This window comes from Haemaphysalis longicornis, unplaced genomic scaffold, assembly GCF_048455015.1.
Source record: "Haemaphysalis longicornis isolate Haplotype H1 unplaced genomic scaffold, Haemaphysalis longicornis Haplotype H1 scaffold_6, whole genome shotgun sequence".
Taxonomy (NCBI): domain Eukaryota; kingdom Metazoa; phylum Arthropoda; class Arachnida; order Ixodida; family Ixodidae; genus Haemaphysalis; species Haemaphysalis longicornis.
In genome coordinates this window covers 9884160-9955624 of record NW_027526407.1, presented here as the reverse complement: position 1 = coordinate 9955624, position 71465 = coordinate 9884160, and the positions used below count along the sequence as shown (strand labels likewise).

At 42.6% G+C, this 71465-nt stretch overlaps 1 protein-coding gene across 1 annotated transcript; it reads right to left on the bottom strand.

Moving 5' to 3' along the window:
- Positions 1–11223: 11223 nt before the first annotated feature.
- Positions 11224–44725, bottom strand: LOC144141382 (venom metalloproteinase antarease-like TserMP_B). The gene is made up of 9 exons (XM_077672966.1): positions 44612–44725; positions 38732–38803; positions 38545–38672; positions 37675–37724; positions 29763–29871; positions 28170–28304; positions 22462–22612; positions 13462–13590; positions 11224–11351 (listed from the first exon to the last, which is right to left on the bottom strand). The coding sequence occupies exons 1-9, from the start codon at positions 44702–44704 to the stop codon at positions 11325–11327; spliced, it is 894 nt and encodes a 297-aa protein (XP_077529092.1). The 5' UTR covers positions 44705–44725; the 3' UTR covers positions 11224–11324.
- Positions 44726–71465: the final 26740 nt, after the last annotated feature.

Sequence of the window (71465 nt, the reverse complement as noted above, 5' to 3'; positions counted from 1 at the left end):
GACAACGGTGTTTGTACATTGAAATGTTAGGGCTCGACTGATGCAGTTGAATCGGTGTACCGTGAACGTGTAGGTGTTGCTAGAAGGCAGCGTCTCCGGTTAAATGACACACAGTTGTGGTCATGCGTTGATCAAGCTTTTTCGAGGGCGCGAAACGAGGGAAGTTCAGAGCACGAGCCTGCCGGCGTGCGAATCGAGCTGGAAGAAAATATTTTCGAGTTGAAGCTCTGGTTGGCAGACATTTTGGAGGAAAAAGACTTTGGGAAAGCTGCTTCTGACGCGGCATCCGTGAAAGGCACAGTTTGTAATGTAAATCCCAGTAACTTCATCCGCATTTTCCACTAATCTCGCAATAATCAAGGTGCTTTCTTTAGGTGCTTTGAACAAGTTTTCACCATACAGTTCTAGCTGCAAGAGAATGGGCCAGAGCCATTAGCTTGTGTATAGCACGAGTTCAGCTAACCCATTCACGTACACGGGGCAACTTTGTCTCAAAACCTAAAACCGGTGTATCTAAGAGATTACGACGTGGATGAGCATATAACTGGCGCATGGTTCTATCTTCTATCTTGGGCTGGATATAGCCTTAAAGTAAATTTGATGTGCAAAACCGGCCCAGACGTTCCGCCAAACGGGGTGATTCTGAAGCAGGAGCTCAGCGTTTTTTACCTGGAAACCTAAGTGGTTTCTTTAATTTTTCGGCTGTTATCTATCAAAATCTAACCGATATAATTTAGTTAAACGTTATTATTACCAAGATAAAGAAACCGATTGCAATATACGCGTGCGTTGTACATTAGTTGGAGAAAAACTAACTTAGAATATGGATCCCTATGTACCATGGCAGTCGAAACCTCAGCAGTCATTCAGGCATTATGGAACCAAAGGGTAGATGAGCATTACGTAAGAATACTAGACGATATATACCATGGGTACACAGCTGCCATACCTAAAACCGATATTACCTAAAACATACCTAAAACCGAAAAACATACCTAAAACACATACCTAAAACCGATACTTTCTATTACCCAACGTATACGCTTGCTCCTTATTTTACTTATTTTACTTATTTACGTATTTACCAAAATTTACTTATTTACGAAGGTAATCGCTAACCGAATCTCTGCAACCTTAGATTTCAGTCAACCTAAAGAACAAGCAGGGTTCCGCAAAGATTATTCAACAATGGACCATATTCACACGATCAATCAGGTGATAGAAAAGTGCGCTGAGTATACCGAACCCCTATATATAGCCTTCGTAGATTATGAGAAAGCATTTGACTCGGTCGAAACCTTAGCAGTCATTCAGGCATTACGAAACCAGGGGGTAGATGAGCATAATGTAAGAATACTAGAGGATATCTACAATGCGTCTACAGCTACCATCATCCTCCATAGGGAGAGCAGTAAAATACCTATAAGGAAGGGTGTCAGACAAGGGGACAGAATCTCTCCTATTTTGTTCACACCAGGTTTACAAGAAGTGTTTCGAACGTTGGATTCGTAACAGGTGGGAGTAAGGGTTAATGGAGTAACCTCAGAGTTGCGGATGACCTCGCCTTGCTAAGTAACTCGGGGGACTAATTGCAAAGCAAGCTTTCCGCACTTCACATACACAGTAGAGCCGTAGGCCTGAAATATAATATGCAGAAAACCGAAGTAATCATCAATAACCTCGGGACAGCACATCGGTTTGAGATAGGTGGCGAGGCAGTGGAAGTGCTAAGCGAACATATCTACTTAGGCCAAGATGTGGCCCCTGATCCCAACCATGAGGCAGAGACAATTACAAGGATAAGAATGGGGTGGAGTGCATACGGCAGACATTCTCAGATAATGAATGGCAGCCTAACATTGTCCCTGAAGGAGAAAGTGTATGACAGCTGCATCTTACAGGAAGTCACCTACGGGGCGAGAAACTTGAGGCTCATTAAGAGGGTTACACGTAAATTGAGAACGACTCAGCGGGCAAGGGAGCGGACGATGATAGGTGTAACATTAAGGGAGAAGAATAGAGCGGAGTGGGTCTAAGAACAAACGCGTGGTAAGGACATATTAGTAGAAATTACGAAGATGAAATGGACGGGGGCAGGCATGTAATGCGAAGGCAAGATAACCGTTGGTCATTAAGGGCAACAGAGTGCATCCCTACAGAAGGCAAGTGTTGAAGGGGCGACAGAAAGTTAGAAGGCAAGTGAGTTCAAGAAGTTTGCAGGGACAAATTGGTCACAGTTAGCGCAGGACGGGGTAATTGGGGAATAATGGGAGAGGCCTTTGCCCTGCAGTGGGCGTAGATAAACTGCTGATGGTACCATTGCGGAACTTCGGTACTTTGAATTCACTGGTGTGAACGCTGGTGGTACCACAAGCCTTACCAAATGCCGCGAAAAACTGCATGGTAGTTTCGTCTTTTTCTCTGCATTTCCTTGAGTTGCCACTTTTAGCTTTTCTAACCGCAGTTTTTGGGTCTCAGGAGGATGCCTTCGAAAAGGCACAAACTTATGCTGTCTGAGTGGGAGATCTATCAAGTCTTTTTTGGTACTGACAACGCTGATAAAATTTCATTAAAACTTTATGGAGAACATTTCAAATTTTCGACGAAGACCTGGGTTATATTTGGGCGGAAATTCACATTGAGCAGTAAGCTAAACCCGGCCATTTATATACCCCAATTAAACGCATCACGTGGGCTGTGTCTCCTCCAACACCTACAAACCCGATCAGCTCTACAGAAGTGCGTGCGGCTAACGCCAACAAGAAAATCACGCGCAAGAAGTCCTACAGAGCCATGAGATCCACAAATAATGCTGGATAGGAGTACGAGGTCCTGCAATGCGTACCGAATAAAAGGGAAGCAAGCGCTCTGACACCTATTAAGAATATTTAAGCTGTTATGAACTTACATGCACTGGGTTTCTGACGCACAAATATTGGAGAGCGTTCTTTAATCGCAGCCATATTTAATATTATGCCAACCAAATACGAAGAAATAAAAGCTTTTCTTTGGCTCACCTTAGCAATTAGTTACAACGTGTTGCCAGCTCTGAGAAACGATTGGTGAACGCTGCCTGATATTGGTGTGCCTTTTGTTGCCGGTGTGATGACCATTCACCACTTTGAGGAGCTTCCAGGTAAAATTGACCTCAACTCTGCCAGGTTCTCTAAAGTGCGGCTACTTATTGACCATTCAAGTGAAGAGTTTCTAGCTGGACTTTCTCCCAAAATGCAGTAGTTTGTCGACAAGCACATTGTAAAATTTGAAGGCCACAACTTCATAAAGCCCCATATACAAAACAAACCGATTTGCTGGGGCTTCAATATGTGGTGCCATTGCAAATTAGAAACAGGAAATTTGATTGAGTGCTACATGTACACTGTGAAGAAGAACGTAGGCATGGCCACGAGGGTTGGTGAGTCAGTCATGTTCAAGCTCACAGATCAACTGAAACACATTGGCTATAAAGTTTTTTCCAAAAAATGTATTATAATTTCCAAGCATTGCAAGTCGAGATTTGCGAGCAGGGATTCTAAGTCTGTGGAACCGTGCGCTCGAACCGGAAAGGCATGCCAATCATTTTTACGAGTGACAAAAAAATCAAATAGGTGCTTTGCATCATTGAGTGCTGATGGAATTTCCTGAGTTAAATAATGAATAACAGGACAGCTATTCTGTTATCCCGCTTCATATCGCCGGTCCAATCCATTGTTGTACATCAGTGCGGCGCAGGGAAGAAAAAAAGGACGTCTGTTGCACCTTATTTATCGAAATATAGGATTCTATGTTGCTCCTTATTTGTCGAAATATACGAAATGTATGAGTTGGGTTGACCTTATGGACCAAAAAATTACCTACGATGTGGCCCCACTCTCGAAGATCCAGTTCAACCCTAGGGTATTTTTAAAGGCGGAGCATTTCTTTAACTCACGATGTCACCCGTTCTAGGTGTCCATCGTCGTCCGCACCCCTCCCCCTACACTATATAAATAAATAATACTTACCGGCGCCTGGTTTCGATCCCACGACCCTGCGGGCAGAACGCAAGGTACATGGTGCACTACCCACTGCGCCACAAAGCCGACACAGAATGGAGGGCTACGAACGTGCCTTATATCGTTGACTCATTCAAACTACGTCAAGAAGCTGCTGATACAACGCATTGACTACCTGTGGGCGGAACGCGAGGTACATGTTTTCTTCTCACCGCGCCACAATAATCATACCCACCTGCTAATAAATGATGCCATACCCACCTGCTAATAATGATGTCACGTGACCACGTAATTACGTATCCTCATTTAATTACAATACAACAACCAACAGCAACACGTGCAACAACATTAACGTAATGCAAACTACTTAACGTCGTGCACCCCCGGAAAGGCTCTGCTTTTGATCGTGCCCCTCGCGAGGGGGATGTTTAGTTTCCTGCCGCATCAAGAACCAGGCGGCCTCCTGCGCAGTTTGTGGTGCATACCCACTTGGGGGATTGGCCAGGATCATTTCACTTACTACATGCCGGTTGCGGCAGGTTTTGACTCGAACATTTCTTTTTATGCTGCTAGACATCGGTTTCCACGAGGACTACATTTGCTACATAAAGGTGGAAGAAGACAACTTCAATAATCCTGTTTCAGCTCGCTTTAGTTTCGACAAGCTGTGCCGCGCACTCTGATCGGGAGGTTTTCTATTCGACAACGAGGCTTGTCAGGTCAGGTGCCGGCACAGAGACGCACCGGTGCGTTGGCGCATCCCGTAGCTCAATCGCATCAGATATGGAGTCTAGCAAACGCTGCGCAAATTTAGCCCAGTGAGAAATTGAACGCCGCACATTGAATAGATGCACAGTTTCGCAGTTCTCTTGTTCGTTACGCGGGCAAGAAGTTGTTTTCTGGATTTTCATACCGCGAACAAGTAGTTCCCACTGCTCGAGCAAGTTGGCGACCTGAAGGCAGGAAAGAAGGAAGGGAGACATTTTTCGTCTGTCGGACTCAGGTAATGGGGGTGGAGGAGACTCTAAGGGCCGCCGCGACTGTGAGGGCCCGTGAGGTTGTCACTGCCTGGCCGGACTCCGCCGGGTCGTGCAAGACCTGCTCCCAGAGGTGTGGAGAGGGAACGAGCTACCTCAAAGGCCATGGGGCCGTATTTGCCCTGACATATATCTTCATCTGGATAACAATAGTTATCTTATTCATCAGTTCTTTGTTTGGAAGGCCAAAATAAACGACAAACTTCTTATAAAATTTCGCGTACCTTGTTTTCTTGTGTGCTTGAGACGGTTATGGTCCTTGGTTTACGTTCTCCAGTGGACTCCATAGACTACGCTGGGACTCGAGTGGTGCTACTGTAACGCTTCTGTTTCACCGCGGAAGGGTATTGTGAGAGCATTCGGCCAAGTAAGCCGCACGATGGTTCAACTTCTACGAGATTGAAGAGTTGCTAGACCGCTGGATTCACAAGTCAGTTACGGCCAAAACCTATTCCGTAGTCCGAAACCTAATACTCACAACAATATTCGCTCATGAACTGCCACAGCAAATTAGCAGTGTTTCTTCGGGAAAAGGACGGGAAAAAAACTCTGGGATGTGAGACAGGCTGCCATCACTTTCTGGAGGCTACCACGACAAGCCGGCTTTCGCCACAACCGTCATTTCATCGCTCGACAGCCCTCCCTTGGATGCACTCACAATACATACAACATCAGCTACGGCTGCGGATGAGGCGGCTATCTCCCTCGCCCTAGTACAGTCTCCCACACCCACAGTTGTCCTTTCGGATTCTCAGTCGGCAATTCGCAACTTCTCTGCAGGGGTAATCTCCCCACTCGCCCTCAAAATCCTCTCCCGCCGAACACCATCCCACCCCGTGGCTCTGCTGTGGACCACGGCCCACACGGGAAGAGACGCCAATGAAGCGGCCCACCGTACAGCTCGAGCTCTTGTCACCCGAGCAGGCCCTTCTATTGGCTCTACCCACGGCACCCCCAGCTTCCGGGACGCTCTAGTCTCGTACCTTGACATTACCCAGCACTTCCGCCTCCTCCGCAGGATATATCCTCCCCCACACCCTTCCCTCACCCACGAAGCCGCTCGCCACTGGCGGGTACTACAAACCCACACAACCCCCTGCTGAACTCTCCTACACCGCATCAACCCCAATCTCTACCCTTCGCCTATTTGCCCTCAATGTCTCCAGCCGGATACCCGCTACCATTCCCTTTGCGAGTGTCCCCACGACCCATTTCCCCCTTTTCCTTCCCCCTTACACTGGGAGCAGGCTCTGGAGAGCTCCGACCCGGAAGTGCAGTTGGCACTAACCAACCGGGCCGCCCAGGTCGCGGAGAACATCGCATCCTCCGCCACCCCTCTCCCCTAGACCCAGTTTGCAAATAAAGTGTTTTTCCTCCCGCTCCTCCTCATAACAATCTGCTGCGGTTTAAAGGAAAGCAGTACGCTGGGTCAGCCAGAGTAGAAAATCTTAACAAGCAGAGCTGGGACCATGCCGGTCTTTTTATGGGACAAATTTGTGCACAAATCCTGTGATTTTTACTGAAGGTCAAAGCTCTAGTACTGTTCTGGTTGCTGCCGAGTGGGTTATGACGTCACGTCTCGCGCTAGACGAGCTCAAAGCGTGGAAATGACAAATAAGCTGAAATTCCATTCCCGGCTATTGTTTCTGAACGGGGTACTTTGCAACCCATGGTGTTACGATTCTTAGAAGACTAGCTTGCCAAACTCCGCTTCGTGGAGCCGTTCCTGCGGTGTAACTCGGAGGGTGTTGTCGACTACCTGATAACGGATAACCCGCGAGTATGCAGCGCAGTGAGCATTGATGCGGAGGACTTAATTTATTCTATCCCCCATGACCAGGCGATTGAGTTTGTTAGGCAGTGTATTACTGACAAAAATGACAAGTTCCCCATCCCTACCAGTGGCGTTACGTTTGTCGAATGTTTCCTGGAGCTCTTGTCGTTCTATTAGAATTCTACAGTGGTGGCGTGGAAGATGTGCACTTAGAAGCAAAAACGTGGCATATGCCTCGGTTCAACACTGGCTCCGATCCTTAGCGATATATTTCTAGGCACGGTTGATTGGTATCGTCGATAAGGCCTTCCATTTTGTCTCCGTCTATCTGGTGATTTCGCATACAAGGAAAGAAATGCGCAGCAATCATGTTCTCGAGTTTTTTAAAAGGAGTGAAAAAATCTTGAACTTAACAATGTTAACACCATCAGAAGGCGCAATTCAGTTTCTAGACCTAAGGCTGAAGTTTGGAAAAGACCACGTTTGATGGTCATATGCTTCGAGATCAGTAAACCGTTGCGGAGCTTCACTTCGAACTATTCGGAGTTAGTGAAAAAAGGCTTAGCAATGTCATGCCGCAATGAACAAGGTGTGTGTGCATATGGGGCACGAAGCTTCGAAGTGTAGGTCGAGAGGCTAACAAAAGCTCCTATGATCGTGGTTGCTTCATTACCATAATGACTGTAAGGGCAATTGAAGCTATCGAGTAACGAGCCGCCCTGCAGTGGAGATCTGCAGGGTAGAAGGAAGATGGCGGTGCTGCCCTACATACACGCCGTTTCACATCGCCTTAATATGTCGCAGTAAGCAATGGCACTGGCTTTGTGTTTACCGCTAGGAACAAGCTTGGGAGGATCTGTGGAAGAGTGGCAAGGAGAATAAGTGGCGAGTTAAGAGATTGTGACGACTGCGTCATCAAGCACCAAGACCCCTTTGTAGAGCATAAAAAGGGTGTTGTTTACAACACTTTGTTAGACTTCGCAAAGCACAACCTCTGTGAAACCGGTCGCTGCTTAAACAGTATGCTGCGTGAGCATGACCATATAACAAAAGGGACGCCGAAGTAGAATATTCTATTACATTGTAAAGCCTGCAAAGGGTGCCAACCAGCTTGTAGGAGTGCGAAAGAACAAAATTGCCGCAAAAATGAGCTGTGCCACCTCATTGTTGAAGCTTACAAAATAAGCGAATCAGGAGACTCACGCGTTGCCCATCCGTCGATAACACTACACAAAAATGAAGTTAAATGTCGGTATGAAACAAATCAGGGTCATAGGGATGGTAACGCAAAAAAAAGATATATTTATGTTCTTTTCGCATCTGTTGTGAATTATCGATCGAGTATAAATGTTTACGGACCTTCTTATTGAATAAAGAGTTGATAGAGAGCGCTCGTGTGGTCCTGTTGTGTATCGTCTGCCTGCGCTTTAAACAAGATCCGATCTAACGAGCTCAAGTTTCCATTCATCTAAAAACTTTCGATTCAAAGTTGGACGTGAACAACGGATAATCGCAAGTTACTCTAAAGCAGGCAGCTTGGTTATATACCGCATTCTTCACGAATTATGGGCAATAGCAGTTTAAGTACAGACCTTCCGGTATGAAGACAGCTTCAGAGGTTTTTATACTACAATATATATTACAGAGTTATAGCACCGGGAAAAAAACGGTGTTCATTACAACGAAGGTCTCCTCGTCGCAACAAATAACAGGGAAGATCATCTCACGACTTTCCGGAAAATGTTCAAAAGAATCCTCTCTACTGGCCTGATATTTAGGCCGAACTAATGTGAACTTAGCGGAACGTCATAACACTAATTCTAGGACATCGTACTCAGACAGCGAACGGCAAATATTAGCAGTAGGTGAGATCGTTGAGAAATTAACAAACTTTTGTACGGGGCCACTTCTGCAGTTCAAACTGATCATTAGCCCTTAAAGTGCCCCGCAAGCACAAAACACCTAAACAGTCGAGTGCTCTGCTGGAATCTACCTCTACAAGAATACTCAGTTAGAGTCTGTAATCAAGAGTTCGGAGAACATAGGAGAGAAATACATGTGCCGTTTGTTACCGATGACCTACCAATCATGGTATTAATGTAACAATGGTGTGTCTTGTGCTCCTGTGTATTATTGCTTGTGCTGTTGTGATGAGCCACCACCTGGAATTGGAGTGTTCTGTTTCTTTGAAAACTCGAGTGAAACATTATGTCCGCGATCCTATGGGACAGTTCCCTACTGTGTGTGGTTGTGGTCGTGTGGGGTCTATCCGTTTCGCCACCGAGCAGTGTTTTTTCACCGCCACGTGCAGCTTCTTTTTTCTAAAAGCTTTTGAGGGAACTGATTTCAGGTGACGCGTTTGTTTCGACTAGAACTGAAGACGTCACCACGTTAAAGCGAGCGCGGTAACATTGTCTCAAAAGGGATCGAGTCATTTCGGCCTTGCCAATGAAGCAGAATGAACAGGCCGCCCTAGGGGATGATGTTTACCAGGAGTTGCCTATGATAGCCGGGCGCAACTCAAGAGTGACGACGCCTTGTGGAACCGGGGAAGAGCGTTAGGTGGCAGTGAAGAAGAAGGTACGAGGAAAGCTGAGTTCAAGAGAAAGACCTAGAGCTCGACAGGTTTCTGGGAACCGAGCTCAGGTCTTCCTTGGTGCGGTCCTCCAAACGTGCAGTCCTTTAACAGCAACGTGCAGTCCTCCAAAGTCCTGTGGCATTTGCCAGTCGCCTCCTTTCCGCAGCCTGCTGTCGGTCCCTTTGCAAAGTGCCACGGGCGGGTGTCGAGTGGTACGTTTCCTACACGAGCGGCAACGGGCGGCAACGAAGTCCCGGCACGCGGGACACAGCAATCGGTCTCCCGTGGCACCGCGTTCCACCCCGCATCCCATCACTGCACAAAGCTATCCCCGACACCCTGACAACCCCGCCATATCACGGGAAATTATCCCGATTAACGTTTCTGATGAGTTAGAACTTTCGTTTTTATTTGATTCCCTGTTAGTGCGTTGTCTGTGTGTTAGTGTATGCTTCGTTATTTGTTTGAGAATGCATGTTTATTCGTCCCCTGTCAAAGTAACCTCGCCATTGTACTAACACTGGGGCTAGTCCCAGTAGCCACTCAGTAAACCTGAAAATAACGTGCGGGGTTCCGCAGACAGACTTACAGAACCGAGTAATTCGTTGGGGGTGTTAGGAATCAGAATGGAAAATTAAGGGCCCGTTCAAAGAATTGCACCGCGCATGAATTGCCGCTACACCTTCTCGACTTTGTTCGTCTACTATGGCTGAAAGATACCACTTTTGATAAAAAATTGCGAACAGTGTTCACGTAACGCACATAATTTCAAAATCGCCGTCCAGTCTATGCGAGTAAGTATTCGTATTAGTGGTTTCAGGAGATTACAAGTTGTTAGACATACGGAAAGAGGAATGGGGCCAATTTTAAAGAATGTAGGCAATATTTTACACTGTTTTCGTGTTAATAATATTAAAGCAACTCTTTATATGCCAAGTAACAAAACATTTCTGTGGTCCGGTGTACCAAGAAAACGTATCTTCTGCAATCCCATTGCGATGCGGACGAACGCAGATTGAAGAAAAGTTATCAATAGTTGAACAAGATTTCCTTCGTTTATACGTAACGTAATTGCGCAATGTGTTGCACCGACACAGATTTCGGGAAAAGCGCGTGCTAGGAAACAAATAACTGTCTCTCTCATAGCAGCCACCGGGCAGAGGGAGCTACTGATCACAATCAGCTAAAACGTCAGCGGGGGGCATGGACAATGCTGGTGCCGGCAAAGCAGCTTCGACGTCCTTGAACTCTTCCTAGCTCACTTCCCTTTCTTTAAAAACAAATAAGCAGTAGGTATTTTATTGTTTGTTTATACAGAATGTTTTAGGATCCCGTCCTTTTTTATAGTCAGTTGCTAGGAGCGCATCCCTGTAGTCTTTTGTCCTGTACGTGTTCTCTTTCTAGCGATGCAGTTATTACGTCGTATTGCAGCAACCAACCTAGCCGCTCTTTTTATCGAGGGGCAGGTCTTGAGGTTGTACGCATCCAGATTCACCGTGTGTACGTTTGCGTTTTTGGTGACTTTGAAGTAAACCGAGAAGATGTTAAAATGGAGTACCTCTCTTTCAAGTGCATTAGCCGGGATGTGGGAAATTTTCACATGAGCAGCAGACTTTGATCTTTTTAAGAACGACGCGACAGAAGAAATTTTCTTTGTGTCGACATTTCGGCATATGTAAAATCTCAGGTTCTTGAACTTATCTCTTAGACCTTCAATATTGCGCTGCTTAAAACAAACCTGTAGCGACGGCGCGTAAAATCCCGATTTTTCTGCCTTTTCAGTACATTCATAAATATCTTACTCGGTCTATATATAAACAGCACAATACAAATGCACTTGATAGCAGGACTTTTATTGCAGAAAAATACAAAGATTCCCATAGCCATCGTATATAGCTGGCGGCATGTTAGCGCCTCTCGCATGTGTAATGGCTCTCATACTACACACACACGGCATTTTTGCATACCTGAAAAGCCATGTGAGAAGTAGGCTCGTCACAAAAAGATTTATTCTACATCAATTTTTAGTAAGACAGTTGTCGTGAAGCCACGTTCAACAGTTATGTGCAGTATACGTTTTTTTTTTCTTTTTGTCTGGTTAAGAAGGTGAATGCAAAAGCAACCTGGTTGCTCGTCACAAAAGAAATATATTTTGAATCAGCCTCCAGCCACAGTGTTAAAAATGATTTTAAAGCTCTATTCTATTTACGTTTCTCAGATATTTTTTACATCCTTTTAGAAAAGCGTTCAAAAAGCAGTGCTAAAGCGAAAAACCCCTAACTGCACTTTTGAAGGTGACGTTAGCGGTTACGAGAAATTGAGGGCGCGGTGGAATAAATAGAAGCAGCTGCGCGGAATTGCAGTTCGGAGAAAAGGCGATGGAGCACAGTGGGAGAGTTGAGGCACACTGTGCCGAAAACAATATAAAAATAAAAAGGAAACGGCTACATTGTCGCTGTAGAAGAAGAGGCAAACTTCAGCGGTTGTGCGGCCGTGAAAAAAAACAAAGCGGCAATGAAAGAAACGGAGGAAAATAGCAGCAAATAAATATGCGCTAGGCGTGAAAGCGCTGTAGCGTCGTGGAAGAAATGCAGCAGTATACTTAACATGGCTTTTGTGAACATCCTGCGCCCGCCTTGTACGCGTTGCTGCATTGGCCAACAGCTTCACACGAATCACACCACTTTTATAGTGATGGTAGCACACAAGCCTTACTCCCGTGAGAAATGAGATAGACTGGCAATGGTGGCCACGGTGGCCACGCTTGAGCTGCTCCTACTGCCGCTCGTAGAAAATTCGCGTCTGTGTATGAAGCCGCAATGGCGGTCTTACAAACGGAAAATAAAAGTTCAGGAGAAACTTCAACTGCACACCATCCTTGGAGAGTTTTGTGTTCGGTTTCATCTTTTCGTAACTGTGTGCTAGTGTCCCTGTCGCTGGTTTCTGTAGTTAGCGTTGCATAGCTATGGTATTTCATTTCGCCAACGTTCAGATACGCTGAAAGATATTCACCCTGGGCTAATACTTTCTCGAGACGGCGTTTAAAATATTGTGCTGGTTTAAAATCATGCATCAATATTTGCGAAAATGTTAATTTGTAATCGTAACTAATTGGACCTACAAATTGTTCTAGCACCCCAAACTACAAACTGACACAGCAAAATTTCTCGACTGTAAATACACATTCTGCAAATTAACAAAACATCAATATCACATACCAACCTTACTGATACTGCTGTCTGTGAATGGAAAGAATAAAATGGTATTTAGGCTGCAATGTTCGCCGTTCCAGTAACAAATTCTTATGCCTTTTTTGTTACACTGTCGATGTCTCCTGTATTCTGCTGCAGGCTCCTCTTTCAAATATACAGGCACAAATTTTGCTAATTTGAAGTACGACGGCAGAAAAATTGAGGAAAGGGCTCTAATATACTGGACATTGCTCACGCCGGTTTTGTAAAAAAATATTGGCAATATTTTACCACCATGCTTATTGGTAGCCCTGTTCGGGCTTCGACCAGTTCTTTGAAAATCACCTATATGCAGTAGGGTGTACAAATAGAATTTTTTACTACTCTGAGGTTTCGACTAAACCGCACATCATATATTCGTAGCCTGCTGTATTACAGGTGGGTGTCAAAATTTCAATCGCAGTCTGTGCTGATGGAGCCCAGCTGCATGTACTGTAGACCATTAGATTGACAATTACCGGCGCTTCGTACTACCAATAAGAGCTCATTTTTTATGCCGACACGAGGTCTTACCGGAATTAAGAACAGAATCCTAAAAACTCAATTCAAACTTCCACTTACAATTTTAGAACAGGAATATTTTCCTACACAGCCTTGGGTTCCTTCTTACCGGTAGGGCCGTATTTGTTCTCAAAAACTGCATAATATTGTAATTCACATTTTATGCGTACAATTTTCTGTCCTACAAACTGTAGGAAAATTCCACCCTTTAGGTACACTGTGCAGTCAGATGCCTTATGTGCACACCTATATTTCATATTTACATGATGGCATTTCATGTACATTCGCTATTCTGCTTTATAAGCAGTGCTTTTTTATGCTTTACCCGTGATAAGTTCTTTTCGTCGCATGGAGATCCGTCGAGGGCCAACTTGAGCTTATGTATCCCTATTCCTTCTTCTGTCCCTTTGCTTAAGTAGCAGCTTATCCGGCAGTTCCGAAAGTCTTCAGTATTCTGTGCAGAGTGATAGAAAACTTGGTATTATGAAGCATGTTTTAGAGTCCTTGAATATTTTTGTTGTTCCAAAATTGCTGCTTTTAAATAACCGAAATTTTAAAAATAGTTTTTTCAAGATGTTTGAGGCTCCATTATAAGTAGTGAATTCTTAGTATACATATCCGGTAAATTGTCAAGGGGTGGAGAAGACATCCCACTTCCAGTGCACTTTTCAAGTCACGTGGAGGTATTGAGCTTGTGCCGGTGTTTAAGGCTCACTATTATACAAAGACCTGGTGCTTTATACCTCTTGAATCAAAAGATAAATTCATGAACTACTTTTAAGTACGATGAATTAGGTATTATAGACTTTTGCGAAAGCGAGTGGGAGATTGGTAAAAAAGAAATCTCGCATGGAGTCCTGGTTGATGAAGTTGCGATGAGGGCAAATACAACTAATGGTCGCGTAGCTCGTTAAAAGGTGCAGGCGACTCACACCGCTCGCGAATGACTACCCTATGGCAAAACAGCTTATTTTTGTAGAGGAGTACCCATGCATAAAACGATCACGCAAATGCGATTGAGCCCGAAACAATACGTGTATCTTTGGTCAACAGTACAAGGCCTACCTGACGCCCCGCAGTTGATTAGGCCTACCACTGGAAACATTTGCGCTGACAGTAGAGGAATCTCACGAATTGGTGGTACACACTATGCTTTATCGTTGTCACACTTAGATTGCCATGTTTGCCCTGTCGTATTTGTTGGTTAAGAATAAAACGCTGGTAACAAGAACGCGTCGAAGGATGTTTTGCCTACCTAGTTATCTTAGCACGTGTATAAGCACATATCTCAATTTTCTAGGTTAAGAAAAGCACACAATACAATTAAACAACACAACACTACTCTAAAAAATTGAATACTATGCTGCAATGCCCAGTGTATGTAAAACGAATTTATAATGCACTGCAATAAAGTTCACCAAGTAAGCAAGTAATCTTGCTTTGGATTAGTTTATGAAACCACCATTTTACCAGCGAACGTTAAAAAATTTTATCTAGGGTGAAATTCCGTCCTGAAAATTAGTAATTTACAAATCGCTATTGTAATTGCTTGTCCACCGGTTACGGTCCGAAAGTCTTTACAAAAGTGCAAATATTCCAGCTTCCTTCACAAAAACATCTTGCCAAACAGTGCGGGTTATAGCATATTTTTCTTCGCCCTGAGCTTCGTCAGTGTCCCGTACTCACTGGATGTCGTCTTTTCAAAAATAGATAATAAAGTTGACATATAAATGCTCCGTTGGGACATACCCTATAGCGGATAATTGATTTTTAGTGTGAACATCGAGCAATACATAGCCTGATATTTACAAACATCTTTTGTTTATGTGTTTTCTATTTTGTGCAATCATTAGGGTATAACTACATTTATATTTACTCAAACTTATTTACAGGCACTCCTGTAAATTTGCCAACATTACGCCTAGTTCTTATTTGCAATGTTTTTCTCGGCATCTACATAAATGGCCGCCACCATTTCCGCTTTAAGATGCAAATTCAGATTGTCGAATACACTGTAATGCCTTGGAAAGGTGGTGTGTGTACTAGGATAAAAGAATAAATAAGAAGAAAACAAAAACAAAGTAAACACACACAGATATATATATATATATATATATATATATATATATATATATATATATATATATATATATATATATATAGTAAGGAAATGAGGGGCTCGTTGAGGAAATACAGATAGGTCAGCAGTCTACGACGCCAAAGGAGGCACAGGGGTGTGGTTAGGCTCCTTTCTTTTTTACTACGTTTAATGAAGTGAACATTCTTTTTAAATATACAGAAGAAAGAAAGAAAAACACGCGCCCAGAGTGGGGACCGAACCCACGCCTTTCGATTACATGTCGAATGCCTTACCAATTCGGCCATCCGGGCGACTGTGTTCTCCCTCACCCCCTGGGCCATCTATACCTACTAGAAGTGTATCTGACACTTGAGGGTGGTAGCCAGTGCCACTCTGACTACACGGGGAGAAGGGAACCTTCTTTTCAACCCCCGGGGCGTGACTCCAACGTCTACAGCCTGTCATGAGCGGGTAACTGGCGGGAAGCCCTCTTATGCTACCTAGGCATCAAGGCTGCCAGAACCGAGACCCTCGCTAGGCTTTCGCAGAATAATATAGTAAGGAAATGAGGGGCTCGTTGAGGAAATACAGATAGGTCAGCAGTCTACGACGCCAAAGGAGGCACAGGGGTGTGGTTAGGCTCCTTTCTTTTTTACTACGTTTAATGAAGTGAACATTCTTTTTAAATATACACAAGAAAGAAAGAAAAACACGCGCCCAGAGTGGGGACCGAACCCACGCCTTTCGATTACATGTCGAATGCCTTACCAATTCGGCCATCCGGGCGACTGCGTTCTCCCTCACCCCCTGGGCCATCTATACCTACTAGAAGTGTATCTGACACTTGAGGGTGGTAGCCAGTGCCACTCTCACTACACGGGGAGAAGGGGACCTTCTTTTCAACCCCCGGCGCGTGACTCCAACGTCTACAGCCTGTCATGAGCGGGTAACTGGCGGGAAGCCCTCTTATGCTACCTAGGCATCAAGGCTGCCAGAACCGAGACCCTCGCTAGGCTTTCGCAGAATAATATAGTAAGGAAATGAGGGGCTCGTTGAGGAAATACAGATAGGTCAGCAGTCTACGACGCCAGAGGAGGCACAGGGGTGTGGTTAGGCTCCTTTCTTTTTTACTACGTTTAATGAAGTGAACATTCTTTTTAAATATACAGAAGAAAGAAAGAAAAACACGCGCCCAGAGTGGGGACCGAACCCACGCCTTTCGATTACATGTCGAATGCCTTACCAATTCGGCCATCCGGGCGACTGCGTTCTCCCTCACCCCCTGGGCCATCTATACCTACTAGAAGTGTATCTGACACTTGAGGGTGGTAGCCAGTGCCACTCTGACTACACGGGGAGAAGGGGACCTTCTTTTCAACCCCCGGGGCGTGACTCCAACGTCTACAGCCTGTCATGAGCGGGTAACTGGCGGGAAGCCCTCTTATGCTACCTAGGCATCAAGGCTGCCAGAACCGAGACCCTCGCTAGGCTTTCGCAGAATAATATAGTAAGGAAATGAGGGGCTCGTTGAGGAAATACAGATAGGTCAGCAGTCTACGACGCCAGAGGAGGCACAGGGGTGTGGTTAGGCTCCTTTCTTTTTTACTACGTTTAATGAAGTGAACATTCTTTTTAAATATACAGAAGAAAGAAAGAAAAACACGCGCCCAGAGTGGGGACCGAACCCACGCCTTTCGATTACATGTCGAATGCCTTACCAATTCGGCCATCCGGACGACTGCGTTCTCCCTCACCCCCTGGGCCATCTATACCTACTAGAAGTGTATCTGACACTTGAGGGTGGTAGCCAGTGCCACTCTGACTACACGGGGAGAAGGGGACCTTCTTTTCAACCCCCGGGGCGTGACTCCAACGTCTACAGCCTGTCACCACCCTCAAGTGTCAGATACACTTCTAGTAGGTATAGATGGCCCAGGGGGTGAGGGAGAACGCAGTCGCCCGGATGGCCGAATTGGTAAGGCATTCGACATGTAACCGAAAGGCGTGGGTTCGGCCCCCACTCTGGGCGCGTGTTTTTCTTTCTTTCTTCTGTATATTTAAAAAGAATGTTCACTTCATTAAACGTAGTAAAAAAGAAAGGAGCCTAACCACACCCCTGTGCCTCCTTTGGCGTCGTAGACTGCTGACCTATCTGTATTTCCTCAACGAGCCCCTCATTTCCTTACTATATTATTCTGCGAAAGCCTAGCGAGGGTCTCGGTTCTGGCAGCCTTGATGCCTAGGTAGCATAAGAGGGCTTCCCGCCAGTTACCCGCTCATGACAGGCTGTAGACGTTGGAGTCACGCCCCGGGGGTTGAAAAGAAGGTCCCCTTCTCCCCGTGTAGTCAGAGTGGCACTGGCTACCACCCTCAAGTGTCAGATACACTTCTAGTAGGTATAGATGGCCCAGGGGGTGAGGGAGAACGCAGTCGCCCGGATGGCCGAATTGGTAAGGCATTCGACATGTAATCGAAAGGCGTGGGTTCGGTCCCCACTCTGGGCGTGTGTTTTTCTTTCTTTCTTCTGTATATTTAAAAAGAATGTTCACTTCATTAAACGTAGTAAAAAAGAAAGGAGCCTAACCACACCCCTGTGCATCCTTTGGCGTCGTAGACTGCTGACCTCTCTGTATTTCCTCAACGAGCCCCTCATTTCCTTACTATATTATTCTGCGAAAGCCTAGCGAGGGTCTCGGTTCTGGCAGCCTTGATGCCTAGGTAGCATAAGAGGGCTTCCCGCCAGTTACCCGCTCATGACAGCCTGTAGACGTTGGAGTCACGCCCCGGGGGTTGAAAAGAAGGTCCCCTTCTCCCCGTGTAGTCAGAGTGGCACTGGCTACCACCCTCAAGTGTCAGATACACTTCTAGTAGGTATAGATGGCCCAGGGGGTGAGGGAGAACGCAGTCGCCCGGATGGCCGAATTGGTAAGGCATTCGACATGTAATCGAAAGGCGTGGGTTCGGTCCCCACTCTGGGCGCGTGTTTTTCTTTCTTTCTTCTGTATATTTAAAAAGAATGTTCACTTCATTAAACGTAGTAAAAAAGAAAGGAGCCTTACCACACCCCTGTGCCTACTTTGGCGTCGTAGACTGCTGACCTATCTGTATTTCCTCAACGAGCCCCTCATTTCCTTACTATATTATTCTGCGAAAGCCTAGCGAGGGTCTCGGTTCTGGCAGCCTTGATGCCTAGGTAGCATAAGAGGGCTTCCCGCCAGTTACCCGCTCATGACAGGCTGTAGACGTTGGAGTCACGCCCCGGGGGTTGAAAAGAAGTTCCCCTTCTCCCCGTGTAGTCAGAGTGGCACTGGCTACCACCCTCAAGTGTCAGATACACTTCTAGTAGGTATAGATGGCCCAGGGGGTGAGGGAGAACGCAGTCGCCCGGATGGCCGAATTGGTAAGGCATTCGACATGTAATCGAAAGGCGTGGGTTCGGTCCCCACTCTGGGCGCGTGTTTTTCTTTCTTTCTTCTGTATATTTAAAAAGAATGTTCACTTCATTAAACGTAGTAAAAAAGAAAGGAGCCTAACTACACCCCTGTGCCTCCTTTGGCGTCGTAGACTGCTGACCTATCTGTATTTCCTCAACGAGCCCTTCATTTCCTTACTATATTATTCTGCGAAAGCCTAGCGAGGGTCTCGGTTCTGGCAGCCTTGATGCCTAGGTAGCATAAGAGGGCTTCCCGCCAGTTACCCGCTCATGACAGGCTGTAGACGTTGGAGTCACGCCCCGGGGGTTGAAAAGAAGGTCCCCTTCTCCCCGTGTAGTCAGAGTGGCACTGGCTACCACCCTCAAGTGTCAGATACACTTCTAGTAGGTATAGATGGCCCAGGGGGTGAGGGAGAACGCAGTCGCCCGGATGGCCGAATTGGTAAGGCATTCGACATGTAATCGAAAGGCGTGGGTTCGGTCCCCACTCTGGGCGCGTGTTTTTCTTTCTTTCTTCTGTATATTTAAAAAGAATGTTCACTTCATTAAACGTAGTAAAAAAGAAAGGAGCCTAACCACACCCCTGTGCCTCCTTTGGCGTCGTAGACTGCTGACCTATCTGTATATATATATATATATATATATATATATATATATATATATATATATATATATATATACAGCAAGAAATGCCGGCAGTCTACAATGCCAAAGAAGGCATAGGGGAAGGTTCGACTATTTTTTTTATTTTTACCGTTAGTGACGTTACATTATTAATAATTTTTATTCATTACGTGAGAAAGAAAGAAAGAAAACACGCGCTCAGAGTGGGGACCGAACCCACGCCTTTCGATATATTTATAAATTTTTGGATACAGATTATATATACTGCTTATCTTCCACGCCAGCGGCTATAATAACATACAAAAGCAATTGGGGTATAAAAAACTGGCAAAAGCTGCAGTGAAGTGAGTACGCGAGGCACGTAGGCTGCTTTTCCTCTGCTTTTTTACTTAGCTTCAAGTAGTCTTCGAATAGACGAAGGCAAGTTAAGTGCTTGGTAAAAAGGTATGCTGCTTCGAGAGGGCAAAGCATGCTGCTGCATGTTTATTTAATTACGTTTGATGCGAACAGCAAAGATTTGTGAAAAGCTGCCGTTTGGAAAAAGTTTGCCTCCACAAGGTGGAGTCCGTTAAGCTTATTGAGTAGATTCATTATTAAAATGTTCTGTTCTAATGCGTCAGCAAGATGTGCGCTCAGTAACATTTTCATTGTTCACATTCTTGGTAAATTGGACATGCACATGGGCATTTTACATGGTTGGTCAGATCAAACAACGGCCTGTAAGCATCTCAGCGTGAAGGTAAACATAAAAAAACGAAAGCACTGTGTGAAGATTTAAAAATTAGAAGCTATTTTATCCTGCAGAACAGATGCATTATAGCTAAGCTATACCACATGAAAAATCTTGTAGAAGAACATATCAATCTTGACTTCTTTGTTATTGTTCTCACATCTTTGTGACAGCTACGAATACAAAAATTGATTATGTTTGGCCTATTGAGAGATTCCGGGCGAAAACGCCTCTTTTTTGTACCGTTGTTGAGTACAAAATAACCTACGATAGTTGTGCACTGCAAAATTAACCCTTTCACAGCGAACGATTGTTTCTCTTGTTTTTAAATGTGTACATTATATTGTCCAACAATTATCTTTGGCCTTGTGATTATAGTAACTTCTCGTCTATTGCGTTGCAATCAGGTTGTGGATATCAGATTAAGCTTTGCACGGAGATGCTTACCCAGTGAACATTATATTTTCGAGATTGTTTTTGCATCACGTGTTCTTATATTAGGTGTAACTGTCATTTCAACTATTTCCGCGTGAAGAATGCTTGGCCGTTTGTGAATGCTCAATTGTACACATATTGAAGGTGCAGCGAATGTTTTCTGACGAAACATTTTCTTGGGTGAAAACTATTGCATTGCGGAATGAACTAAATGAACCAAATCTCTTGTTTCTTGAAGATGTGCTCAATGCAGTTGCCTAACACTACCACCAAAACTGAACTAGCGGACCGATGATGTGGCCAATTGTTGCAGAATATCCCATCACCCTGATTCTTTTTGTGTTTTTTGCAGATCTTCATGAATCCGAACTTGTTGGAAGTGTCCCATTCATAAGACGCAGAGTAGTACACTTTAAATATACAATCATCAGGGGCTATCACCATTTTGTTTCGGTCCTATTTTCAGGGCCACACCTTTTGCCATTTTGGCCAATCATAGCTTATCTTTGCTACAGTACTTCGTCAAGATACAAAAGCAATAATACACAAGGAAATTGCTTTAGTGCCCTGACGAAACAGCTGTTATATTGACTGCGATGTCCACAATGCAGCGTTAGAATTCAATGAATAGAAATTTCTTTCAGGTTTAGTTTACGTGCACATAGAAAATAACGCTAAAAAATTTCAAAAACAGCACTTAAGAATGTGCCGATATTCCCGAACATGTAAATGGCTGCCTAATTTGGAGGGCACACTTCAGGGCGATCTACAAATACGGTCGGCTAAAGGAACTTAGTGTGCAGTCTCACTCGTAAACAAGTTGGGCAGATCACATATACACGATGTACATTTTCACTTATCAAAATCACGTGGTTTATAACGCTGTCACGAGGTGAGTCGCAGAAAATACCACGTAAAATATTTAGCTATAAAACTCCCCAGACTTTTATCACTGTCCTCTCTTGCACGTGAACACAAAATCATATTACACAACAAAGAAAAAGAATTGTAATAAATTTTTGTCGTAAAGGGCTAATCAGGCTGTTACCCAAGTAGAGTTTGTATGGTCATTGTTACGATCTGGGAAGTCGAGCCACAGAGAACTTTGCATCTAAAGGTTTCGGTCATAAAGTGTAGTGGGCGCAGCATTAAAAAAAATTTTGAGTAGTATAACTAAACTTGGTGAGGTTAGCTCATTTAGTTTGTTTGTAGAGTCCACCTGTCTCAAAACTTGGTGGACACTTTGTAGACTGACAGGGACGGAGCGCCCATTTTATAGTCGAGGGTCTGCCCGGGGTGGCTGAATTCGGTAATATTTGCTACCACTGGAAAGGGGAGGGCAACCACGTTGTAATATTGACACCGTTTGGTTTGTAGTTTGTTTCAGGTATCCAAATCGCCTTTTCTGTTTTGTGATTTCTTAAACATACTTTAGGTCTTTTGTTTAGAAGAAACACACCTGCGGTAGTGTATTTTATTTCTTAGCATCTTTTAGAGGATAGTACGCTTTCACATTCCGAAACTCAAGTGAATAACATTATTGAAAGCTGATTAGAAATAATAGATTCGAAAGCGACAAAAAAGAACGCATTAGGTGCAGTGCGTCACGTCGTGCTATCGACTTTTTAGAGTTTCGGCTGGGCACTGGGCACCAGCTCTCGATATTCATGCTTGCGGGATCGAGTGACAAAACTCTACGAATGTGTCTCGCGTTGCAAGACGCGTACTGAAATAAAAAAGCACAGACTGAATCCAGCTTAACTGCCTAAAAGAAAACTCCGCTTACCATCTTCGTCCCCTCATTGCGTATTTGTTAAATTTCTAATTTCTATTCCTGCTGTAGGTGTGGATTCATAATACAAATAATGTTTAGTAAAAATTTATGCAATGCATAAAACTACCAACAGCCTAATGTAGCGCATTTACCAGGCTTTCCAAATACCATGTACACTGTTGGGTATCCTTACTTTACATTTTAAATTAAAAAATTCCCCTGGAGTCGCACTCGACGAACTGCTCTCACCTTTATATAAGTGGCATTGCTGAAATTTTTGAAGTTGTGTTTGCAAAAGGTTTCTCCGTCCATCGTTTCTCCCGGCAACTTGAAGCTTTCCTCTGGCACCGAAACAACACGTGTAGGTTTCTCTGTTAACAGGCAACTTGCATTTGGCTTTCTGTATAGATATGAATAAAAAATCGATAAGGCATAATATGTATCAATCTCTGTCAGATTTAGTTTGCTTTGAACAAAGAACCTTTATTTTTTAGGGTTACAAAAACCTTTATGCCTTCTTTTGGCACCTGCAATCACTATTTTTTCTTCCTCAAATAAAACGAATTTAACTCTTAAACTGTATTAAACCAAGAAACAACGGCTATAAAACAGTTTTTTTATTTAAATTCGCGTTAGACGTTTTTTTCCCAGAAGAAAATATATGGAAAGTCGGCGCTTTATTTCTAAACTGGCAATTTTTTATCCCTCTTTAACAGCTTTTTTCTTCGAAGGCAGTATCTTATAGAGTATTGGACATTCAGGTGTAATTAACGAAAACGATCTTATGGAAAAGCTTTTCCCTCGGACTGCATTTCCTAACATAGGAGACTGAGAGATTTTTATAATTTGTTTTTCAGATTTAGCGAGATAGGACAAGCGGCATAATCTCAAAAAGTAAGTTTTTGTACGAATAACACATGTTTTTGTTAACAGCTGAGCTTACTATCAAAGTAAACATAATACGTAGCGCAATGATCCACAGAGCTGAAAAGGTGGTGCGGTCAGTGGCCTCGGTGAGGAGCTAAGAATGGTATTTTTATGGTAAGGCTAAGTTAAGGTAAGGCTACCATCCCCAAGCGCCGTATACAAAAATACTTTAACATTATTACCACAGAAAGCGGAGCGCAAAATAGCCCCGCGGGTAGCATAGTGGTCATCGCAACAGACCGGTATTCCGGAGGTCGTTTGTCGGGTCCCACCTGGCGGGCATTTTTTCTCCACTCTCTCTCTTTGCAAATTCTGTATCTGTTTCAATCACCTACGCCATCCTCCCCTTTGCTTTCCGAGGTTTTCTTGATTGCCAACTCTTATTTCTTAGTTATTTTCAACGAGCCCCTCATTTCCTGTGCTGATTCGCTATATATATATATATATATATATATATATATATATATATATATATATATATATATATATATATATATATATATATATATATATATATATATAGATAGATATAGATATATACATATATATATATATATATATAGAAATTAGAATTGGCAGTCAAGACAACCTCGGAATGCAAAGGGGAGGATGTAGTACGTCAAGATAAAGAATTTGTAAAATAAGAAAGTGGAGAAAAAATGCCCGCCAGGTGGTATCCGCACCCACGACCTCCAGAATACCGGTCTGGTGCGATTACCACTACGCTACCGGCGGGGCTACTTTAGCCTCCACTTTCTGGGGTATTTGTGTTCACGTGTTTTTGTTTCCTGAGCTTGGGGGTGGTAGCCAGCGCCACTCGGACTACTCGGGGTGAAGGGGACCTTCTTTTTAACCCCCGGGCCGTGACTCGAGCGTCTACGACATGTCGAGAATGGTTGACCAGCGTTGAACCCTCCTAAGCTAACCTTGGCACCAAGACTGCCAGAACAGAGGCCCTCGCTATGCATGTAGCGAATCAGAGTAGGAAATGAGGAGCCCCTCATTTCCTACTCTGATTCGCTATATATATATATATATATATATATATATATAGAGAGAGAGAGAGAGAGAGAGAGAGAGAGAGAGCGAGATAGATAGATAGATATACAATTGGAAATGACGGGTTGGTTAAGGCAATACAGAAATAAAGGCCAGCCTTCTCTGTCATCACAGGAGATAGGGGAATGCTTTTGGATTTTTGTTTACTACGGTTATTGAAGTTAACATTTTTAAATTTACGTGACAAGGAAAGAAAACAAAAAAAAAACGCATGGCTAAAGTGCGAACGAACCCACACCTTTCATCGAACGCGAGGGTTTAATTGCGCATCTACTTAACCCTAGTAATAAAGTGTCGCGAGGGGAGCACACCGTTGGCGTAAATGGTCCAACCAAATAATTTAGTCACCACCCTATTGAGGGCCGGGGATAGTTGACGGGCATCTCAGGAGTCCTAAATATAAGTCACCCTCTAAATGGGAGAGGGTAGACGTGGGCTTGATTTCCGGAAGCGGTGTCCACTGTCCTTATGGAGGCCAAAAGCAAACATGCCCTCGTGTATGAGATTTCGCCACTAGATAAAGGCACCCAAGTGGCGAAAACTAATTCGGTGCCCTCGACTGCGGCACGCCTAATGGCGCCTGCGTTGCGTCGGATAGTTAAACCCTGTGATTAATCAATTAGTCAAGGGGGCCGCCTCAAAATAGCACAAATGGTAGTGCCCCGCACGCGGCCAGAATACGAGGAGGGAATATGTGACGAAAACTCGGTGAACAACGCCCAGCGGCGGACCAAATGTAGTCCGCTGCCGATCTCGCAGAATCACAAAGTTCGTCAACGGAGGAGTAGCGGCAAGCCGCAAAACAAAGCAACTAATCACGTATTTAGATTTCCCCTCCATGACGTACAGCGTGTACAGCACGCCGAAGACGGCCGCTTTGAATTTGTTTGATAGACAAGCGCTTTTCCCGCGCCTTCTGGAGCTAAAAAGACGAATTGTACATCTAACATTTATTGAGGAAAATGGTGCTGCAAGAAGTGAAGTCCGCGGTTCTCTGGTAGCTTAAGCCGCAACCTCAACACGGTCACGACAAAACAAGTACGATGCTTCGGCCGCCGTTATAGGCATGTACGATAGATTTTATTAAGTCAAATGAAAGAAAACTGGCTACATAACTCGTATTAGCAACATCATGGTGCCCGACTGCAGGATCGGCTTATGTCGAATAGATGATATCCCTGCGAGGTCTTCCCAAATACAGCCAAATACTAGAATGTAACCGCCGTATGTATTCAGAGCTGGGTTTTACAAACTCTGCTTGGCATCATTGCGCCATCTCTCGAGATGGAATGGAGGATGAACGCCGGTTGAATGTCCTTGGAGTCGCTTGTTGGAATATCCTCTGGTAAATTTGTTTTTTTTAAACTGCCTCTAATGCTTCTGAAAACTGAACACACATATTTAGACGGAGAAGCGCCCTGAGTCAAGCAGAATCGTCAATTGACGTACAACCCAAATAGAAACATTCTGCACTAGACCTATTTACTTAACGCCACCGTTAATTCTAGGCTTGGAAGTTCAGTTACCCCAGTGGGAGCAACCCAGGTGCGGTGCGGTGGGGGACGCCGTGTTTCCGCTCCATGTAGTTAAGCCCGACGAACATACAGCGTCCTGCCATGGGGGATTCTCCGCTGCGCCAACTTCATCGTTATAGTTCGCTTCATGATAGCTCGCCTCTATGCTGTGGTTATGCGTTCGATTTCCGCTTCGGGACAAACGGCGGATTTTTTCGATTGATATATTTTTGACCTATCTATCTTGATATTCAAGAATAGCCACCATAACTCAATTGTCAGCATAAAGAAAAACACTGTAAGCACTCCATATAACAATGGCAAAAAGGGCTGCTACTTTGACATATGCTCGTCCCGTACGTCACTATTCTACAAAATGCATTATGATGGTTCTGGCGGCTGCAGTCGAAAATACCATTGATAATACCGTCTGTCGACCACATCTTTTGGGGCGTCCGCTGAAAAACACGTTCTACGTCTTCCGCGACGGTCTGAGTGCGGTGATAGTTGACTGGCCTCTGAGCAGTTCCAAACGTAAACCCCCGTTATAAAGTCGGGAGATTACACGTCACGGAATTCCAAAAAAGGTAGTACACCGCACGCGTCATGCGGAGGCTAGGGCGTCAATTCCTTCCTCCGGACAAATGCCGGATTTTTTCTCGACATGCATTGTCACTTATTTATCCAGTTATCACAAAAATGGCAATCATACCACATTCGGCATGGTCCAAAAAACCCTGTAAAAAATCAAATAGTGCTGGCAATGAGGAATTCAACATTACACACACACATATATATATATATATATATATATATATATATATATATATATATATATATATATATATATATATATATAAATAACCGGCATGCTGGCGATGGGGCCGAAGGCGTTGTGAACACATAGTAAGCAACCTCGGTGACAGCAACAGCGGAGGGTTTATTTCGACGTTTCGACTTCTTGACAAGTCTTCTACAAATATATATATATATATATATATATACAGTGTGATCAAAACTAGGTTGACCGGGTTTTTTAAAAGTAGGGGCCTAGATTTCCGTAACGAACCCCTCTACACTGAAGTTTGGCGGCCAGGTGGAGATAGAAATAGGTGGCAATTATTGATGTCACTGGCTTGATTACCTAAAATAAGTATTTAACTCTTTATTCGCTACAGTAAGCAGGCATGTTTGTAATAAAATTGGAGGCAATCTTTTTTCCACGCAGCTTTATTTCGCAGAATTCCAGTGAATTCGTAGTAAGAGATATCGAACTGCGAAGTTTAATTGCCGTTCTCGTGATTACGCATGCTATATATTGAAAACCGGCGCCAAGCTCCTCCATTTTCTTCTGTGTTTTGATAGCGGCTCCGAGTACAGCAGATTGCGATAACGACAGTCATGACTGAAAGGGTGCGAGTTATCACTTTTTGCTATGCTCCCACGCCGCTGTCGGGCAAAACACTGTAAGCAATAGGTACGTCACTAAAAAGAGGAACTTTGGGCCCATCTTCAATGTCTTGCATGCGTAATCAGGCGAACGGCTATTAAACTGCACAGTTTGATATCTCCAAGTACGGATACGCTAGAAAAATTGTGCCATATGAAACTGCGTTGAAACACTATTCCAGCCAACATTTTAATACACAGATGCCTGCTTACTGCAGCCGCTAAAAAGTAATTAATAAATTTTAGTTACTTAATGGACCCCCATCAATATTTACTACGTCATTCAGTGTCTCCTGTGCGCATAACCTCACTGTAGAGGTGGTAGTCACGTAAATTGAAGCCTCTAATTTTTATAATCCTGTTCACTTAACTTTGATAACCCTGTATGTATATATATGTATATACATATATATATATTTATAGAGAGAGAGAGAGAGAGAGAGGCAGAATATACAAAAGCGCGAGATATTGTGATGGCCGTATTGTAACTACAGTTGTTCAGCAGAGAATTCATTTTGTGGTTACTTTTCTTAATCTTTCCCCGACAAGGCAGAATGTTTCGGTGAACAAGTGTCACATGGGTTGTTTTTCGTTTTAAAGGAATGTGTTAGTAGACATCGTGTTGCCATGTTTGTCACGGTGAAAATACATATAAAACAGCGAAAAGTACGAAAATTCACAGAACCTACCTGCTTCCACGTGCCAAGAATCGACCTAAATTATTTGCTAAAACAAACATTTTTGCAGGCACCCAATCGTAGTTTACAAAAATCTACGTTAAAAAATTTACCGGAGCACCACTTCTGATTACAGCAAAATTAAGATGTTAAGTAAAAACGAGCCTACATTTACGAAAATTGCCTTTCTTTTGGTCTGACAGAAGGTTCCTTAACGCTCCACGCACAACGCCCAGCACACAACCTAATTCTCACATCCTGCCGTATATACAACTTTTTTCATGCATGCAGCATTTGTTACCACATAGGTGAGTATTCTTTCGGTGCTTACTTGAGGAAAGAGGCAATTGCTTTAATACTACAAGGAGAGAAGACCTCCTTTGTTTTAGGTTGGGCCGTCATTACAAATCCGTCTTTTTTGGAGCAGTTTTCGGAAGGTGCCACGCCATCATGTTCCGCTCCTAAGCTTTGAAAAGAAAGAAATTGAAAACTGGCGCACATAACTTCGAAAAGATTACTTTTTCAAATATTCAAATTTTGCTGAATGATTGCACTTACAATAAAATCCAAAGTTACAGCTTCAGCCAGAATACACAATGTTCTCCCTTCCAGATATGCGTAAAGACTGTATAATTAGTGTTTAGAGGAGTATAAAAAGGTGTAATTATGCTACAAACAAGAATGCAGGGTAACTAAATTGCACACGTATTAGCAAGTTCTACATACAATGCTTTACACTTGCCGTTGCATAACTCTCGTGTTGTTTTAACAGGAGAGCTCATACCGTCTACTAAATATATGATAACACACGCCCTCAAACCGCTTAAAAGACAATACATTTTAGGCTTCGTAATCACCTATTAGGACCATTGCATCGTAGAAAACCTAAATACAAAACTCAGTTATTAATTTTTTCACTCACATGCCTACCGAGATCTAAATGGCATTTTCGCCCTGAATATCCCTGAACAATAGAAAGTTGATAAAAATAATATATGTATTTTGCAATTTTTTTATTTTGGTCGGAAATCTTGTTATGCCTAGTTGCAACACATCAGCAATTCGGTATAACTCCGCTGAGCAAACTCAGTTTTTAAATGTTGTGGTGGCTACACCTTTCATGAATATGAATTCACTTGACCATAATACTACTACAAGTTGTTGATGTGTCTTTATTCCACCGAATTTTTCTCGTCGCCTGTTTATTAAAGCAAGCAGACCTGCCAATCCTCAACTAAATACTTCAATATAATACTCTAGAGCGGATAAAATTTCTGATATTTTCGATACCGTCCTATCTAGTTTGGTCGCTGGGGCAGCAGATTACATTACTGTGTGCTGGGTGTTCTGGGTTTATAATCTCTTGAATTTAAGGTTCAACAACACAATGAATAATGTCCCCATAATTGGTGTAATATCTACCCTGGTAACATCAAAGTAAAGCTATATTTATAACATGGCAATGCTGTGAGCTAATTGTAAGGGTTGAACGGCAATATTAGTGCGTTGGTTCTACTCATACTACCAATACTACTAAAACACGTGTGACGCGGCTTAACCTAACACGCAGCCGCGGTGGCAACACACTTTTAGCCTTATACTTAGTTTGTTCTGCAGCATAATAAGATAATCCTGCTGTGGCTATTTACATCAATTAACTGCGATCTGTGCCAAAAAGCAATAAAATACGACGGTCCCTCACATCTTGGGTACATAACAAATTGCGACGCACTCTACCGTAAGCACCTGAAAATACTAAAAAAACCTGAAGCAAGTTATATATTTGTCTTGTAATTGTCACTGCGAGCGTTCATTTATTGTGCAATAGTCATAAAAAAACAAATTGAGGCTAGGTGAATTTTGGGTTACGTAAGCAACCTGTGAGTGCCAAAAGATTAATTTATATGGTGCAAATGTATCTTACAGATGGCCTATCTCGTGTGCCATCGTTCTCACTCCTATATATGTCAGGTTCTTGTCTTCTCCCATGGCGATTTTGTTTCCGGTGCAAACGCCTTCAAAATATGCGAGACCTAAGCAATGTTGCAGAGAAAATACACCAAAATATCAAACTTCTTCAGTGCTCAAAAGTTTTATTGTCTTCAGTTTGTTTAAATATACGCTTATTAAGCAATAAATTAGTATCTGACAATTATAACACTTCCCTGCAAAAAGAATTTCTCATGACTTGCAACCAAATACCACAACCCATAAAAGTACCTTTAGGTGGTAAAATACTGAAAGATTACTTGAAAGAGAAAAATATTGCCGCGAACCATGCATTGGGTTAGTATGTTTATGTCTTGGGTTTACTCCCTGGCCGCGTCTCGCGGTGTTATCTGGGTTCCAATCAAAGGGCGTGTTTCATTCTTATTTTGATGCCGCGCGGGTTATCTCATTCTGATTCGGAGAGCGTTTCGCCATAAAGTCACTAGCCTAGAATAATCTTTTAACTACAGTGTTCTGGATTTAAATCGATGGTTCGAGAAAAACTCGCGCCGAAAAATAAAAGCCTGCACAGCAGTCGCCGCGGTATTCAACTCGTCGATGCTCGCCTGGGCATGTCACTTTGTTGACTGCTGATTCGCCGCCGGTGTATTCTTTGAGTTGTTAGGGGAGCACAAGTTCGCTCCAATAAACTTGTTTTCTTTGAAGACAACTGCGTCGTCTTTAGCTTTGTGAAAATATGGAACAATGCGCATTAAACTCATTACAGAACAAAATTCCGTATGCGTTGCCACTAACAACCTTATACGTGGGTCACTGATCAAGTGTTATTTGTGTTTTGGTCCGTATTTAAACAAAAAACAATACACTTTACTACGGAAGCCTTGAAATTAACTCATTCTTAAAAAAATGAATACCAGGTTTCAAAGACAATTGCGCATTAGGGAGAAAAGTTGTTTGCAAGCAAAAACAACAAAGTTCTGAGAGCTGCAAAGGGCTCCTTGTGAATGTTAGCATAGAAAAATTCCCGAAGGGGTCCCCGCAATATGGTTACGTTGCGGCAGGATCAACCCGACACATTTAATAAAACACGTAACGACCAGGTAATGTGCCCTGACCTTCGTAATCGGTCGTCAATGTCGGTGCGCGACCTCAAGGGAAAGATGGTGGTTTTATATTGTCATGGAATGAAAAGACAAGGCAGACCTCGTGGCAGTCTACTTCTTCTCATTCAATTACTATATTAGTACTGTAATCTTTCTATTGCGCCTTTTTTTTCTTCTTTCGTTTGCTCCTATTTGGTTATACCCACGCTTGCATTTTGTTGGAAGAGGAAATTTGCCAGTTACTGTTTTGCAAGTCTTCTAAATGCTTTCGTAGTTTTTACAATCCATAGAAACAAAAGTAGCCCTCATTACGATTACCTAAATCACGTTTTTAGTTAGAATACGACAACGCATTCTCAGCGTATTTCTTTTTTCCGCCATCCTGCCCACTTTTCTTGCCTCTTTCACTATAACTCCGCCCATGCCACCTTTCCCATGAAAAACCTACAATGCCCTTTGCCTGCAATGAATTTTACTCTCTTATAATTTCCAGCGCTGTCGAGTGACTCAACGTATTCAGCAGGGCCCCGTTGAGTCACCCTAATTCGGCCAGGTTTTTTACTGCCAGTTAGGCATGGAAGCCTCGCAAAAGGAGGCTAGTGAACGTAAATATTGTTTGTATATATTTTAACTTTTGTTCGTGCAATTTGTTTTTTTTTGTATTTTATGTCCAATCTGTAGGCCATTGGGTTCGCCGTCAGTGAAACACAGACGCCTGAGTTATAAATTAAGATTTAAGAATTGCTTTCGCAGGACGACGTACAATAGACTACTTTTAACAGTTTTCTATGTCAAGCAGGTAAAGTTGTTGTGGCTTTAGGTGCTATTGTTTAGGTGCTCAAGTTATTGTAGCTTTTAAGGCACAGGGTACTTTCTATACCCGGAATAAATATATTTTTAGGAAAGGTGGTGTAGCCGATTGGGGTAAATAAATAGGTTAGAAAGCAGCAACAAAGTACGCTGCTGCGCTTGGTGCAATAAAAGTTTTTTTTTTATAACAAAACAAAGCAAAATGACTCCCTCTTGACATGTGTATAGGTTCGTACCGGGAAATTTTTATCCTCAAATTATTCGTTACACAAACGCAAGCGTTCCGTGTTCTTCGGAGTAAAATTTATTTTCGGTGAAATTATAAAATATTTACACGTTCATTTTTGAATATTTTATGAATGATGTTTTAGTTTATGACATCTTTTGGAAGTTATTACAAAAAAGTCTGTCCTTTTTAAAACAAATAATGTGACGTTACTTCAAATATATTTAAACACAGTTGCAGAAGTGTATGAACAAATAGTTAGGTATGACCACCAGGCTGAGATCTTCTTGATTTTGTAATTGTGTCGTATTGTATACAGGTATAGTGTTTATTATGATTTATGCCACAAAAATACTGAGTAAACGTCGTTTAAAATTGTCGCAAATACCACGGCGTCTAGTCTACCTTGCAATATTCTCATTTTGGACAAAAAATCAATGGTGAAAGTGATGAATGTTCATAAGCTCTATAACCACAGCCCGCGGCGAAATGCGACCGACAATGTGATGTCTAAAGAAGGTCAAGAAACAAAACAATTATTCGTAGTCTGTGGTTTACGTTACGCTCCTGAAAACTAAATATTATTATCATGTGGACAGCTCCCCACCTCCATTGTTTTGGTGATTGCGACAATCACAAAGGTATGACAAGCTTTTATACATTTGAGGTGTGAGGCTCTTAACAGTTGCCTATAAGATGCAGCACTAGGAATTATTTTTGTCTGCCACGGTCTTAAAGCAGTTTATTTATCTCCTTTTAAAGGGACACTAAAGCGATTTGTAAACATTGCGGAAATACTAGCGCAGATTGTAGTCCTGACCCCATAGGCCATGTTTCGGCCATTCTGATCGAGTTTACGCGAATTTATTTAGTACAAAAATAAATTCGAAAATGCTCCCCTCATCTTTGCATCCTCGCCCATTTTCTGTGGTGTTTTCATGTTACGTCAGGAGAAGATGACTCGGCTTGACTCGAACTACTGGCTCGCTGACCTTCCGGCAGAGTCAGCCGGCCCCCGCGTTTGGTTCGCCGGCCGCCGACGGGTCGTCGCCATTCGTTCGCTCAGTTGAAACGAAGTCACGACACGTTTGTGAATGAAAGAATGTGCCTTTCTTTACTTTGTTAGTGTGTACACTGTATCTAGCTCCCAGTCAAGCTGGCTCCACACAAGCGCTGCACAATTGCACATGCCAGTCTTCGCTTGCTGGTACGATAGTAGGAAAATCTAAGGTCACTTGAACGCGGGAGAAGAGTCAGCGATGTCAATATAGGTATTACGGGAATAAAATCAACTGATGATTTTACCGTGCAGTGTAACACTAGGGACCACGAAGCAGTTTTTTGCGCTGGGAGAGCAAGCGCAGCGGTCAGCAGCATGACCACACATCTGCGAACGCTTTTCTGCCTAAAAAATAAAATTGCTAGACGGGAGATATTGTGGAAATTTCGGCATGCCTACAGCACGAGCGCTATATAACAAATAGTAACCTAAGCTGCTTCAAATGCTAAAACTAAATTAAAGTGTGAACCGGTTATACATTACACACCTTATATTTGTATTGCTTCCAGCGATCCAAGGATTGTTTGGTTTGTGGAAGTGCCGCATGACTGATCGGCACGCGGAACCCCCTAGGCCAACCAGTTGCGTTTTTGGGGAACAGGCAGCGTTTCTGCGAAGCACTTATGCTGCGGTGAGTGATCCACCGGAGTGGCTGCCTCTTTTGGTTGCGTGTGTTTCCTTGCCTGAGTTTTGATCTTTGTTCGACTGATGCCTTTTGCTGTCTGTTAGCGTTAGTACAGTGTGCTAAGTGTCTTGTCTTATAAACTTTCTAAAAGTTCCATTCATTAAAGGAGAAAAACACTGGCCCGTGGCCGAGTGGTCCGGCGCAGTGGGTATTTTGTTTTGCAAGTGACCAGTTCGAATCCCCGCGGTTACGTTGCTTTCTTTGTAAGTTGACTGTTTTCATTTTCGGCCGTTGTTTTCTATAGTGAGATCACCATATTTGGGCCGTAGCGTTCGCTGCTCCAGGAACTAGTTCACAGAATGCGCCCAGGCTGACACTGACGCGTGAGCGAGTTCTCGTTGACGTGCTGTTGCCATAAGCACCGACTGCTTGCGGGCAGTGGGCACAGGCCAGAATCAAGAGACCCTTGGCCTGGTCCGATCACGCTTTTTACGATACAGGCATTAATAAGACCAGCTCCAAATATGAGGGGAAAGCGCATGACATGTGGGCGTCTGCGGTGACGCGGAATGCATTCATCCACTGCATAGGCGTCGGCAAAGGATTGCTACGATGCCAAGCCGTCCTGGGAGGCCTATCTTAGACACTTCACAGCCGACAACATGGCAGAAGCGCGGTACGACGATTATTGCGATATCGAGAGTGCACATCCAATGATACCGTCGGATGTCATTCATGTTTGTTTAGTACCGAAACCGAAACTTGTTTGAATGGAAACCTTGGACATCGTCCAATCAAGGTGCATCTCCTCCTGTCGTCACAGCCATTAGTTGGTGCGGGCGCCGCGTACCGCGCATGGTAGTTTTTCTTCTTTTGCGCTTTATAAAATAATTACTGACTTATCAACCAGATAAACGTTGAAAAGAGCGCTAATTTGAGCCAGTCTACGCAGTGCAAGCCAAACCGGGAGTTTGACAAATTCAATTGAGTGTCCTTGTAACCTATTCAAAACGGCCAATTTATGTTCAGGAAGTGAACGGCAGCGGTTGGAGCCACTTAAAAAACACGGTTTCCACTCGTCTAGCCAGGTGAACTAGTCACGTTCCCCGCTCAAAATTTGTACCCCTCTAAATAAAGTTCCTGAAATGTTGCGCTTTGGTTGAGGGGAGCTTAAAAGTTTGAGTAAATTTGGAGTGGTTTGGATGATGTTCTCTTGTTTACCGGAGTATGAAAGACGAAAGACGACCAATCTCAAAGGACCTAGGTTTATATGCTCCCAAACCTCTACGCTGAGTCGAAAAAGTTGCTGTAGGGGTGTGGGTTATATTTTCCGGAGTTACGTAAGGCCTCAAAATTGCCTGGTCTTTGTGAGGTGTTTTTGAGGTTTTTTTAGGACCGCTGGTATTTAAAAAGCTTCATATAATGACATTATTATAAACAACGCTCGTTCGACTAACTCCAGCGAGGCCTTCTTAAGCCTTCCACGTGAGGATATAAAGATGAATTCGGACCGCTTCTTGTATAGTGTTTCGATAAAATGAAGATGGCAAGCAGTTCTTTACAGGTACAGACGACAGTGGTACAGTATGATCTTTTAAACTCAAGCAGATCAGTGGATGAAATTTAGAGGGGGCACGGATCTTTCTATATCAAAGTAGTTGGGCTTGTCAGTGTTAGTGAAACCTACCACGCACTCATCTTTGGCCGTCAATCTACAGTTGGTACAGTCATAAGCAGTCTTGCTTGGATGCAGCCATATAACATAATTTAGAGCAAAACTAGGCACTTGCACGCGGCATCTAGAACAAACAACTATAGGTACGCGTAGCAGTGGCTCATCCCACCGTGGATTCGAAATTTTTCTAAATATCCCACACTTGCGGACGTTGGAAGAACTCCAGACAGCGTTGCGACTGACACCAAAGTACCGCCTGTTGTAAACCTTCCGGAATCGGAGAGGTTCTTTCAGCACTTGTACCCGGGAGATGACTGCGTTGTTGTGCAATTTATATGATTAAGTATATCTGCATCTTGGAAGCATTCCTCCATGGTGGACGTTTATAATGGTGCGCTCACAAGCTGAACGCATTTATGTGCTAAGCAATGTGCTAAGCAATGTCGCAACGTAAGTCCTTTTTGGCAACAGTGATAATATTTTGTTTCCGCTTTAGACGAATGTGTATGCCTCAATTGCAGCAGAATGTGGCTTATAGGTACACCAAACGGATCAAACACATTACAATTTTGAAGCCTTTTCCTTGTCTTCCTTAAGCCACTTTTGAAAAACTGTCACATCAAACGACAGGGTTTATAGGACACCTACAAAAACACCTAATTTCCAGGACAACCTAACAGAAAATACTCGTAATAAAGATGTTTTTTGTGGCGTCTTAGTTAACTGACGTAAAACTTTTGGTGAGGCTGCCGGATCCACCATTTGTGTCACTGTCATCAATCGGTACAATTCAAGTGCTAGCCCTTACAGAAGTGTTTGGCGGGGCCATGCCAAAAGAAATAGCAAAAGATGGCGCTGTCAAAGGAAGCAGCTCAGGAGAAAGGATAGAAAGCAAGAGGAGAGCAGAATATTTTGTACATACAATGTTTTATTTTAAATAGGTGCGTTGGTTGCAAAAGAAACTTGGCTTCATACCAAAATTAAAAGTTTCCTATCAAGGAAGGTTCATATCTCGGAGTCACCATTTCATAAAAATTCTTACAGCCTTCCCAGAGGGTGAATTAAAGTTGGCTAATTGCCAAAAATCAGTTGTAAGTAATATTCAACAATTCATGAGTGCCTGAAACTAGCGGATGACAGGGTGGTATTCACTAGGACTGGCAATTAAACAGGTCATGCTCTTAATTGTACTCTTAATCTTATGTTACAGTGTTGATTGAATGTGGGGTTTAACGCACCGACGCAACGCAGGCATTGAGGCGAGCCACAGTGGAGGGCTCCGGAATAATTTTGACCACCTGGGCATCTTTAACGTACGCCGAAATCTCGTACACACGGGCGTTTTCCTTTTTCGCCTCCATCAGAAAAGCGGCCGCCACAGGCGGCAAGCGAACCCGCAACCTCGTTCCCAGCAGTGTTATGTTGCATTGTAAAAGGGGAAAAAGGATATAGGTATGACCAATATTTTGCAAAAAGGGGGGCATTCAAGGACGCTGACAAAGTGTGAAAGAAGTTTAGGAATCCTTATTCCTTTCGCTTGTTCTTATTGTGATTCAAACTTTATCAATGTAGAACAGGGTGACCTCAACTGGGAAAGTATTCCGGTATTCTGAGTGCTACACGTGTACGCAAAGTACGACGCGCCCCGTGCTACGCAATGCATGTGTGTTTACCAAAAACGCTTAAGGCGGTGAACATTTAGGTCTTACAATGCACGTTGTAACAACTCCGCTCGGCCTAAACTCTACAAACGTGATTCCAGCGGCTCACGCCTAAAGATAAGAAAACGAAAACGTGAAATAGGTAACACACAATGATTAAAGATACTGGAAAAGGAGGCGAAGAAAGGGGGCAGCGCTGGAGTGGGAACATAATGCAGGGGACGGACAATGTGTGGCGGGCTCAGTTAATACAATAACGGTAAATAGACCCACAGCACGGGATAGTCACACACAGTTTCAAAAGACAGAACTCAGAAAATATGGGGCGACAGTCAGCTCACGGTAGAAGCGGCTGGAAGTCTCTAAGGGCGTTAAGGGAGGCCCTCATCCTACAGTGCACAGAAACAGGCTACCGATCACAGGGATGACGACAAAAATGATAATAAAAACAAACTGGCTAGAAACACTCGTTGCAGAAATTCATGGCCTCGTGAGTAGCCTGTGGAGTCTCCACCTTTGCAAATACCTATGTATGATTTTTCTTCACCTAAAAATTTTAAAACCTACCCAGATAAAATTCCTCAAATATTTAGGTTTTAATGCGCTCAATTCTCCAATGTGCAGGTGTACGCTTGCTTTTGTGTCATTTTATTTCGAATTTGTGCTATATATATATAGTTTGTCTGCGTTATGCTGCATTTCAAAGCGGGTAATGAAAGTACATACCAGAAATTGTTGTACTGATTCCTTCATTAAACTTTCTTGCCATTTCTCGCCTGCAATAGAAACAACAAACATTGGTTTCTATTTGTGTACTCATATGTATTCCAAAAATAGAAGAAAAGCATTTTATTTTTAAAGTGCGACGCGTTACCTTTGATGACAACTTTTTTGTCTAGTATTGGTCAACATGATTTTTAGGTAAGGGGAAGCGTTGTTAGCACTAAACAGATAAAACATCAGACAAGCTCCTTTATGTCAAGTTGAACACATTTGGCTAAAGACTGAATTATTTTTGATCGTTTTGTTGTGAAGTTTCAAAATAATTTATCGACACACTCAGGATAACATAGCGTTCATTTTAGCAAAGTTACCGTGGGCATTTCTGCATAAATACCGTTGTATTTGTCAAGTGCACGATTTATTGTAATAGTAAAAACTGCGTTCTATATTAAATTTTAAACGATGCAAAGGTGTGCCTTTTTTTTACTCCCATATGTACCTAGGCAGGATTCGCAATATTGACTTCAAAGACAGGTTATAAACGAAATAGCTTTTATGGCATTCAACCTGAGAATAATGTTGTTGATTTACAGATAATTGTAATTACAGCCGGATAAGAGCTGCTTACATAACAGTGTCGCATTTTTTGCGATTCCATTCAGGAAAATGCAGAGTTTAAATTTAAAGAGTGATTTCCTGCATTCCTGACATACTTAAGACTGCAAGAAACGGTGATCAACCACCGGCTTTATCATAAATGATAAATCAAAATTTTACTCGTGTTCTGTTTCACTTGATTTCTTTGTTTTCGTGGGATGCCCTGTGGTCAAAACATGCAGATTCATTTTTCCCTGCAAGCTCTTCGAAGCTTACCCTGTAAGAAAGTATACGACGTCTGAAGAATTGGGGATGGAGTTGTTCCAGGCATGGCTTCTCAGCATGGGCAGCGTCTCGTAAGCCAAAAGTTCTCCTGTCGTCCACAGAGCAACATAGCTCTCGTTCTTGCAAGAAACATATATTTTATGTTAATGCTGCGAAGCCAATTAGCGAGAATACTTACAACAGTTGCTGTTTCCAAAGATTTGAGGCAAAGTGCTACTGGTGGATCAAGCTGTTGCAAACGAAGACTTACCTGAAACAATGATTTTATAAAATGCATTTTACCTGCATCGCCGAAGATATTCTGCTTGCTTATACAAAAAATAAATATTTAGCGTTGCTTGCGTGCAATACACAAACAGGGAGAGAAATGTAAACAACCGGCACAAACGTAAAAAAGCACGAAAAACATCCAGGTATAATACATTGACAACTATTAATATTTCGACCTTCATGATGAAATGTAACATTAACGAAGGTATGGTTTGGGAATGGAGGCATTTTGTAAGAATTCGAAAATCATGTCTACGAGGAAACAAATTTTATAAATTTACAATGCATAACATAATTGTGTACATTTGCAAATTTATTACAACTGAAACATTTTATTGGTCGGTCTCACTAACCATGTTCAAAAGAACCTAGGTTTTACCGATAATCCTTGCGAGCGAAAATTCTAGGGGTAACCATTGCCGAAGGAATAATGACCCCATTCACGAAAACATCGTTTTAACTACTGCAGTTGCGTACTACTTAAAGAAAACGCTGTCTCTGGGCAAGACGCTATGCCGACCACATCAGTATCAAATGCATCCCACTAAATGTGTCCTGCGCAGGACGCACTTGCCACATGTGTGCCTGGAGCCTTTCTGATATTTGGATGCCTACCCTATTCTTGTTGCCTTTTTGTTAGTTAGATAAGAATTCTGGTTTTTTCGAAGCAATCTAAGAAGGGACAAAGTCGGGTGCTTTGTGTTGGTCTGTCTGTAGACGGCTATCATTGGTTGAGCTCTTGCAAATAGAACTGCACCCGTCTTTACCTTCTAGCGCAATAAGGGCTGTTTTGCTGCATGTCTTTTATTATTGTCATAATATTTCTAAATTTAAAAAAAGTTCCGGTTGTTATAACCAACGCAATTTCTGGAACGTCCTATAAATGGATGACGCATTTTTGTCTTTTTCTGAAGGAGCGGCTTTAACACAAGTATCTTTGGTTCTATCTTAAAGGGACCCTGCAACACTCTTTGAGCAGTGCAAGTTAACCTGCGCGACGTTTAGATTACACTGCCAGAAATACCTGAGCCAAATATTACACGTGCACGTGAAGCGGTGAGCGCGCAAATCGATGTGAAAGACGAGGAAAAACCAACCGCTCTCTCTTCAGTTGTCCTCAATATGCAACCCCTGGCATGGCCTAAGGGACGTCACATAGGCCATGGCTGCCTGATCGGCTGTCACTGGTCAACTTCGCGGCTAGTTTCTCCCATTTCCGTCGTTGTCATCGCTGTGTACGAACCTCTTCTATGCCTGAACCTGTAGGCACAGTTTTGCCGTTTCTTTTATGTTTTGAGTGCGCGCGGAGTTTGAGTGATGAGCTTAATACTTCGCTTTCAACGGGACCACTTGACTAGAAACGTTTATTGCTTCAAAAACGCCCTACCAGCCCGAGCGCGCACTTGCGAGCGGGCATCCATGCCTGCTTTTTTGTGGCACCAGACCGGAAATAGGCCGCTCCGCGTTGCGGAGAAAAGGAGAAAACTACCCGGCATGTGGTATATCAAAGGCCGCCGAAGAGAACGCCGCAAGCTGCCCCCCTCTCCGGAAGAGAGCGCAGCTTTCGTCGCGTCGTCCGCGGTCGAGTTGAGAGGGAACGATTATGCGCGATTTCTCATCGCGCGTAGTTTCGTAATTTTGAACGTATTTTCATAATTCTTGCGGGAGGAGATTTCTGGGACAATAGACTTTATCCCAAAATACATTACTAGTAGTCGATGGCAAGTGTTGCAGGGTCCCTTTAAGATGGAATAAATAGATTTTAATGCGCCTTATTTTGGCTGCGCCTATATATGCAAATTTCAAATAATTATGATGAAGTATAATAGTCCAGCCTCTTCTCCCTAAAGGAAAAACACGACCCCCCCACAACGTTTTGAAAGGTAGGTACTAAACCCTGGGATGGCGTCTCGCTTCAGTCAATGCCTGAACAAAGTATGTGAAAGCCAGATTAAGCAGTTGTTACACCTACTGCAGTCGGAAACTAAGGCATCGCCTAATATTCCTCAACAACTTGGGCTCGGGCCCTTCGCTTGTAAGCTTTAGCGCCTTCCAAACGGTGCCACGTGTTTTTACAAAAAAAACTGCTGTGTAATTCATTGCATGGCTAAGAAAACCCTCCATTTAAAACCCCGCAGTGGATTTTTTTAGTTGGGGTGCGATCTCTTGTCTAGGATATCTTGCCCGCTCTCAAGCAGTGGCCTCAAACCTAATAAAATTTTGTAATTCCAAATGGCTTCAATACTGACAAGTGACCAGAGAGAAAGCAGTACGTGTTTTTTACGTTTTTACAACAGTTCGGGTGGTTGAGTTGTGGCAACAAAATTCTAGTCTTTTCAATTTGTGGCTACCAAGAAAATGTGGTTTTAGGGTTCTTCACACAACTTTTGTTGTTCTAACCCTAGTTTTTGAGCTTTTTGATTGGAAATTGGGCGCTCAATTAAAGAATATGTTATTGCGTAAAGGGGTCGCTTCACCTTTCCACATAAAAAGATCGGAAAAACCGTATCTTACAGCTTCTTACAGCGGCGTGAACTTCTTAGAATGTACAGTCGCAGCCACAGAGAGGGAACGGGGCGCGAGTGGCCGCGGTTGTCGGACCACCAAGCGGGCGCCGCGCGAAGTATTGCAGCGCAAGCGCAATCAGAGCCAGAGGTGGAGCCCGGCTGCGCGTCGTCTGCTACGGCTCGTCCCACTTCTCTGCACGCGCGGTTTGTGCGGTTTGCGTAGTTCAAAGTGCGCGCGCAATCTTTGCTTCGTCGCTCGCGGCGAAATGGGAGGAGCCGTAGCAGACAACGCTCAGTTAACTACGCCGCTGGCCGCAATACTTCCTGTGGAACCCGTCATGGCGCACCGCAGCACTGCCAGCCGCTCCGTTTTCTCTGTATCAGTGGCCCCAACTGCACACGATCTGGTCATATGAAAAACGTTTAGGAGCTGATAGGACGCCTTTTATAAAAAAAAACATCACTAGAACCCACATATTGCTCCCAAACATGTATACGTTCATTTGTTTATGTTTTGTTTTTACTTCCACCCGCGCCCGGCTGTGTTACCTGTGTCCCAAGCGAAGCGCGTGTTTCATTCTTTATTTTGATGCCGCACGGGCTATCTCGTTGTGATAATGAGAGCGTTTCACCCTACCATCACCAGGCTAGAAGAATATTCTTTCATCTACAAGGTTCAGGATGTGAATCCAGTGTTCAAGAAACACTCACGGCGAAAGAAAAAGCCCGCACAGCAGACTCCACGGTATTCGATTCACCGACATTCCCATGCCCGTGTCACTTTGTTGCCTGCTGTTTCGCCGCCTCTTAATTCTTTGAGTTGTATGGGGCACTAGTTCACGCCAATAAACTTGTTTTTCCTTCAAGACAACTGCGTCGTCTTTGGCTTCGTGACACTGTGCGTTGTATATTGCCTGATAGCTTAAAAACGTTATTCACCTAAGTCCTTCAGCTGTACGCGAATTTTCCAGAATTGAAGATGCCTTTTGTTAAGAGAATAATTTGTTATGCGGTAGAACACCAGATGTTTTGCTTTCAAACGCATAAAGCGCCAGATCATCTGTACGTGTATCCTATGCCAGCCTAGCAGACTATTCTGCATGGCGAGAGCCCACACCTTAACTATGGGGAGATAGGGGGGATGTGCAATTGTATTAAAAATAACAGTCCTACATTGTACAAATAGAGCCAAATAATCCTCTAACAAAGGCTTGAGTAGATATTCACAACTTTAGCATTAACGCACAGGTAAGGTCGTGTTGGCTATTGTGTATCTCATGAAAAAACGTTTCCAAAACGCAACGGCGTACCTCAGCTCACGTATAATGCCCGCCCCACTGTTAAAAGAAGACTCGCGTTCGGAAGCTTTGCATGCCACAAGGTATTGCAAGGCGAGCTGATAAATGGCGCATAGCCAGATACCGTCGTCGTCATCCAGAACACCAGAGATAAAGGAAGCCTACCAATACAGCTTGACCAGTGAACAGAGATGCATGACAAAAATTGGCCTGGGTGAAAATTAAACTTCTGGATGACAAATAAAACTTGTAAGTACATCAATATAACAGTTATAAAGGAACGCCAGTAAAAACGCATACAAGTCGACCGCGCTAGCCACTTTGGACAACGAAAGTGTAAAGTATTCTTCAGTGCATGGTGACTTGGGCTCCAGCTGTAAACTTGGCTTTCCAATAGCATGCAGAACCCTGAATGTTTATCTTTGCTGGATTGGAAGAGGTTTCCCTAATTGGGAAACCGTGTTTGCTCCCACCACGAATCTCTTTTTTGCACTCTTTCTTTTTATGACATTTATTTCATCACTCCAAACGATTGCGGCACAGTTGTAGAAGAGGGCCGCACCACGAATCACTAGCTACACAACAATGAGCACGCTATTGTCAAAAACTGCTCCAAAGCGAAATGAAGCCAGCTACTATAGCAGATGCGGTGCACTCGAAGGAGATGCATGCGACAGAAATCCAGCTCGTGAGCACTTTGTTTTACCTGACTGCCTTGTAGAAAAAGAAAACGGCATGATGTGTACATCCGCAGTGAAACGTTGCCGCAAGAATTCGCTGGAAGTCGTTTTTTGTGTTGCTACCCGCAAGCTGGACAATGATTCGGCATCTGCGACCTATGGTGCTAAAGGTGCTATAAAAAAGATTTTCTCAGTCAAGCGCCCCCCTCAGGGTTGCGACACCCGAGTCACAATATCGGAGAACAACTAAAGAACCCTAAGTTATTAAAACAGCGCTAGCTATGGCCGGAAAATACAAAATAAAGGTGTTATACCCTCAATTCTCTAAACGCTTCAATTAAACTGTTTCCAACATAGCCGAATTGGTAATAATGTATAAGATAGGGTTGGGTTTCAAGTGTAAATAATACTTGCATAATTTCATAACAAAAATACACTATAAGAACAAAAACACTATTATTCAGTGAATCAGTAGTATTCGGAACGCATGTACTTGTTTTTTTTAGTTTAGATTAGCTAAGCATAAAAATAATATTATTCTACCAGCGGACAGCGGGGCCTCTGTTAAGGCGGCCTTGGTACCATAATGTCATTAGTGGTCATCGTGTTAGTCATCTGTGTTTGATGGCTGTAGAGCCTCTATTCACCCCCCAGGTGTCCGAATCTTTCTGTGCGCTTGATAGTGGCCAAGAAAGTAGGTTCAGCGGGGGCTGTTTATCCCTACAGATAAATGTCACAGAACGCACAGGTGTTGCAAGGTAGGCAATGCCACAAGTTTTATTGAAGAGGGATCATTGATGCCTTCTCCGATATTACGGATTGTGACACATCGATAAGCACTTTGCCAATTCAATTGTGGATAAAAGACCACAGCTTAATTCAAAGAAAATAACAGCTTAGAAAAACGCGAGAAACCTCTCACATCATAATTCCTACCCATTGCAAGCCGGTACTTAGTGCAGCATTTCCGTCAATCTAACCATTTGTGTGAAAATGTGCTGTTTTTCGCGTTTATGAAAAACACAACCCCCCAATTGTCGCTTCATTTTATTGTGTACACAACGTTCTGTTGTGTGCACAATAGAAGATGAAGTTGAAAAAAGTTCGTATTAGGCCTCTCCCATTCGTGGTACTGTTTGTCGCCAAAAGCATATTGAGGAAATAAAAATACCGCCGTACTAACTGCCTCACTTGCCTTATTTTGGGTGTCGTTTTTTCTAACGAAAAACGGGCTACCTACTTTTCTCACCGCATTGCCGCAAATATAAAAAGATAAAGTAATGACCATTTATATTTTTCTTACTGCATTGAGAAAAATGGACAAGTATGCCAAATGATCTGGTTCACTTCCAAACGTTGTGGTGTGAACGAGGTCTGCTATCAGGTGCAACTCCATAGTCAAGTTGGAAGAAGTGTTTTTCCCTGAAAAAGAATAAATAAGCCATTCATACTTTTTATATAAAAATGGGAGATAGCTAGCGCAAATCTCACCCTTTTCGTCGGTTCGTTCGTCAACGGTTCTCTTATGTCCTGTAAGAGATGTTTAATACTTTATGCATGCCAGTGGTTGCCTTAAACTTTCACGGCTCCAAAAAAAAACTAGTTCTGATAAAATAAAAATGAAGCAAAAATTTCTTTCCAGCCGATTAAATAGCAAGAGATTTGTGGCCAGTTTTTCTATTCCTCAAGTATGTAAATAAATGTGCCTAACATTTTAAATTCACCACATTATTCTTGTATTAGTAGTGTATTTCTGAATCTTTTCTCTCCATCTGAGAAGATGTCAAATAACAACCTCGACAACTTTAAGTGAGCATGCGTCTAGTAAAGGATCCTCTTACAATCTTCCCCCAGAGAAAACTGCTTAAATACAGGTATCGGTGAACTAAGTGCCCGTGGCAATTTAACCTGTCTGCTCAACATAGCCTAAAAATATGCTGCTTGCTGACACACATTTATTCAAAGTAATGTTTCCTTAAAGCGATAATAAAAAAGTGAAGCTTTTCCCGCACTGTAACCTGTGGCTCCGCCCTTCGGCTCAGCTGAGCCTAACAACGGATGTTCGACCTCGCCTGCAAAACCCATTGTCGTAATTCAGGCAAAGAAGAAAAAACATTTCAATAATTTAGGTGCACAGCATACACCCTCTTTCGTCAGTATTCTACCCAGAACCTACACTGTGGTGCGTGTTATTTGATATTTTGTTTTAAATTATTCATTATTAGAGAAATAAGGCATACATAAAAGGAGTGCATCAAAATTTGTACAACTTAGTAACGAAGTAACAACAGCAAAGTTCACACTGCTAGTAAGAAGCAAAAAACCGAATGGAAAACTACGCACACCTCCGACTAACGAAGATAATGATTGAACGCGAAGCTTTCTCTTGATGTATGGTTTGGTCAAATAATTCCAGACTGCAGTATGTGCGCCACTTTTCGAATACCCACAGCACCTTTTTGTTGCTCACCACGTAGGCCTAATATTTGGTTTTGGCTGTAAGGTGCGAGTCGGTACGTACGGCGTCTCGTTCAGTGAGCAATTTTTTGAGTAGCTACTGGTTTAAGGTGTCACGCCCAAGATGTGACGTTAGGCCTCACGTCCTTAACACAAAAGCGGGAATTTAGGCTTAACGTATCGTGGCGCAGAGAATTACGGCACGCAGAAACGTCATTCCTCTCGTGACGGATTGTTTGCTTGTCGTATTAGTTTCCCAAGCCCCTTCGGCAATGTCAAAATGGAGCAATCCGATAGACGCCGGCTTTATAACGCGAGTGGCACAGTTTTGATTACGGCTACTGGATAAGTGTTTGTTCTTTCACTTCACACCGAATCTTAATCATCATCGTAACAGGAAGTTGGCGTTTCTGCTGGGCCTATTGGCGTACGACAGCAACAGAGACTACCCTAAAGCGAGGCATGAAAACATAAAAAAGCAAAATTATGCGAAGCTATAAACAATCGCGAAGAGTCAGTCGTCGTCTTGTTTCACCATGTCTATCCTCGAAATGTGCTTTTATTGAACCCAAAACTTTTGTATTTAAAAATATCGCACTTCCATTTTTTTAATGTTCGCAATAATGCTGTCACTGGCTAAAATGCATTTTTTTACAATAAATCTACAACTTTTGTATTTCTGTTCTGCTTTAGATGGCGCATTACACATTAAGACAAACCTGTGACGGATAAAAATATTTTGCTTGACACCTCTCAGTCGAGGTGCGTTTATCTGTTCCCAATGAGTTAGTATAAAAACTCCATATTGTTGGAGTAATAAATGCCCCGATTCCCTAATTATGACCTTGAATGTAATCGCAACCGAATGCAGATCGTAGAAAAGGCCAACAGTGAAATGTGGAAACGTATGTAGTTGGAATTATACAATACCGCGCGTCACCATTGCATATTATTATGTTTATCTGGCAGTCGCCTACCTCCGAATGGTTTTGCAATGCTCTAAATAAAAACGTGTACTGGAGAACTTTTCCGGGCTAGGAGTGCTAAAAAGTGTAAATCACGAAAAACGTTTTAGCCAAGCGGAACAGAGAACGACACAATTTGAAAAGAGGTATGGTGACTTATTCGAAGAAGACAGTTGCCTCACTTGACACAATTTTCTCTTGTGCGTTGACTCTGCAATAAACCGGGATACCTTCTCGTCTGCAGGAACTGTGAGATGTGGTTGCCAATAGAAGTGCACTTAGATGCAGTGGATAATTAAAACAAAGTCGCCCACTGTTAAACAGTAAGGCAGGAATTAGATGCCGTTTATATCACCAAAAGCCACCACCCCCCGCATTTTCAGACGGGATGACTACACTGCCAAGATGCGTACCGGAGACATGAGAAAATGTTTTCCAACACAAAAAAATACTTGCAGCGATGTTCCTTCAAGCATAGAAGGCTCGCAGAGCTTGAAGCAAAATGGATCTCTTTGGAACTCCAGCACGTGTCTCTGCAGTTACTTGTGAGTGGTAGGTATTGCAATGCTGTTTCAGGATACATATTCAACTGGTCATCGCTCTTAGCCGTCGTAATGGCATGCTTGACAAATCTACTGGCATTAAGTGTCCAAGTTTATGATTTTTCTTGCATCACGGGAAAATGTGGAAAACTGCTAAGGAGAATGTTTTAAAAAATCGCGGATTCGCGGGAAAAAAGAGGTTGAATGACGGCCGGTAATGTAAAAACCTTGAACTGGAGCACCGATCCAGTGACATACAGCTGGCTTAGCCGTAGTGCAATTTTTAAAGAAAAAGAAAAGGAATTGTGTAGGTAGAGCTTTAGATTGTTATGGTGTTATGGGTGCTTCGACATTGAAACTTATATAAAACTCCTTCTGAGAATATTTTTCGCACACATTCTCAGCTTCACAGCTATTTAAGATACATTTCGTATTATATATTTGCCCAAAGTACACTAATGGTCATTTTATCTGGTTAAGTAAAAAATTATAGCCGTCACAGTAAGACTAAAAATAGCTAGTTCATCTTACTAATATGGTTTTGGACGCACTTCTCTAGCTTACCGTGACCAGACACTTGAAACCGTCCTCTCAACTGCAAATGTTGTACGTCCTTTAGAGATACCTTCAATAATAAACAAATTAGCAAAAAATAGCCATTCAACTTTTTCGTTGTCTCTAAATACAAAACCTATATAAAAGAACATAAAGTAAAGCCAAACACACTTTTTTATTACAAGTACTGTTGTGTATTAGAGATAATCTCTTAGTGTCAGAGCCCATTTTTATATAAAAGACCTACTTTCGATTTCCTACTTGCGAACACCCAAACGAGTTTACGATATAAGACATCCCGGATAAATGTATATTTACTAAGTACAAAGAGTTTCGGGTAAATAATACCACTTTCACTGACTCGAACTCTTGCATCGCTCATTTGAAACCACCTATATCATTCTAGGGAAGTTATTTCCCCAGACAGTGCGGCTTTCGGGCGGTTCAAGAAAACTTGTTCCAAAAATTGTTGTCAAACAGCAAAGGTGTTTGATTCCTATTGCGCGTTTTCCTGCCAAAGTCTATGTATGGCACACGCAGCAATAAATCGGAAGGAAAATATGATGAGAGAATAAATTTTGGCTTGTAAGGTTTTGCAGATTTTCCGCTGAAAAAGCAGAGACACTCTTACCTAAAACGCCACAAGACTCAGCCATATTCGCATTTGTATCAAAATGAAAGATCCTGTGCGCAATTTTTTGAGATCGCTCTGCTGCGCTTCTAAGTACTGGCTTTATTTGGTGAGTATAATTGATAATCCCAGTCTATGCACAAAAAGTAAACAGTTATTTTTAATGAAAATAAACAACACAAATATCACGTATCTACAAACTGTACGCTTAAAATGAGTGAGTGGTTTCAGCAAGGGGTAAAAATGCGGATAAAAATATTTTCAGATTTATTACTTTATACTTTTACCCTATATAACCGGTGTCTCTAACCTGTTGCATTTCTGTACGTCTAGAAAAAAATCTGGTTAGTTGGTTTTGTCTAATAGATATCCATATCCCCCTTGTGCCAAAAAAACACAGTCTGTGTAATTGATGTTATTAAGGTATTTATGTCATGCAAACGATGGCACCGCTTGCATAAGGTACACCCCAAAATGTTTAGTGAAGCTGGAATCAGTAGACACTGCACAGTTTGTTTGAATAGCTTCGTTTTGGTATTACATTTGATGTATGTACACAGCAATTTAAAAATCCCCATTCCTATTCTATCTATATGATTTAACATCAAAGCAACTTTATACTTGTAAGAAGGCAGGAAATCACTTTATACAAAACCTGAAGGGGACGCGTTGGAATAAGATAAAACATCTTCAACCGAAAAATGTTCAGGTTACGCCTACTTTCACAGCAAGGACACAAGTGTCCATTAAACGCTCCGCTTATGCACACAATTAGGTCAGGTAGCCTGAACCCCAAGTGCAGCCATTTCATCTGGTGTGCATAGAGCGTGCACCTTAAACATAGGCCACGGTTTAACTTCATTTTGTATTGTACACTCTAGTTAGCTCCCGGTTGTATAGACTTTTAACCTTTGTTGTAAATTGGTTGATCAAATTGGGTGGACCCCTATTAAACCGTTAAATTTCACTTGAAAATATGAGACAATAAATTATCGGAGCAAGCATGAAGAGATATTAACTGTTGAGTAAACCTTGCTCACGAGAGCAGCCTCAGCATGATGTTAAAGCTTCGACTATATTTAAATGTGCGTCCAGGCCAGGGGAACAAACTACCTTGGAAACACTTTGGCTTTGGAGTCAGGGACAATCCCCTAAATGTTTCTTCGCTAACCACACATCTACACACACGCGCGCAAGCCCCCACACGCTCGCCCCCACACGCCCATGCACGCCCGCACGCCCACCAGCACACGCACACACAAGCACAATCACGGACGCGCATGCAGATGTATATTTTACATATTTGCAACCCATGATAAATAATAGGAAATAGATCTCTTACGACAAAAAAATTGCTTCCCCGTACAGGCTCCAGTAGAAGAGAAGATCCATATTTATGATTGTGATAAAGATGTCGTTCAATATGTGTTCCATTTGCCTGTGTTTGAAAAAAGTGTTGCCTTATTCACTTTTTTTCAAAGTGCCCTGGAAACGCTTACATGGATGTTTTCTTTACCATGTTCGCTTATGCGTTGAATTAATAATACAGGCGAAAGTATGGTGCTTTTCTGCAAAGTAATGTACTGTCTTTTCTGCACAAGTAGTGTTACGTGTCCTTCGTAGCGTCGATGTTCAACAACGAGTGGGTACACTATTTCTCCTTCCTGAACGCCTCCTGACATGATAGTATCTGCAAAGAAGAACCAGTCAAAATGGTGCATATATTCAAACACGGAAATATTCCACACTACATGTTTTGTTATTTATTCTGCTCTGCATTTTTTCGTCAAGGTTATATTACACTGGAAACTGTGAAACACAATTTTCTTGTGCGGCATAATTTTTATTTGTTTTTGAGGCCATTGAAATGTAACCAGCTTTGAACACTACATAAATTATGCAGATAAAGCTGTATAAAATAAAAAAAAAACCTTGCTTGAGGAAACCGAGGGCCCCCAGAGAAAAGACGTAGAGTGGAGCTGTATACTTGGCGCAATTCAGCATAAAGTCTCAGATAATTTCGGCAACGAAAAGAAGAGAATACCTATTTAAAGTCGTTACCACGATTTGTGCAAAATACTGAGTGGCCACCCTCCAAAGGGGTTTGACAATGTGTTTATATATGTGCCTGGCTGAGGACTGCTATCCTTATGTGATACGTAAGCATTGACACTAGCAATCCGACAAAAAGTCTGCATGAATTCGGCGAATTTCTTTTTCTACAATCTGAGTTTTTTTACAGGCATACTTGGCTATGACTAGCCAAAGGTTTTTTTTTCTAGAAATGGGGCGGGCGTGCCCGGTCGACTTCTACAATTTAGGCGACAATTTTATATGTCGACCCTTGTCAACAAGAGAAAGCTTGTGTGAAGATATTTTATGAAAAAATTTTGTCTTGCTCAAAAAAATTCCCAAAACCGCCTGAGCTGCCTTGCGCGTCAAGGGGATCGGGGAAAATTTGGAACTTATAGCGTTATACGTATGAAGCTTCTGCAGCTATCACGATAGTTCTTTTTATGTAAAAATATTATATACTCCTAAAATATCCAACGTATTCTTGTTTGGTTTCAAGGCTAATTCTTTAAATACAATTTCCTAAAACTGGAAGACATGTTGGAAGTTTTCTAATTGTCGTGCATTTTTTTCTCTGCGTCTAAGCAAGCCAAGTAGTTGAAAGTTTAACGCTCTTCTTATATCCTTTTTAAATACTCGTTCCAGTTTTAGTTTATGTTGTCGGACGTTTTATTTTTAAAAAAATGCACTATACTGCAGCTATGCAACGCAAAACAAAATGTTGTGTACTTTGGAAACTTTCAAAAATAAAAGCCCAGGTTGCCCTCTGTCACGTAACTAAAAACCATGATGCAATATGTTTGATGTTGTACGGCTACAAAGCGCCAAATATGGCCCTGCAACAATATTGCGGTGACATAACCAAGTGGTACGTAAGAAGCTTGTGAAGCCAATGTTGGGCGAGAAATGGCCGCTACAAAGAGAAAGTATATAAAGAAACATTGCAGTTCTCATTCCTTGTGTAAGTTGTACGCGTATAGAGTACATTTTACCTAAATCTTCCATTGGAGTTTGGCTTAAGATTTAATGTTTTCTCGCGTGTATAATTATCGACTGGTCATTCCTGAACCGCGCAGTTTCAGACCATGCCTATTTTGGACCACTTGGCTTTAAGTGTTTCTGGTGATATTTTGGTTGCAACACAGCGGAGTTATGAAATGGTTGAAAAACAAGAGTGCAAATTATTCCATGCTCCATCGATATGCATTTAAGTGGTCTAATCTGTAACTCACGCTTTCTTAAAACTTCAGTAATCGCACCCGTTGGCAATTTCTGCTCACTGAAAATTTGAGTACACCTCATCTGATTCCCGAGAATCTCTGTGGCACCTTATGCTACTGCACACCACATAACACACAGGAGCCCGTACGTCTTCACTGTTGGTAAATTGCGGGTTAGTGGCAACCAAAGCGTTGTAGCTGCTAAGACTCCAAGGCTGCCAGCCGTTTGGTGTCTAAATACAGCAGAGTATTTACATGCCGGTTAGTCGACAGAACGGAATCTTTTTTTCGAATGTCCAGACATTTCCCGCTACGAAATTTCCTTGTTACATTGTTCATATCTGTCACGATGTGTGTGTTACTTTCTAATTGACACAATTTTTCGCTTATGTTACCTCAAAATCAGCACAAAGCGCGCACTGCTTACTGGTCTTGCGCTGTTGAGCCTCCATGGGCTTGTCGATGGGCGTGTATTGCTTTCGGCACAGCTCAGGCAGAAACTTCTTAGCTGGGCTTTTTTTTTGAGCCACGTTCCCTTATCTGTCGCGGCGGGTGAGGTCACCGCTATATGTTTTGTTTGATTCTTTTAGTTTTGTAGGAAACATGAGATCATATTTCATTTCAATAAACAAAGAAGTTAAGGCAGCGTCGTACAGTCCCTACTTATTTCTGCCCTAACGCTTCATACGATGCTGCAAGATTGACTCAGCTCCTGCATAGCCTATGCTCCCCAACCGCTCCAGATAGGTCGGAATCTCATCTTATCATATCTGTTAATGCGAATGGACATGCACAGCGTGCACATCAAAACAGTAAACAGTGCATAAAAAGATGAATGCAGAGAGTGAGTGCGCTTGCTGGAACGGTCCAGTAGGGGTCCGTTGTACAACTTGTTAAAACGCTGGCTATTTGGTATATGCCTTATTTAAAGAAAGCATGCTCACAGCAATGTTTCTTTAATAATTTTTCTTTCTAACGGCAATTTCTCCACTTTTGTTGCAGTCATAGGCTTCTTAGAAATCACCTGAATATGTATCCGCAATACTGCTACAAGGCAACATTTGCCGTTTTGTAGGTGCAAAACAACAAAAATAGTGCATTCATTTTTGACATACGGTAAAGAGAGCAACCGTGGCTTTAACTGGTGAAAAATCGAAGAAAAACTAAAATGGATGTTGCTTTATTTGGCTTTCAGAATATACCAACTTATTTTACCAAACCAATATTGCCAGAAGGTTTGAACAAAGTTAGTAGTATAACAATAACAACTTTCACCTACCCAGCTTGCTTTTATTCGGAGATAAAAGGCCAAAGTTTGGGCATACTTGAGTGTTTTTTTTCAAAATTTCGAATTTGAATTAAAAAGCATTGGCTCTGGAAGCAAAACCCCAATACCTGGAATCGTTTTAGATAAGAATACCTGTTTTTTTTAATAAGAACTAGGGTTGCATGCAGTAGTTTCATAGGGTTGCATGCAGCGGTAGACGTTTCCAATTTTTCTTGAGGGTCTCAACGCACCAGTGATGAGAGAAGGCTTTAGAAATTGTTTTGAGCAAGTGATTTCTTTTTTCCTGAAAATAACTTCACGTATGCATTTGGCCTGGCTATATAAAATTGTAGTAAAAAAAGATCCTGGCCAATCCCCCAAGTGGGTATGCGCCACAAACTGCGCAGGAGGCCGCCTGGTTCTTGCTGCGGCAACAAACTAAACACCCCCCTCGCGAGGGGCACGATCAAATGCAGAGCATTTCCGGGGGCGCAAGACGTTAAGTAGTTTGCGTTACGTTAGTGTTGTTGCACTTGTTGCTGTTGGTTGTTGTATTGTAAATAAATGAGGAGACGTAATTACGTGGTCACGTGACATCATTTATTAGCAGGTGGGTATGACATCATTTATTAGCAGGTGGGTATGATTATTGTGGCGCAGTGGGAAGAGCACCATGTACCTCGAGTTCCGCCCACAGGTAGTGAATGCGTTGTATCAGCAGCTTCTTCACGTAGGTTGAATGAGTCAAGGATATAAGGCGCGTTCGCAGCCCTCCATTCTGTGTCGGCTTTGTGGCGTGGTGGGTAGAGCACCATGTACCTTGCGTTCCGCCCGCAGGGTCGTGGGATCGAAACCTGGCGCCGGTAAGAATTTTTTATATAGTGTAGGGGGAGGGGTGCGGACGACGATGGATAACTAGAACGGGTGACATCGTGAGTTAACCAAATGTTCTGCATTTGAAAAGATGTCGACCGGACATGCTTGTTCGGTTTCTCGTGAATCCTCATAATAGGTTGGGTTAACTTATTGTAACAAATTTTCTTTTCTGCCTTTTCTCCAACCATCTAAATATAAACAACATAGTGATTACGTGCATTTTGAACGCGAGTTATGTATTTTCCGCGGATGAGAAACGTAGTGCAGTGTAGGCAAAAGGTGGCTATTTTTGATAAGTATTTCCAACGCACATTTCCTGGCAAACTTAGATTTGTTTTTGTTTTAAGACATGTGTAATATACATGCTTTCAGTTTCGGCAGTTTATTTTCGCAAATTTATTGTTGATTTTATACGTCGTTTTTTTTGTTTTTCAAAATTTACGTAGTCCAATTATATGAAATTAAGCTAATAAAAGTATAAAGGTATTACTCTGCTTTTTAAGCGGTTTTGCAGAAACGTAGGTCGTGTAATGGTTTTCGGTAGTTCTGTATTTTTACACATATTTCTAATGTGATTTTCAAGACTGTTTAGTTTAGGCTTTGGTTTTTGGAGCAGATTTATGGAGTTCAATTTTAATTTTTTCAGTTATATTTTCTAAATATTTTTTATTCAACACTTTTTCATTTGTATTTTTAAATTTCTTTCGGCTAATTTTGCCGGGTTATTTATTTTTAATGTATAAATTCGTTCCTCCCTAACAGTTATTCCTTCTTGAGGAAATGCAGACGGGAAACGGTTCCAGCTTGGGGTGCTGGGCAAATAAAGCCCTGCAATTAAAGGGAAAGGACCATGAACTTGTTGGTGCACAAGTAGACAGGACGATGGCGGTAGCATTGATTTCTATTCGAGTCGTCTGTCACGTGCTGCAACCCCAAAATTCAAGGGAAATGAACCCTCGATCTAGAAGTTTAAACCGATACTTTTGAATTAAATTCTCATCTAACTTTGCAGAAGATACGGACGCACGTTTAAATGGACGCGCGCCCATCCTTTCCTTCACGTGGGGAGTTATAATACGAAATTAGTGCGGGTACAGAGCCGATCACTTATCTGCCGTACACTTCTGTAAAAGAGGATTTTCCAATAAACACGAGTTTAAAGTACTTAACTTGTGGTCGGTCGCTTGTTTTCTTCGCAATTTACGTGGTATGACTCTCGCGATTTACGGTTCCTTGTGGGTACAGTTTGTAGTAAAATAATGACTTCATCATAGAGATTTTTGTGGCATTCTGGGCACGCCGGGAAGCCCTAAATTTACTAGGAGCAGCACCGGTCCTCTTCCTCGCTTTCTCTTGCCGATATAGCAGCAGGACATCCGCGTTCTCACCAGTTCTGACAGCATCAGTACAATCAGAATGCTTTTCGCGAACATGCGGCATTACAAACAAAGCTACGGCCGCCAGCGTCCAGCCACATCAGAACCCCTTTGCACTCAGCTGAGCGCTGTTCGGTGAGCAGGAGAAGGACACTGTTTCCCGAAAAAACCTTTTCCAGGTACAGCTCTCAAGCGAGATTATAAGAATGGAAGCCACAGAATTGGGCACAGCCATTCACTACCTCTCAGAACTTTCAGTGACATTTGGAGAGTCACCGGATGTCCTAGGAAGCATTCTGCACATATTCCGTCAATGCCTACTTGATCCCCTATTTTCACGCAGCATACCCCAAGTGCGACGCACGGGAAGACGAGATGCCAAATCCCGAGAAAAAAAATTAAAGTACTATGAAAACGAACCCTAGAACGCCTTCACGGATCGTTCCACAAACCACCCCTTCAGGCATTGGCTGCTGTTGTAAACAAAAATATAACACCATGCCAGTATCCCTAACTATATCTAAACCCACTGCAACAGGGGAGAAAACGGTAATCACCCTCGTCATGAGTCAAACCAAGCTGCTGCTATCATCACCAACTGGCAGAGGGCCTACCACAATTTCACAAGCTAAGAAAAAAAATTGAGGCTAGTGGTGGGGTGTCAGGCATAGTAAACAAGAACTTTAAATGTGTAATCATGTCGATGTGTTAATTCCATTCACCTGTGGTAGTTCTCAAACTGGTCGGACTGGCAGATGCTGGAATATTCGGCTTCGCGTATCTTTTTCTTCTTTGCAAGGTTTCCCATGTTCACATCTAGGGACGCAATGCAGAAAGTGTGGTTGTACGCCTTTGCGGTAACAGACGGAAACCATAGTTGCACATTATCCAACACACACTCGGGAGTTGGCTCAGGCTTGCTTTTTTGTGTAATCAAAACGGTACGTGTGTCAGCAAGCCGTCCCTCTGCCTTCTTAACGAAGAATTGGGGTATATTCATGGTAGTTTTCACTGAAAATAGTGTCACTTGGCTTTTCGTGTGAAAAGATAGGCTTCTGTTGGTAGTGATAAGCCAACACTCGCGCATATTGTTTGAAACTGTGGCGTGTGTGAACGCGACTGTTGAGTTTTTGCGACTTTGGCGACTGGTGGGTTTTTTGTATAGTGCTTCTGAAGTGTGCTCAGTCTCGAGGTTTTTTTCTCGTTTAAGAAACTTGGCAGATTCTAAGCCCTAGCCTCGGGTTACTATCTTCTTTGTCTTGTGTATTTGTACTTCTTTTCCACCATAATAAATACGCTGCTGCGGGAATGCACGCACGGCTTCCACCCAGTGCCCTAAGGCTGCCGCCAAAAAGGACTGTGCGGCTGTCGCTGTAGTTGCGGCGCGCCTGGTAGAAGGGACAGCGCCTTCTACCCCTTACCACACCATGCGCCGCGTAGCGTCCATTTGTGGCACCATGTCAAGCTGTCCCATAGGGTAATGCAGATGTTTCGTGACCAGAAGAGTGATGAAGGGTTCGGGCAATGCGTATGCAAAACGTGCTTGCCGATATATGACATTGTGCACAACCAAAGCAGGGTATGCATATCGATATTTGGTGCGGAGCACCTATGGACTGCACAATGCCCGTCGGCGTCTGTGCGCATAACAATTACAATCGCAAAAACTCACACAGGCACCGGCAGGATTCGATTCTGTGCCCGGTAGACCAGATAGATTTAGTGCCACTCGTCTTAGCCTTTGTGCTACGACCGTGATGTATAACGCACCTGAGAGTCAAACGGCTTACTCCCTCGTCTGTAACTGTGCGGAGTACTTTCGGACCTCCCAATGTCTGGCCACGTCCATCCATGCGTACTCCCTCGTCTGTAACTGTCCGAAGTTCCTTCGGACCTCCCAATGTCTGCCCATGTCCATCCATGCGCACACCCCCATCAAGCGAAATTCAAGCGCCATTCGATTTGAGCCATGAGTTGCAGTTCAATTTAGGCAATAATCAAGGTGCAGCTGACAGCTAAAATCGAATGACGGTCGTGGCGCAAATCGGAAGTTACTTGGGGCGCAACCTCGATGTCATTTCGAGTACCCGTACTGCGCACCCTCGCCATCATCCATGGAGTAGAGATGCTGCATTTTTGTAAGCACAGCTTTTACCTCTACCAGCCAACGGTTGTTTCGTGGCATGCTGGAAAAGAAACTCCCGATGCGGCTGGAGAGGTGGAGAGCGCTTTACACTAAATCAGGACAGTGTAACTGCCGCGGTGATAAGGTGTATTACCCAGCGTTCCCCGTGCTCTCCCCGGTGGCGGCGTCGGCGGGACATAGCTGTCGGCTTAGTCGCCTCCTTTAGCCATGGTGTTGGACCTGTTTTGGCGCAGCTTTGCGTACATTGTGCACTTACTTCACACGCCTTGATTTACTTGTTAGAAAACACAGCCTGGATACCCAGGCCCGACAGAATTAAGTGGTCGTACGCCAAAGATACGTTAAGGATTGGTTTTCAAGGCGGAAAAACAAAGTGCAAAGACCCCTTACAGACATCTGGGGGCTAGAGCAACGCCACCTTTTGCGCACTCCGTGTCACAAGAGCCAATTGGTTTTTTAAACTAAGAACACCGATTCGGCCGTGTTTTAACGGGTACTAGAAAAGAAGAATAAAATAACTTGTTCTTATTTCCCCGGTTATAAAAGTTTCGTGAGCTTTCTCGCACTCTCAAACTTCCGAAACTACTTACTTTAAATCTGTATAATTGGGAATCCATAGGTTCACATGCCGGGATGTTTTGGTGTTGGCGCTCGTGTAGGGTGCTTCTGTAGCCCCGAACGAGCACATTACAGTGGTGAGGTTCCGCTGTTTCTCCCTTTGAAGCATGCATATCTCCGTTTTCTTTCTTGCTACGCACGGCCGTGCTACAGCAGCGGCGTCCGCCGCTCGAGCCCGGCCGTGGCCGACGCTGCGACGCTGCTTCGTTAAGGATGGCGCTCCCGCTAATCCCAGGTAATGGACAGCAGAATATCTGGTTTCACTCTTTCTAGAACCAGGTCTGCGTATTCAAGTCATGTCGCATGCAGTGGGGTCCTTCGCAGTTTTGCTTTCCAAAAACCTTCACAGTAAAGATTAGTGCTACGTTTTAGTTGTAATAAAGAAAGAGACAGTCAACTCCGCAGAGGATAACTTCAGAGAGCGTTAGTAAACACCAATGTAACAACCGCTTCCAAGAAAACGAGACTGTGTGGGCGCTTGTCCTTGGCGTATAAAAAATCTGGCACTTAGGTAAGGAGTGCTTAGAGCCTGAAAACAAAATCCGCTGGCAGCGAACCCACTCGATGCTAAAATTGCGTCGATTCCGAAACCCAAAACACTGCGTGACACGAGTAAATGTCGGAGTAACCCGAACCTGTAGCAAAAGTTGAAATGAACCTAACAAATTTGTGGCGGCTATAACTTCTACTTGGTAGCGCCTGTTTGAGCGCTTCAGAAAGCTACCATGGTGCGTAAGCTGACAATAAACAAAACAAAAAGACTAGACAGGATGTACACTACTATTGTGTAGAGTTCGTCCAGTCTGTCTTCTCCTCTTTCGCGGTCCTTAGCGCACTAGGTGGTGCCCGAGTTACGCATACAGCAAATATATTTATAAGGTAAATATTTGCGGAACAGCGATGACATCCTGACATGAATGCGCTAAAGTATCAACTAATATTCACAGACTTACTTACTTACACAGTTCAAAATAAACAAATCCATAAAGGTGAGATACTTCAACCCATAACATTGAGCCTAGGGGTATCTATGGGGGACAAGAAGACATGCCAAATGGTCTTAGAGTGTTCTTACTTGCCGTACCCACCAGTTTCTGCAGGTACAGAATATGAAAGCGTGGTATGTCAAAGTTGACAAGTGACATTTGTGAGTGCAAATATTTTGCAGCTGGGTTCAGAAACTATACTGCCGGTAGCGTTTTTGTATGTCCAAAGTCAGAGCGGCTTTTCAGACAAAGAGAAGAACTTGAATTGGAGGGCATGGTTTCGGTGGAAAATTCTGCGCTAACGTAACCGAAGCCAAAAGATGTCTTACTGTTGTTGATCTATGGACGCACGCTTCTTGAGCAGATCTTCCGGCAATTCCGTCATTTTACCGACAAGAAATATTGCAAGGTGGCGGCTGCGCTTTTTTATTAAAAACCAATTATTTCACCACCAGCTGGAGCCCCTCACGCGTGGGGAGCCGTGAAAAGTGGTATTTAAGTGCCTTTAGAATGCAATAAAATGTCAGACTTGTGGGATAAACTGATAGAATCAGACAAAGAAATATTTGTTTGAGTGAGGAAGACGAAAAGAATAAATACTTTGAAAGAAAATTATATTTTAAAGTGCCTTACACCTAACATACTAAAGGACGTTTGCAGCGTCCCGCGGAGCCACATGCCGGTACGCAACGACAGAAAGATCGTTAAAAGTTAGAGCAGTAAAACAACAGCATGCTTATGCGCACGTAGGAACCATGCCAAGAAAGCCAGGCTTATGATAGCCAACTAAGTGAAAAGCTTTCTAATAGCTCAAATGCTAACGAGCAGCTATTTGGACATCCACGTGTTTTGGGCGTTAGAGTTTCACCTCAAGAGAACACAATAAGCAAACACAATCTGCACGTGCGACAACTTCATCGTAACACCACGGCGCCTCACCTCGCATCGTCACCAGAAATCATGATGCCCTGCAGCCAATGCCTCATCGCACTGAATATTGTGTGGATACTTTCGTTGTGTTTTCTGACGATTTGGGATTCGTAGGTTTTATGCAATATCGGTTAACTTTGAGTGGCAATTGCCTGCCGTGTGTGTGCTAGTGGAAAGAATACAAGTTCCTTTGTGTCCTTCACAAACGCCCTCGTCTAGTTATTGGCAATAGGGCAAGTTCAACTCCCACCTGAATACCTAAGAAGAACCTGCTTAAAAGAGTCTTCCCTCCCTCATGACATTTTTATGTATAAACGCGAAATAGGCCTAAATTTGGGCTTCATAGCCTAAGTATAAAGACAGGGGAACATGTGCATTTGCTAAGTGTGTCGCATACGCCATTTTAATTGAAATGTAAAAACACTATAACACACCAGACTGCAGGGGCCTGAAAATGAGTCCTGTAACTCTAGTTAGCGTTGTTAGCGTGTGTATGTAAGAGTGTTTTTACTGACATCATAATTCACCTACTAAAGTTTCGCACTAAGCCAGACTTACAACAATGACTGATAGTGCAAAATATAATCCACATAATCGTTAGTTCCTTCTCCACATGAATGATTGAAGAATCGGCGAACGCATTCAAACACAGGTTTTTATTGTGCTCCAATATTACAACGCCTCATTCAGAAGAGTATTAACAGCTTTCCGAGTAGCTGTTTATATATGTAACCTTCGTACTGATATTTTCCTCTATTATTCTCCCAATCAGATCATCATCATCATCTTCTTCTTCACCAGCCTATCTACGCCCACTGCAGGGCAACGGCCTCTCAAATTATTCTTCAATTACCTCGGTCCTGGGCCAACTGTGACCAATTTATCGCCACAAACTTCTTGATCTCATCTGCCCATCTAACTTTCTGCCGCCCCCTGCAGCGCTTGCCTTCTATAGGGATCCACTATGTTACCTTTAATGACCAGCGGTTATCTTGCCTTCTCATTACATGCCCTGCCCACGTCCATTTCTTCTTCTTAATTTCTACTAATATGTCTTTAACACCAGTTTGCTCCCTGACCAACTCCGCTCTCTTCTTGTCCCTTAATGTTACACCTATCATTTTCCGCTCCACTGACCGATGAGTCGTTCTCAATTTAGGTTGAACCCTCTTAGTGAGCCTCCAAGTTTCTGCCCCGTAGGTGAGTACCCGTAAGATGCAGCTGTCATACACTTTCTTCTTCAGCGACAATGGTAGGCTGCTATTCATTATCTGAGAATGTCTGCCATATGCACCCCACCCCATTCTGATGCTTCTAATTATCTCTGCCTCATGGTTGGGATCTGGGGTCACAACTTAGCCTAAGTAGATATATTCGCTTACCAATTCCACTGCCTCGCCACCTATCTCAAACTGCTCTGCTGTCCCGAGGTTGTTGATCATTACTTTAGTTTTCTGCTTATTTTATTTTCAGGCCCACGGTTCTACTCTGTTCGCCCAGTGCGAAAAGCATGCTTTGCAATTCGTTCCCCGAGTTACTTAGCAAGGCAACGTCATCAGGAAATCTGAGGTTATTGAGGTATTCTCCATTAACCCTTACTCCCACCTGTTCCCAATCCAACGTTCTGAATACTTCTTGTAAGCATGCTGTGAATAACATTGGAGAGATTGTGTCTCCTTGTCTGACATCCTTCTCTAAAGGTATTTTACTGCTCTCTCTATGGAGGATGATGGTAGCTTTACACTCATTGTAGATATCCTCTAGTATTCCTACATAATGCTCATCTACCCCCTGGTTCCGTAATGCATGAATGACTGCTAGGGTTTCGAACGAGTCAAGTGCTTTCTCATAATCTATGAAGGCTATATATAGGGGTTCAGTATACTCAGCGCACTTCTCTATCACCTGACTGATCATGTGAATATGGTCCATTGTTGAATAACCTTTACGAAACCCTGCTTGTTCTTTAGGTTGACTGAAATCTAAGGTTGCATAGATTCGGTTAGCGATTACCTTGGTAAATACCCTTAGACAACTGACAATAAGCTGATGGGCCTGTAATTTTTTAAGTCCTTCATGTCGCCTTCCTTATGGATTAGGATGATGTTCGCGTTCTTCCAAGATTCCGGCACCATTGCGGTCATTAGGCATTGGGTATACAGGTTTGCCAGTTTTTCAAGTACAATTTCTCTGCCATCCTTCAAGAGGTCTGCTGTTATCTGATCCTCACCAGGTGCTTTGCCCCCTTTCATTTCTTTCAAAGCCTTCCTTACTTCTTCGGTCGTTACTGGTGGGATGTCTATCTCCTCTAAACTACTGTTTCGTTCGGCATTATCCTGGATGTCCCGGCTACTCTACAGATCCCTGTAGAACTCCTCGGCCACTGTGACTATTTTGTCCCTGTTTGTGATGTAATTGCGTTGCTTATCTTTAAGTGCATACATCTGATTTTCCCTATGCCAAGACGTATCTTCACTGCTTTCATGCTACCTCCGTTCTTTAAAGCGTATTCAATCCTCTGCATATTATACTTCCGTATGTCAGCTGTCTTACGCTTATTGATAACCTTCGAGAGCTCGGCTATATGTGTTCTGTCAGCTTCGGTAAAGATTCTCATGGTTTGCCGTTTCCTGATTAGATCTTTCGTCTCCTGTGAAAGTTTACCTGTATTCTGTCTAGCCATAGTGCCCCCGACTTCAACTGCACACTCCGTGATAATGCGTGTAATGTTGTCGCTGGCTTCCTGTGTCGTAAGCTCGGCTTCCTCGTTAAGGGCGGAAAATCGGTTCTCCAGCGCGATCCTGAATTCTTCTACTTTACGTCTTACTGTTAGCTCATTTATCGGCTTCGTTCGTACTAGCTTATTGCGGTCCCTCCTCAAATCTAGCCTAATTCGAGATCTCACCATACGGTGGTCACTACACCTTAACCTTCCGAGCACGCCCACATCCTACACGACGCCAGGGTTATCGCATAATATGAAGTCTTTTCCATTTTTGTGCTCCCCATTCGGGCTCCTCCGGGTCCACTTCCGACTCTCCCATTTACAGAAGAAGGTATTCATTATGTGTAGGTTATTCCGTTCTGCAAACTCAACTAGTACGTCCCCCCTGCTATTTGTACAGCCCAGACCATAGTTACCAACTGCCTTGTCTCCATCCTGATTTTTGCTTACTTTAGCATTGAAGTCCCCTATAACTACAGTATACTGTGTTTTTAAATTAGACATTGCCGATTCCATATCTTCATAAAAGCGTTCTACTAATTGGTCGTCGTGGCTGGATGTGGGCGCATAGCACTGCACCACCTTGAGCTTGTACCTCTTATTGAGCCTAATTACAAGACCTGCTGCCCTTTCGGTAATGCTATAGTATTCGTCTATGTTGCCGGCTATGCTTTTATTTACTATAAATCCCACTCCCAGTTCTCTTCTGTCCTCTAGACCACGATAACAAAGGACATGTCCGTTTGTTAGCATCGTAAAGCCTTCGCCTGCCCTCTTAACCTCGCTAAGCCTATTACATACCATTAAATGCCCTCTAATTCTTCGAACAACACCTCGAGACTTGCTTCAGTAGATAAGGTTCGCGCGCTAAACTTTGCCAAGTTTTATTCCAATCAGATACCTTGCCTTTAAAGTATGTTTACTGTGAATCTCTTGACTCTGTTTTTTACATGATTTACGCCACGCCTAACCTTCCTACTACGCCCTGAAATCTTTTTTTCAAACTGTCTTCGATTCTTGTGATGAACATTATCTATGGTAAGGCCTTTTGAAGCTATCGATCGCGTAATTTTGTTCGGCGGTTTGGTAACCTTTGCTACAAAGGGTGTTTGTTTTTGTTGTAATGCCCTAAAAAAAGGATTAAAAATACCTAAATATTCCGTACGGATATTCAGTGCTTGGGTCACCTTACTTTGGGCCACCGGAGGATGGCGCACTAAACATTCGCTCCCCTGGTATGAGAAAGCTTGAGCACCACGTGTTCGCCCCTTTTGCTGGGGCGCTGAGCAGTTCATTCACGACCAAAGCACAGCCATTTTTGTACGTAGCTCTCCACCTTGGTTTCAATAACTGAGACAAGAGCGACTGAGAGACCCTTACAATTCCGACGGGTAGCTTTCCAGCATCACTTTCGGATTCCTGATAAGGAATGGTAGGAGAATGATGCCTATCCACACGACGTATGAAAAAGTGTAATCGCTCCACTACTTCACGTTTAGCAATTATAAAAATGTTAACAAGGGAGCCTCTGCAACGCAGAGTGTTTTTCAAATTAATTCCATGCTGCTGCCCATGCTGTCGCTATAGTCTAAAAATATATGTGCCATGACCCGAATTGTTACCAATCGTTTTAATAAAATCTTACTTTTGTGGAAGAGTAAAGGCAAGATCAGCAAAATTGAATTGAACAAAATTGCGTGGTTAAACACTGCTGAAGTAATGTTTTCCAGGTATACCTCGCTCTCGCAGTGAGAGTGCTCTAGGGCCCGCGCTCAAACGTCGACTGCCACACGAACCACAGGCTATTCTAGGCGTATGCGGCGCACTAGGGGGAACGCGCAGTGAACTGGGATAGAGGCAGCGCATTATTGCATCTGTTTCTAATGGCACGCGTCCTTACTCCTTCCTCCTTTTCAGATCGGTGCATGCCTCCTAGATATAACTAACCACTACATGGTTTGGCCGCGAAACACCTCAAAGCGTATGCTTCGCCTTCGCTCAGCTTGATGGTGAGATTAATGTTACAACGAGCCAGGAATTGTGTGCCTTGTTATAAGAAGTACTGGAATTATCCGGGAAGTACGGGTGGTGTCAAATCTGCCCTAATATAATAATATATTATATGTCATATACTCCTGCTTGGAAGGAGATCCTTAGAAAAGAACATAATAGCAATAAAATGCCCAAACAATTAGAGCTAGATTGCACATGGCGCAAACTTGATGTTACAGCAGGAGATCCGTGCTAGTCGCACTAAACAAACCTCACGAGCGCCATACAAGTTTATCCAGTCACCGCGTGCATATACAATGCGGTCAATATATATACAGCTATATATATATATATATATATATATATATATATATATATATTTATATATATATATATATATATATAGATAGATAGATAGATATCTAGATATATATAAATTTATATACAGCGAATCAGAATGAGAAAGGAGGGCTAGTTGAATATAAGACAGAAGAAAGATTTGGCAGTGAAGAAAACCTCGCAAAGGAAAGGGGAGGATGTGGTAGGTCATGGAAACAGATAAAGAATTTGGGAAGAAAGAAAGTGGAGAAAAAATGCCGCAGGGGGTAGGTCCGAACCCACGACATCCAGAATACCTGTCTGGTGCGAAAACCACTACGCTACCGGCGGGGCGATTTTCTCCACCACTTTGTGGGGTATTTATATTAACGTATTTTTGTTTCCTGTGCTTGGGGGTGGTAGCCAGCGCCGCTCGGTCTACTCTAATCGAAAAGAAACGCAGATTAAAATTTTTGATATCTTCTGTAACCTTAATGTGTATCTCAAGTTATTGCGAGATTCCAAATGTCCGAAAGTATCCCCCACCTGGCCATGTAATGCTAAAAACACATTTTGAAGCTTGAAGTCCTGGACACAGGTCAAGCAATTTTTTTGAAGGAAACGTCATTGCTTCCAATGAAAGAGTCGGTTTTTCCAAGGTTGTGGCTCCCAGAGATGCGAACACTTGCGCTCTAGTTTTGTGAACATGCGCACTCTCAAAGCAATAACGGCTCTTTTTCAGAAATTTTCGCTGCTCCATGGGACAGAAAAGTGATCCAGTTGGTGAATGTTACCACAAGGCCAATAGATTAAGTCTGGTCATGAGATTGAGGATTCAAATTAGAGAAGAGTACAATAGGAGCGACCTAAGTAGTTTCAAATGAGTTGCCCCTAAGCGACAACTCAGAAAACAAAGACGCCATAAAAGTTAGAATTTTGTTCATACGCAAGAAAGCACGCTCAAACACCATGAAGGTTGCTTGCATTTTTCTACAAACGAAATAAATCTAATTTACTAAGTATGCATTATGTAAATCATGCACTTACAAAAGTAAGCTCCAAATACTGCAGATATATTTGAGTATTATGAATAAATTTACCCAATTGCTTCTACATCAAATACACTTACAATGAGGCAGCCACTGTAATTGAACACGGGAAGGAGCAACAAGCTGCTGTTGTTCGCATATAAAGTACGCCTTTTTTGTTTCTTGCCCTATCCTTCATGGGGTAGCCCTGCCGTTCTACTAAAATTACATGAGTATCCATCCCTACATACCAAGTGAGATGGTGAAGGTCACTATAGTTTGGTTACAACTCTTGGCCATATCCTAAGTGAATAAAAATACCAGTTTGTGCTGTTTTATTATGTGACAAAAAGCCTTCAAAGGAGTTGTTCAAAGCAAAATAATATTTTTTGCGGCGATAATACTTAAATTGTGGACAATAATTTGCACGAGTCCTGCAACGTTTAAGTAAAACGAATCGTTATACTATACACAAAGCAAGGTTTGTGTCTCATCAAAAAAGTTTCTCCAAGAAAAATATCCGGATAAACATTGCTCTGCACCACATTCGTTCGGTTCAAATATTTTCAGGCGACGACAATAGCCTTTGAAATCAATGTTATTAGGATACAAATACAGCATGAATTTTAGTAGAGCAGTTTCTGCTCTAAATATAGTCTGTTAATTTTAGAGATCTGTTAATTTTATACTCCTAAACGAGAGTTTAAAATTAACAGCGAGGTATTTGGAGAAATCACGTAGTGGTGTGCTATTTGCCAAACACTGGTAGTTTTATTCAGAGTATATATATGTAAATGTTTAAATATAAATACAATGTGGTTCTTAAAACACTCGGGCGCCGATAAGAAACAGAACAAAACAATTGTATGTTTTTAAATTTTTTGCCCCGAATTGGTACAAGTCGATTGTCGCAAATGAATTGTCACCCGTTTTTCGTTTATTATGCATGCACTAAAAAGATAAATGACAGATACTTGCCTAAAATTGAAGTGGCAAACACTACTTGAAGGAGAATAAAGGGCATTAAGTAGCAAAGGGGGGAACCTCGTCCCAATTCCGTCACACAAAAAAAGTAACAATGCAGTTCTCTAAAAAAAATTTCTCAGCTTTGCAGAACGCCCTCTCACAGCTAATGAAAGAACAGTCGTACTTTATCACAATAGCAGTAGAGTAATCTGAGACAAAACGCTGTTTCCAGGGTATCAGATATAGAGAACAACTGGAGTATTTTGCTTCGTGCCAGCGATGCGCAGATATTTGTTTTCGCGGAAGCAAAAATGTAGCGTTGGCTCTAAAAGAATTCTTAAGTTCAAAAAATATTACTTGTGTTCACTCATCTTTAAAAATAAGCCGCATACTTTTTTATCTGAATATATTTACTTCAATTTCGTTACGGTATTTGCTGAGTAGGCAAAGGCGCGTATATGTAGTGACCCTTGTATTTTATCTTGCAAATGTTATTGTGTGCATAGCTAAGCCCTTTAGCGAGCATACACCACCTGCCAGCTGTGCGGTAGTGCTATAGAATCCGGGATTTAAAGCCTGCAGGCGTCGCTTCCGACTGATGGAAAAAACAGTACCCCACTGCAAGCGAAAACGCCCTACTCAGGTGATGACTACAAAAGCTACGCCATAATTTTATGATGTTGTACATTGTATCAAAGAAAAAACAAAACCGAATAAAGTTTGAAGCTACAGAAATGAGAACCGATGGGGAACATTATTTTTGTGATATTTTATGAAAAATTCCGAAACCATTTCCAGAAGGATTCACTAAAATTCATACAGGGTTTCAAGGAGCACTGTTTACACATTATGATATGTCATTAACAGCGAAACTTCTAGACGTTTCTGCATTTATTAAGTTCCAAATACGCAGTTGTACAAGGTTCATGCAAGGCTGAATAATTCCTCAAAACTGGCTTCAATTTTGGCTTGCGCAGGAGGTAGATGTTCAACGTAAGGTGCGAGCACCCTTAAGAATCCTTTTGTATCGCAAAAGTGTTACAAGAAATCAGGCAATTTTAGCAAAAGCAAGGTGCCCTAAGTCATAGCTGGATATATTGGTGTCGCGCGAATACGAAGAGCTAGACAAAAGTATTTGCGCCACTTGTTCTGCCAGATAATGGCGTAGTCAAGCTGTAAGCACCTAAACCTTGGCTTCTCGCTCAAAAATAGTGAATGAGCACGCCAAACTAAAAAAAGAACCTGATATATATCCGTAAAAGATGATTCACTATTGCTTTTGAGCCAACCAAGCCGCACAAAGTAATAGATGGCATTGGCTGCATAGTAAGTAAGCAAAGTAAGCATAGGTTGCCTGAAACTGTCAGTGGGAAAGTAGGAAAGGTATAACAGTACGTGCTCTATCCCCCATGGAAATAAAATATCCTAGTCAATTTGTTTCAAATGAGCCCTGGGCGTTTATTTTTGATGTCCTGTAGCCTGGTCAGAAAATATCTGACGCTTTGAATAGCATCTTGGTCAATACTAAAGGAAACGTATGTGTACAACTTTCTGGAGGCTGTTGTTTATCCATGAAGATGAGTGCATTGAATAAATGCGATACCTTCGGTGCTGTAAAATGTTTGTTGTTGTTGTTATTATTACAAGAATATGCTCGCCTGTGGTCATGAATGCTTTGGCAGAAAACATGAGTATTAAGAGTGCGGTTGTAGTGGTCTAGGTGGTGGGTAGTCAGATACGTTTCTTTTGCTTGGCAGAGGCGTGCCCAAGCACGAAATTCTGTAAGGAAATGGTATAAGGATCTGTTTAGCTAATGAGTGACCGCATGGGTGATGCTCTTTTGCTAGGTGTGTTGTAATGTTTTTGCATATTTACAATGCGCGATGACGCGGTGTGGCCGGACATTGGGATATACAAGGTTACAATCCTAGCAAATATAATTTAGGTTTATGAGTACATTGCCAAACTTACACCTGAGCCCATAATGCAGGTTGTGATATTGGAGGGTATAATTTGTTTTGCCTGCATGCACGGAAATGCTTATAAAGCGCCCTAAAAAGGTACGTCGTGCGAAAAAAAAAGATTGAACCATTATCTAATTGTCCTAACTAATAAGAGAAAACAGCGCCGCCTGATAAAAAAAGATGACGATGGAAATTATTTGTAAATGGCATTACCAACGATGCTTCTACACGTAACCAGTGTCATGTATAGCTTTCTCAGCACATTTAAATGGCACCTGTTATGCATGGCTGTAAAGCAAATACAACTGAAATAACTTCCAAGGGAAAAATAAACGCTTCCCGCCGAGCAAGGATCGATCGCTTTATCTCAAAGATTTGCCAGCTCGCGCCACCACAACTTCCGAAGCGTAATGATTTTGCGCCAGCGATCAGTTGCTCATGCAACGATGACATTTTCGTTACGGAAGACCACTTAGTCACTTAAGACATGCCAGAACAGCTAAGGGAATTTACAAATTTAACTAGATTAATTGTTATTGCACTTACGATTCAAACAGTATAGGCCTTCGCAATTTTGTTGTTGTTTTTCTAGTTTTGTAATAAATGCAAGTGAACTAGTGGTCTTTATTGCTGTTTGCAACTTACAGGTTGAGAAATTTATATACAGCTAACTGGTCTGCAGTAAAACCTTCTTGCATACACGAATTAAACAGTTTAAAAATATTTGTGGAAGTGGCTTGAAAAGATAAAGAGCAGCTTCAACGGGCACGATCATAAGGCTGAAACATATAATGACGTTTGTTTGCTCTTGACGCTTTTTTTTTTGGCGCTTTGTCTCGCTGAAGTTTAGATTTACAGCGTAGCAAGCACATGTCTTTGCTATTTTCAGGAATATATTCATTCTTCTGATTTTGGACATTTTCGACATCGAAAAAGCTCTGAAGTTTTATAAATTATGTTAGTCTAATAAGCTTTCGTGAACAACAGCCAGATAGAATTTACAAATTGTAAAGTGTTTAGGTGCCTCCACGACACAGTTTTTGGTTCCCTGCTCTTTAACCCATCTTTGACAAACGTAACTTGATTTCTTGTTGTCTCAAATTGCCACAAGTATTCTCAGCAAATAAAGACCTTGCAATTGATGGTTGAACGGCCGTAAAAGTTTACATATCCCCACAAGTTAAATATATTCCCGAATTGCCGTTCACCTTAAAGAAGTAAAGACATTGACCTTGCATAAGTATAAAGATATTTACTTTGTATAAAGCTTAAGACCTTCTTTGCATAAAGACATTGAAATTGCATTCAGGCACCGCAGGTATGAAATCTGCAATTCTTGAATAGTGTTCGTCAAATGGAGCATTTGAGTCTAAGGGGGAATACTTACACTGCTTTCAGAGTTTCCATTTTTTGTTGTTCGACATTTCTTGTTTGAAATAAACAAAGCGTTTTTTTCGAAAAATCACCGCAGGTTTTGCTTCCAAGCAGGAATTGATGTATTCGGAAATGGCTCAAATTCTTTCCAATTACCACAGTGGGTTTATTTAAAAAGTGGTGCGCATAATATATTGGCTCATATAAAACTCTATCTGCAGAAATCGTTGTGTTGGCTAATGGAAGCATAAAAGACGAAGAATGCAGAAGTTTCTTATTCTTGCGCCACCCTTTCTAAAAAGACGGAGTTTCAGATTTGATTATTTTTTGCGCATGTGTAACTGGGAACTTCAGTTTTCGACGCAATGTTTTCGGAGAACATGCTGTTTTTATTTCCAGACCTTTTCTTTTTGTTCTTACTTGAAGACTGGTATATGTACTTTATTTTGCGTTTTGTGAATATAACCGCGAACAGTTTGTTGAACTCCGTTATCTTATCACAGATTTGACGGTGCTTTAGCAAAAGAAAACGTCTCTACGGCTGCACAGTATTTTAAGCAGTTCCTTTGCATCCCAGATGATAAAAAGGAGCCACACCATTAGGTACATTCATGACAAAAGTGTAGGGTTATTGTTAAAACATTTTAATACGTTCTGTTTTTTTGGCTACACAATTTTGTGCCATCATTGCCTCCTGATTTCAGCGAGTTTTGATTGATAACACTTTTTTGTATACAACCATTGCCTAATGGTCGATAAATAATAATGTGGTATACTTCATTGTCCTCTACACTGAATATATGTCGATAACTTCACCCCTAATGTTGCGTGCGGCGAATCTTTTGAAACAGCGATACTTTTTCTCTTAGCCGACTGGAGCTAGATCTCCTCTGTTGTAGTTTTAACAAAATAGTCTAAGGCAATGCTTTCGAAAGAAATCGGTTACTTTCTGGTATATATTTTTCTCTTTATTGTGTTTTCTTCATTTGGTATGTAACCTTTTTTTTGGGTGTTTTCGAATGAAAACCTTAACGATCCGTGTTTGTTTAAATTAAAAAAAATGTTTTTTGCCACTCACAGGTTTGAACTACACCCATCATGATTGCTTTAAATGCTGTTCAGCGTACAGCGGCGACGTTCAGCGTACA

Bases quoted from the DNA above. Each gene is read 5' to 3' on its own strand.
- LOC144141382 (XM_077672966.1), bottom strand. From the start codon at position 44,704: ATGGAGTTGCACCTGATAGCAGACCTCGTTCACACCACAACGTTTGGA. The intron at 38,673-38,731 runs GTAAGTATTCTC...GTTTCTTGCAAG, and splicing joins CTTTGGAAACAGCAACTGTT to AACGAGAGCTATGTTGCTCT. The intron at 11,352-13,461 runs GTAAAGCATAAA...ATGGCTTTTCAG, and splicing joins ACGAAAAGAACTTATCACGG to GTATGCAAAAATGCCGTGTG.